Here is a 71,731-nt window from a genome sequence, read left to right as displayed (position 1 = left end):
GTTTATGGAAATATTTCGCCCTCCTTTTCATGTTTAACATATGGGAGCAAATTATGTGAGCACCAAGTAAAAATGTCTATCTTGCATGATTCCACAGCCAGAAATGCATCTGTTGATAAGAAAAAAAGTTGTCAGGTGTATGACTGGTACAGTGATAGAAAAAAAAGTGATTTTCTCAAGTTCTGCACTTCAAGCTCTCCTTCCTTATTTTTATTTTTTTTGTACCTGGCTGGTATTGGAGTATATGGAGCTCAAACTGAAATCTTACTGAAAAGCCACATCTTGGTGCATCTATGGTTTTCTAAACTGCCTGTTTTTTTTTTTTATGAGGCTGTGCAAGAGGATTCATTCAGTGTCGTCCACTATCACAAGTAAGACGTTTGCATTGTGTGGCGTTACAGCCTCAGCATGAAAAACTGGCAGAAGAAAACGTTTTGGAGGAGGAGAACAAAAAGAGGAAGAACAAAAAAGAAGAACAAGGAGCCCCTGAACAGGTTGGATAGGCAGCACGAAGGCCTGGTCTAAACAGAATTAGCCATTGGTCGTAAAAAGACGGAAAAAAGCTGTTAGAAAGTGTCTTACGTTTACAAGATGCTGTAATACCTACAAATCGTTGGACCTGAAAGGTTAGAGTGTAAAAAGCAAATATTGATTTGTTTTGGACTTTTTTGCCTGCTGCACTTGATTTGATCCATTAACATTTTTCATAGCTATTTTCTTTATTACTAAGAGCACAGTTTTGTACATCATGTTTACTTTTTTTTAAGCAACTCAAGTAGTGAACATGGAGGACAGTGAAAGTGTCAGAAGCAAAAACTTGTTATTATAGTTGGGTGTCATCAGGAAAAGGAAAATGTGGAAATATTTGCAAAAGATATCAGAGAGTATGATTTGTTTTGTAGTCATTTGTTGGGGGCAGCACCAGAACCATAGACTCAAGGAAATTGAGTAAAAATGATAAAAAAAAAGGCTGGCTCTGTGTTGGGGAAGGCTCTGGAGCTGATGGAGGAATACTGCACACCCTCTGTACAACATAGTGATGAAACAACAGAGTGTGTTCAGTCAGAGGCCTCCTCGGCTCTGTTGCAACAAAGAATATTGACAGGAAGTCATTCTTATGACCACTGCTTATGACAAATAAAGATGCGTTAATTGCATACGGCAACATTATAATTTCTCTTTGAGAATAATAAAATGTTTTTGAATTTGAATTTAATCACTTTCATGTCGTATTATGGTGTGAAAAGATTTTAGGTGACATTGGGACACATTTAAACTGTATTCTCCTTTTAATTTTGTATAAGTTGTAGATTCCTGAGGGTCTAAAGGTTGTTTTTGTTATATTGAGTGAAAATAAACTACAGTGTTGATTTATATATTCTATGGTGAAAAGTTTCTGATCAGAGGATTTACTAAAAACTTCAATCCAGTACTTTTAAATGTATTTACTTAGAGTACCATTCCATTAGGACATTTCTAGTTTTACTCATGCTTGAGGGGTTGAGTAGCTCTTCCACTGCTGGTGTGACATGTGACACGTCTGTATGCATTTACAATTTGATGGCCGCAGTAAAGCCATTTTGTTTTTCCACTGTGTGAGGCAATAAAATGTAATTACAACATGTTTTACCATTAACTTCAAGACAGAGTCACAACAGCCAGAGCAATTTCATGCTGCCTGTAAAAACAGAGCTCAACACAAAGGAGAGGCAGAGTCATGGTCGAGTGGCAGAGAGCGTGAGCAAGGCGCTGATAGCCCTCTATGGACTAACCATACACCAGACCACACACAAGCGCTGTATACCTAGACTTGACAAATCTATCCCAGACACATATTAGATAAATATTTATATGCAATAAACTGTATCAATAAATCCTCCTGGGAAGGGAAGCTATTCCACAGCATGTCAATAACTGATTTCACCAGCAGATAATCATTTTTCTCTCAATGCTGGAGCTTGATATGACGTCGATACAAGCTGACAGAGTTCATTCTTGTTGAGGCTGTTGGAAAGAGCATCACTGAGAGGATGTGGCAACCTTCTGTTCAGCTCCATTGATTGGGAGACTGTGTGTTAGTAGGGGGAGAGGAGCTGGTTGTCATGTCTTATGCCCCATGTTGTGAGCTGTATCAACCTGGAGGGAGACTGTGGGCTGTGTGGAAGGTCTGCAGGTCTATTTGACCGCATTGTCACAGAGGACACAAGGGAATCAGAGCTTTTAATTGTCTCACTGAGATGTGGCTGCATACAAATAGCCATGGTGTACAGGAGGGACGAGGGGGGGCGCAGAAAAGGAATCATGGGTCTGAAATGGCAACCGTACTCTGATACGATGAGCATATACAATCAGTCAGAATAAAGATCTCACCCCGTGGCGGCATGAAAGGGGGAAGTGAGCAGCGCTCAGGAAAAATCGATACAGAACTGCTCATTTTGGAGGGACATGTGTGTCACAGTCAATAGGAGTTAATAGGCTGGGTTGTTCAGTGAAGACAGGCGGCTTGGGAGAGCAGCCCACTCTGACAGCTTAATACATACTGAATGGCAAGCTGGCTGCATGTAAGAGTCACTATGGACATATCAAGTGTGGAAAGGAAGCTGATGGGCACAGGCAAAAGTTAATTATAGAATAGAGCTGAAGGTCTTACACACAGAACTACAGATTTACCCATCCAGTAATAAGAACAGACTGATGCAGCTGATCCTCAGTACAACCGAACACTTTCACTGTTTATTATTAACAGGGACTGTATTGTAGGCTACACCTTATGGGGAAGTTTGCTGTAAGCTGCTGCTTTGACAATTTTTTCTTATTAGCTATTTTTGTTTTCATTAGTTTAAACTTTTAAAAACAAATATCATCTATTAACTGAAGACACTGACCCATCAATTTAGAACATTTATAAATAATTAGGATATATAGAAAAGAAATGATAGAGAAAATGTTAAATTTAGAGTCTACTAAAGTGATCAAATTGATAAGAAATCTATTCTTTTCCATTTTCCATTTAGAGTCCCTCTTTCTAGAGGAGCAACAACGCAACGACAGCAACCTTCTCTGTCTTCAGGATAAATGGAGGAAATTCCCTCTCTTTCTAATATCTGAGCCACAGGAAATGCGTCGGATTGCAGTAAATAGAACAGCTTATTTTTGGGTCTTTTTCACTTCCAACTTCAGAACTTGGAAACTTTTCTTGCATGAGTGGAACCGCAGTGATGCAGCTGTATGATTATGTTAAAAATGACGTCACTGTACGGTGACTAGTTCATAAGATATAACTGTAAAGACACCATTGCAAAAATATCTTGTAAAACAGTTAAAAGTCGGTCTTGTAGACATCAGTTCTTTATGTCTAAGACAACACAAATGAATCCCAGGATTTACTGGGCAGATATGCAATGCAGGACTTGATTTTCACTGGATTGCCACTTGCTGCTGCAACACTTCAGTTTTCTTGTCAGTGCAAATGCAACCAGAGATGTTTGGTCCAAATGTGCCATTTGAAACATGCAGCCAATTACATAAATTTATAACACTGACATCTTTACTTTTGACCCCCACAATACCTTGTAAATGACAGAAATAACACAAATCAAAGACAAAGGCATCAGATAGGAGCTACAAACATATAGCAGTGCATCATATGCAGATGTCTTATATGTTCTAATTAATCAGTGATCACAAATATCATATCACAGGTTAATTGGAATGCATGATGGGTGAGGGACCTTGTGGTAAAACAAACCAATATACATTTTTCAATTTTTTACAATGGATTCGCCTTGACAGGAGCTGGGAAAATTGCTAATAATAACTTAATTAATTGGGGTCTTTGGGTCATATTGTTTTGATCCATAAAGAAGGATTCTCCTCTTAATTAGTACCCATTAAGACCTAATTTTAAGATCATAATCTCTTAATTTCATCCAGCTAATTAACAATTAATTACAATTTCAGTATACAGTAGAGTTCAAGTTATCTGTTACATTAACTTGACAACTGACAGAAAAGGCACAGTCATGGATTCATTCAAACAGCAACATTGATCTAAACTGTTCAAATAGTAAACAATCTCTGTTTGAGAAGAAGAAAAGGGAGGATTTTGCCAATAAATATGCTGAAAAATCAAACTCAGTTTTATTTTTCTGGAGTGGTTTGAAATTCAGGGAAGGAAAGGCGATGCAGTCATACTGTACCGAGAAAGAGTGAGAGGAGAAGTAAAAGGGTTTCGGCTCCAATTGACATTTCAATAAGTGGAACAGAGTGTTAGCAATCCATTCCCAACTTTTCTGAAACAATTATTGAGATGGTACCTCCAGGCGATGTGTGTTCCTGGTCCCCGGAGTGCTGCCGGCTGAAACAGTAATTGACTAAATTGTAGAACACATCGGGGCCATTTACAAATTTGCCAAAAATGAATCGTTTAAAATGAAATGAGGGTGACTCTCAAATTAGCAAGGAGTATGATTGAGATGTGGCTCTGGGAATTAAGGAACATGATTTAGAGCTCTGCAGAAAGGAGCATCTGTGAATAGTCCAGTGTTATTCACCATCCTGCTCTGACTCGTATTTAAATGTTAGTGTGGTTTCACAGACCCTCACTAACACATGAAGATAGATATGAAGATAGATATGAAGATAGATAGATAGATAGATAGATAGATAGATAGATAGATAGATAGATAGATAGATAGATAGATAGATAGATAGATAGATAGATAGATAGATAGATAGATAGATAGATAGATAGATAGATAGATAGATAGATAGATAGATAGATAGATAGATAGATAGATAGATAGATAGATAGATAGATAGATAGATAGATAGATAGATAGATAGATAGCTAGCCTTGTTTATCTTAAAATGCAATGTCTACATCAAATGTGTGATTGACTATACAATAAAAAAACAAAGCAAAACAAACAATAAAAGTTGCTGAGCTGTAACACTGAGTGAAACGGTGGGCAAAGGAATGTAACATTCAACAACGCAGTACACTGTAGGTGGAAGTGACTTCAGGCTTGATCCCATAAAACACTTTCTTAGCTCAAAATAATAATTTTTCCAAGAGCGGTGTGATAAATCAAACGACACATATCTCATTGGTTTAAACATATTGTGCTGCAAGGTGTTTGGGAAAGTGATCTTAGCTACATTTTACAAGGTGTAGTAATTTCTGGAAAACACCGGCAAATTACTCTGACTGTTAAGGGCCTGACAGTTGTGATTGATTGTTGCACAGACACTGTGTTGATTGTTGCCTGTTGTGCCGTTCCTGTGGCTCCCAGCAGCCACTGTTTTCATCTCACCCAGGCCAAACTCTCCCAACCAGTGATGAGTAATTACTAAGTTCATTAGCTACGCTAGTGGCCTACGGATTTATTAAAAGAAAATTTGTCACCAGCTCTCTCTACTGTGTCTACTGGAGCATCTTAAGCCACGACATTTGGCTTTTTAAAAGACCATCTACTCTGTAAATGATGTTACAGGTGAAACAACTACTTCAACAAATAGGATTATATCACAAAATGCTGTTATACAGAGGTCAGTCTCTGGGGGCCTAAATAACCCCCAATGTTGTTTTTATTACAGTAACAAATGAAATTATGGCATCACTTTAGTTTCTGACATACAAAGGGTAAAGAAAAAGAGGTTAAATGTGTTAGCATATTAATCCCTGTTGTATCATAGATAAATTGTATTGTAACTAACACATATTCTTAATTATTCATTAAGTTATTGTTATGGCACATCCCCCCAGCCTTGAGTTTTACATGAGCTTAAATGTCAAATTTATATGAACTGACTGCACCTGTGAAGGTGTGGATATTAGGCATGCCCCGAAAGGTTTGCAGGGGTTGTGTCCACTTTATGTTGCAGCCCAAAAGTCGGTTGTAGCATTTACAGAATAGAAAAAGGAATAGTAGGAAAGTACATTCTAGTAACCCAATGAAAGGCTTTCAAATATTTGTTTGTATATATGGTCAAATATATTCAATTGGATTTGGGAATTTGGACAAAAGTACAGATTAGCAGACTTTGTGACATTGAAATACTTGACGAAAAATGTAGGGAAAAGAAAACTAGAAAAAAAGCAGTTGAACACTAGAGAGAGAAACAAGCTAATGCAATCAAGGACTAAATTACATAAACCTTCGTTCAACAAGACTTTTCCTCTGTAAGTGGCGTGTCGTGAAAGAGCCAAAAGCTATCTTAGAACAGTTTCCAAGTAATTTTTCTTTAATAGGAAAATTGTTACTTATTGATCGGCACTTTGTAAAGCCTTCCAGCGTTGCTCTGATCACCACAGCTGTCAAAACCATAACATACACTCTGTTCCTATGCGATTTGATGGCACACTGATTCCCATTACTGGCACATTTCCAATGTTAATTACCTTCAACATCACATCATCTCCCTCCAAAGAGTCTTGCACAGGCCAGTAGTGTCCCACCAGAAGACAATGGGGGGTAAGAGCGATGGGTGAGTGCGGAGATATCGTGCTTTGCCTGTCTAGAGCTTGTGTTGAATTTGTGCATCACCGAGTCTGGCCATTAGGCAGCATGATGGGCTTTTCTTTTCCAGACCATTTCCCGTGGTCAAAAATAGCATAAACACACCATTTTTGTTCAATAGCAAAGACTTCAACTGAATAATCACAAGGGTGAAACTGTAACTATTACAGAGGCACCTCTGGGATAACCATATATAACTGGGGTGTCAAAAACAGTGTAGGGTTTCTGGAGGGCAAAGTGTTTAAAGTGTATGCTGTTGGCTTTTGCTCCAACATCTGCTTTTAATTACTCAATTAGCGCAATCATTTAGTCTCCTTGACATTCATCCAAATGGCAAATCATAGCCGGAAGTTGTTCTGTTGAAACAGAGCGTTAAGAGGAGTCATGAAAAATGCATACACAATAATGTATATGGATACTTAACTAATTGAACCAATTAAAGAAAGGGAACTGGTTTGAGTGAGAACAGCGCCAGCAGTGCCCTCCGGGAAGAGGCTTTGACATCTCTGATCTACAGCCTCTCCTCTCCCTATTCACAGGCCCGGGCCTGAGGTCATATTTCAGCAGACAAAAGGTTTGTGACTTCAGTCATACAGCAACAATGAACCAAAAAATTAAAAACCATGCAGATTGAATGCCGTGTAAAGCATCAGAGGAAAGAAATCCTGAATCCTAATTAAATTGATTTGGAAACCGGTCTGTTTATTAATGCATAACAGAAATAAAAATTCTGTGTGAATCTCAAAAGGATTTTAACACTATTGTGAGGTCCCTCTGACTATTTAAGTGTGACATGTCTGTTTGAGAAATCCAGTCTTTTGTCCTCCCACAACTTTGGTCTATGCTTGGATATCAAAGAGAGGCCTCTATGCAACATGAATGTATTTATATTTCGGCACAGACATACCAACGGATCCACCTCAGGTTTAAATGAATTTGGGCTCGATTTAAGATGAGTTAACTTACCTCCACCCAAAGTTAAACCGATGCAATACCCCCACCACAAAAAAAGAATGATTGTACCCCTGCGGTGGTGATTTCCTACATGCAATGGATGCATAAATAAACATAGGCATAAATACACAGAGGACACTGACTGGGACTAGCTGGCCAAGTGGGGCAGCTGTTATTAAAAGGGCTATTTATCACTGTCACCCCTCTCAGGTTCCATCCTTCTCTACCCTCCAGCGATGTCACTAGGCCGCGCAGGAACAATGTGGCTCATCCAACCAAACCTATCCCCCCATCATACACAAAAAAACACAGTAAATATGTGCAGCATTACCTGCTTCTACATGAACATTGCATGCATGCGCTAGATTTGCCATCACATTTGATGACTTAGCTGCAAAAGCCCCACAGTAACAAAAACCTCGCTTCTTTCGATTTCCAGCAGATATCTAAAACGCACACACACCGTTCATTTTCTGCTCTGTTACATTTATCGATCTTGGCCACAATTATCCACTTTTCTGAAGCACTGCATTAAGTGAATTCCCCCTTTGTTGGACAATAAGTACAGAGGGTTGCCTAAGTCATGCTATTCCTCAGCCTAAGGGGACATACAACTTCTACAGCAACCTAATCATCATTAGCAGGCCCAGATAAAAACACACCTCAATTAGTCCGCCTCGGCTGCATGAGGCCTGTCATGTGAGGATTCCTATAGAACCTCTCTTCATGTCTAAACTGAAGACCAAAGATCATAATCTGAAAATGTTAAAGATTGCAAAAAGGCTTCACTATTCACTGGGGAGCCTTAATTAAAGCAAAGCTTTACATTTACAGTTAAATAAAGGCTATATGGATAAGGAAGACCATCCAATACAGTCACAGCTTTGAAATGGTCACATATATGTATATATATATATATATTCATATTAAAAAGTAAAATAATCTGTGATAGACAGTTTGTTTCCTGTCTGTTAAAAAGGTCAAACTATTTCACCTCTACATCATATCGTTTATTTAGTCTTTTTCTTCATAGCAAGCATCAGCCAACTCTCTTAACACAGAATGCTTCATTCTACTCGCACTAGTGGTCTAACCTTCTATAAACCCCCTCACACGCAGCAATCCACTCACGATTAATGAAGTGCTTACTTAACCAATTTAAACCTTTAATTCCCATTAATTCAACATAATAGCCACCCTCTTCAAGAGATTTAGCAACACTCCAGCAGAAACCTTCAAATCTCTGCAGGCCAGAAAGCGTCAACCCAGCAAATTCCATATTCTTTGATAAATATGTAACAGTATGTATATCACTGTTAAAATGCATAACCCTCGTGTAAGACCCCTATCAAGTCTGCTTTACACCTGTATTACATTTCTCCCTCAATCAGCAGCTTTTCTGAGATGCCGGCCTCCCACGAGGAGCAGAAACCATTACAAGGCACCGCAGCTCATTTGCAGAAAGATTGGAGATCACGTTGCATCAAAAAGCATGCGAAACATTTCTGAGAGCAAAATTGATTTATTCCAATTCTATGTTTGTATGCAGCATCAGTATCGATGTATTTAATATAAATCCCAAATCTAGCATTGAGTTGCTGTGCAGGTATCTGCTTATTGTGCAAGTAAGAGGCAGGGGGATTGAATAACACAAAAAGAGGGCTGTAGGGTGCTAAATTAAAGTATATGCAGTTTTCCTTTATACATGATAGAGAGGCTAGTTTCCAAATAAGATGGATTGCTTTGCAAAATGTTTTACACCGTATAACTGGTTTAGAATAATAAAATAATGCATATTCAATATTAAAGACAACCCATCAAATGCTGAAAATAAAATGTCAAAGGGGGACAAAGAACTAGAATAGCTGCAAAAGACTTAAACCAGTTCACCAATTATGACCTGGAGCGATACAGGTGTTGGAGCGTCCAATCACATCAACATTTTCAAGACGCATTAATTCTTTTTTTTCTTTTTTTTTTTTACTAATATTGATAAACATGGAGTCAAAGTCAGTTATTGTCAGTAAAATCTGTTTATCGTTGAATCAGAGGCTGGGAGATAACATTTTTCCAGGAAAGCCTCAGGTCTTACAATACTTTTTCAAACAAAGCTTCAGGTCTGAATGGCTTGATTGGCAACAGGGCAGTAACATGATTGGGTAAACATAAAAGAGGCGCTCACAGGTCTGTGAAGGACTCTCTGCATGGGCTCTGCAGCACTCGCGAAAACCACTGTCAGTGAACACAGTGTTTTCTACCCTGACACTCATGAGGAGCAACATACACTGCTGTCCTGACTGCCTTCTAAGGGGTAGGACTTGCTTGTTTCAGACAGATAAAGTCACACAACATTACAACAGCTTCTTAGTAAAAGCCGGAGTGCTAAACTGGCTCTCCTGCGGTCCGGACTTGTCGTCAGTCTATTACATTTGGCATCTCATTAAATAAATAATACAACAAAGGAAGTACAAGAAGAATCAAACTTCAAAATGAGTACATCAGTTACGTGTCATCTTTGGACTATTTTCATTCAATTTGGGGTTTAAATAATAGATTCTCTGCATTGTTTTCATTTCAAATGTACACAACCTGTTTGTAAACAGGTCGTGTATGAAACTTTATCTGCAACTGAATGGTAGAAACAGAAAAGCAATATAGCAAGAAATTATATCAACCAAACAAAACCATCCATTGCTCCCTTTTTCTGATCCACTGATGCCGCTTGCTTAAGCCACAAAGATATTATGCCATTCTTCAGTGAGATGAAATGCATAAACAAATAAATAAATATTTCTGAATATTTCAATTTTGACTTCGGAAAAACAGATCAAGCAGAGCCCGTGGCTAGAGGAGCCTGACTGCATGCTGGTGGGGGGTAAAAGACAGCCTGGAGGGGTGTGGAGGGCGTCTGTTTTTTAATGAGCTGAAACTTTAAATACTGCATAATATATAATAAAAATGGATAGTTCATTTCATTCCACCACAAAAAAAAAAAACTATTAGAATCCATTTCTCCCTTAATGTCAACAGAGTAAGCATTAAGTATGAAGGGAATGTGGTATAACATCACCAAGAAGAAAGAAAAGCAAAATAATAATCAACTCAATCGAAGGAGAAAAAAAAGGTTTAAAGATAAGTGCACAAGCTTAAGGCCATTGACTTAACACAGTATATGCAAAGACAATGACATAATAAACTATAACCAGAACCTAAATAGTACAATCAATCCCAAAGAGATTGTCTTTCTTCCTTATTTGTTTATAAGTTGCAGCTTACTCTCAATGTCAGCTGGAGGTGTCTTTGAATAAGAAAAGCCAGAACTGACTGACAGACATTTCAGCCACCCACTGACAATACAATATCTTTGGCAACACTGGCACGGGGGGGGCATCATCTTTCAATAGACCCACCCCTCCCACCTCCCCCTTCACACATATAGGAAAGAGGACGTGGAGAAAAAAAAAAAAGAAAGAAAAATGGTGCCCCTTGTCACCCCTGGGGTGAAGAAACATAATATAATAGATTCTTAATGGTTATCCACTTGACACAAGAAAAAGAAAAGGCAGCGTTTCAAATGTTACTGACAAGCAGTCAGAAAATATCAGCTGCTATTTTTCTTTGAATCATTCTGAAACGCTTCTATTGCAACACCCTTTTAAAGCTGAGCAGAGTGTGCACGTGTCTACAAATGAAGACATCTCCCGATGATAAGTAATGAGTTTTGCATTTCAGTCGTCACATTATGATTCAAAAAGTGCCAATTCACAGCAAATATTGTGACAGTGTTGTCTGACGCGTCGGCATCAAGATCTAATTCCAGCATGATCCTTACAAAGTGATCTGAGTGATGGCTCAGGTACCCCCGCTGCTCGTGGTGCAAGTGTGGAGATGATGCTGGTGGCCAATCTGCAGGGTTTAGAATGATAACCTTACCAGCATTAGCTGCAGGGGTTGTTCCCACAATAATTGTTTCTGCCAAGCCATACATCTCTATGACAGAGAAAATGCTGGTGTGACTTTCCTGCTAAATAATTGATTCACAAAGCTATTTCAAGGAAATGAACATAGTTTGTTCGATTCCTTTCTTCTTTTTTTTTAACTGATAAAACTGAGAAATTATTAGCTAATTACAAGATAATTACAAGTCTATGTAAGTTGATTAGCAATTTCACTGTTGAACATTAACAATTTAGAGCAACAACACACTCAATTTCAGCACTTGTTTTGCTTTACTTACCTAAACTCTAAATAGTACAAGTATTTAAAGATTTCACCTTGACAAAACTTATTACCAGCTCCGGCATGCAATTAAACGTGCCAAACTGGCATTAATTGTTTGCTCATTACCACATTAGATGTGTGCTGGGTAATTTAGACACTTCAATACAGGACCAGGCTATTAAAAAGCATCAATCTAGCCGTAAATGCAGACACATTTTGTTAATTTACAGAATTCCATTTGCAGTCCGGATACCCTAGACCTGCAGAGGCAGTGACTAAAGTTCATTATGTAATGCTAAGCCTATGCCCGAGCTGAAGGGGTGCCCTCCCCTGCAGTTTAAAGTGACTCAGAGGTGAAGCCCTGAAAACAAATACAACGTACTCACATGCTCCACAGTTTGGATTTCACATCATCCTTTAATAGCCGCAGACAAAGCTACAGTCAGTTGCAACCCCATGCAATTGTGTCAGTCTGTAAGGTGCTATCAATGCAGCTCATGGGTCAAAGGGTCAATGAGTAATTAAGACATGGTTGCCTGAGCATTCCCCATGCACACTTTCAGCCCTGATGAAAGGATGGAAATGAAAGAAGGGGGATTTAAAGTGCAGTCTGATACCAAGGATCAGTTTTCTGCAAGTGTGTCTAAATGTTTCTTGTTCAAGGCAATTAGCATGATTAAAGAGATAGTCTGGTGTCATCACGCTGTTTAAGAGGATTTTGCACATGTATTTTGCATGAAGTTTAGACAATTTGGACTCAGCGAAGTTGCTTACATTAAAAACTCTCTTTTAAGTGCAGTTGAAGAGCTTTGCATGTTACCGTACATTCAGTAGCTTAGGTCCAGTAATTAAACAACCTGCTTCTTCAGAGAAAAACTATTTTCCCTTTAATATGAGCGGCTGATAGCGGTATGAGCGAGGTTAGGCCAGTAATGGTTTAGTTAAATACTCATGTATACGACAAGCAAGTTTCAGAAAACAGGACACTCGTGAGCAGCATGTCAGTGGATAATGTAGCTTTCATCTGCACAGAAGGTCAAAAGGTGCATTGATTTCCATGTACAACAAGAAATTATTCGTTCAGTTTCATTGTGCTAAAAAATGAAGAGGCCAAGGCCTGAAAATTGGGGTCGCTGATAAATGCTATTAGCAGGAGATGCTGAGGGGAGAAATCAATATGGCAGTTTGTCAACCTGCCTCTCAGAGGGAGCAGAACTCTGCAGCAGAGGGAAGCCTGCCCTGTCAGCAACGCACATTACCAGAAATCAAAGGCCAGGGAGGGCCTGAAGGAAGGGATGTACATGTCTCCCTACAAAGGCCACATTTTGGTAATTAAAAGCTATTTTATCAGACCTGTCCTGCCACTGTTTTTCTTTAACATTATTGATTATCTGTTCAATGGAGGGTGATCGCTAATTCAACTTTAAATAAATAAGCAGGGGTCATTTAGATTCCTGTATTTGTCACAAAAATGAAGCCAAAGACACGACAGTGCCCCATCAATCTTAACACAATTTGATCAAGACTCCCAACATTAACGTGAATGTTTTCCGTGAATTTTTTAAGATTTTCATAATCTTCTTCTATGAAGCGATCGTGAGAAGCTGACTGATTACTGTGCACGGTACATTGTTACTTTGCACAGCTCAATGCTGACTGCATAACCTATACTTACACAACAACTCGGCATCATTTAAGGTTGCCATGTCAGTAAGTCTCTTTTCATGGAAAATCCTAAACATGACATCAATTTTTTAGGGGAAAGTTAGTCGTCCATAAACAGTTACAGCTGCGTGTGTTAAAGTAATGACACGCACACCAAACTCCTTTAGTTCAACTTTAAATATTTAATAATTTAACACACATTAACTATGCAGTCAGATAGGGGTGGCACACTTCTCAATGTGCTCCGGTTGAACAACACAAAGAGTAATGTTGCAAATACAGCAGCTTGGCAGACAATGGTCTCTTTAAAACCCACTGGCAGCAGTCCCTTTTCTTTCTTTAGTACTGTGCTCCTTCTTCTTCTTTGTAGGCAAAATAGACCGTGACAGGTCCAACACTCGTCTGTACAGTTTCTGCAGCTCCCACCACCATCCAGCACCCAAAGCCGTAGGCCAAACAAGGGATACCTGCAACACACTGATCATGAGCTATCCGTGATGTTTAAATCATTAAAAACCTTAAACAATCAACTGCCTCTTACAGATGTGTTTTAAATCGAAAATACTGACCCAGATTAATACATTTCAACACGGTGAAAAATTTGTCTTCAAAGTCCAGGTTTTGTGGAGGTGCTTTGGTGCAGTGGTATTTCACAAACGGGAAGCAGCCTGTTCTCAGTATTTGGTAGTTGGATCCCTGAACTCCCCAGTTGAAGTTGGACAGTCCGAACTGGTCATTGTGGACGGAGCTGTAGCGGACACAGAAGGAAGTCCACGGTGGGAGTTTTCGCTGCAACAAGTGGCAGGTTAACACCTCTGAGGCCGCCGGACGCGGACAAGTCCTGCCAAACGTGCTCGGAAACAGAGCAATCTTTAAAAAGATGCTATGCATCCTCCTCAAAAGCTCCTTCATGACTTCTGCGACAAGCAGAAGGAATCAAACTCGTCACCCGTACGTTTCACAGCCTCTGGTCCGCATACAGATCACTGGACCAGGGCTGAAACTAGCGTTATCCCATCAGCTCATGCCACAAATCAAAGGACACTTTACCCAAGGAGCTGACAGGGGGCTATTGTAGCTCGGCTAAGGTTAGCAAACTAGCTCAAGAAGAACTATTCCGCTAGATTTTCTGAAGATATCCCGCGGCATAAAATGACTTGTCTGGATAAACACGTCGCCCTTAAAAACAATTTATTTTCCCCGACTGAGACCCATGAAAACAGCACATTTGGTTCACTTGTGTAATCTGAGGTGTTTGTTGATCGAACCTGGTACTTCGTCTGAAGTCATCCGGTTAGAAACACAGCGCGGACAGTAGTTCCTCTCCAACAATAAGTTATACCACGTGGACTATATTTATGCAGCTTCTCACCTTTTCACTGAAGATGAGTCCTGAGTTCTGCGGAAGCCTTTCAATCTGCACACCTTCTATTGAACAAAAATTATTTGACTTATTCACGTCTTTCAATCTAACATACATTGCATACAAACACAATCTTGTCAGGTTTTGGAGCAAAGAGTTTGTCTCCTTTTTTTCAAAATCATCCGATACTACAACAATAAAGCCTTTTAAACATTTAATCTACAGAGACCCAATGGTTTTAGTTCGTTAGTTCCTTGACCAAGACAAATGCTCCTTCAAATAAAAGGAGGTTCAATGTTCTGCTGTAGATCTATTCCAAAAACAGATGTCTTAAAGTCACCCAAGCCTGTTGATTAAACCAGAAGTTGTTCAGCCTGATTCTATTCTTTGTTTGAGCCATTACACATCTGTAATTTTCAAGGTGATTGGTGTAGCTGCAACAACTCTTTATACAAACTGATATCCCGCCTACAGGATCTATAGGTGACGTTATCACACTGTTTGGTCTAATCATGTATGAATGCACAAATGTAAATGATTAAATGATCTGAAAATCAATTCAATGCGATAAGCCACTTTCTCTGGATGTTGAGGGGTGTAAGAGAAGCTGTGAAACCCAGTCAAAGGCTCTGCTTTTAACCTTCAACACCATCTGAACCAATTCCAAATCTTAAGGCCCTGGTCTGAAATAAGAAAAAAAAACATAAATACACATATGTCCTTGTTGCTCTCATCTCAGCTCTCTGTAAAAAAAGAAATATTAAAAAAAGACCATTCAAAATGTAAATTACAATAAGCCCAGTATTAATGCAGCAAGTCAGAAGTTAGGCAGATACATTTCAGCTATAAAACACAGTATTTCAACTTACTTTTAATTGTGTATTTACAGAAGTCCTTTGAGAATAAAGCAACAGTCAGTCCTAATAACTTATTTTACAGAGCAACCAAAGTAATGTGTACCCTCTTATTCAATTACCTGGGATCTTCATATTGAATTGAGCTGAACTGAATGAAACTCTATTAATCCCCAAAAGGAAAATGCACTGCTGCAATAGAAATTACTGAAGAAAAATGAGTAAATAACTAACTAAAGAACAAAACAAAATCTAAATAAAAATTAAAGTGGTGTTTAGCACTACTGACTTACAGCAGCACGGTCTGGTTTAAATCTTGACTGGGGCCTTTCTGTGTGGAGTTTGCATGTTCTCAATGTGTGTGCATGCAAGCAAGAATTCTCTCTGGGTACTCTGGCCTCCTCCCACCATCCAAAAACATGCACATTTGATTAAATAAAAACTAGTAGTGACTATGAGCGTGGCTGGCGGTTTGTCTCTGTGTGGCTCTGTGATGAACTGGTGACCTGTCCAGGGTGTACACTGCCTCTCATCCAATGCAGGGATAGGCTCCAGCCCCCCTGCGATCCTGAACTGGATTAGGCCGGTATAGAAAACAGATGGAGGGAAATGAATCATAGAGGGAGGTGTGGTTGAAATCTGCAGAGATCACCATGAGTGCTTTGGGATTCTGTGTTTGTAGCTTGGCTACAACAAAGCTGATGATCTCACATTCAGCATCTGTAGGCAACACAGGTGAATCGTATGGGTAGACAACATGGATGGAAAGTCACAACCAAAACCATAATGTCCAGAGATGCTCCTTCTCAGTAACATGTCCAAGATTACACAATCTGTTCTCAACAAGCATTGCGATGTTGCCCTCTTTCTTTACTGTTATAGATAGCTCTGTCTGCCTTCTCTATCTGCCCATATAGTCTGTGAGCCGTGTAAAAAGACATTAGGGTCAAGAATATGTTCCTGAACTCATGGCTCAGTAAAACACAAAGTACTGCATTACTGATATTCCCACTAAACACCCCTCCATAGTTGTCATCCATTATATTTCACCAGTGATCTTACTTTTCCCATAATGATCGAGGGAAGACATGGTTTAAACTTCCTTCTCCCTTTGCTCTGTTTTGCTCCTGCTTGACATTCTAGATGTCTCCTCTTCAGCTTCTCAACTTCAACTTCACATCTCATTCCAGATATTAGTTGGACTCTGAAAAGCTCAATCAGGTGTTCCCACAACTTTCCTGTTGGCATGGTAACCCATCACAGAAATCACAAATCAGTTATCCAGTGCATCTAAACACTATTACAACTTTATTTATTTTCATTTAAAGTTTTCTTCACAAACTGAAATTGATTGTATGAAAATTGATTGACTTCTTTGTGCTAATATTTCTCCAGTAGCAAAGTATATTCAGAGTATTGAAACTAAACTTAATTTCATTATACAGATTCATGTCAGTACATTTGGGAATTTATTGAGGACACTATTCTATCAACCTGTATGCATCTCCAAGGTTCACATATTCATAGTGTTATATGAAGTGAACACTTCTTATATCAACTATTTAAGCAGCAGGTTTCTCCTTCAGTAGCTTCTTGTTCTGACCAGTCATCTTCAGCACATCTTTGATGTTCTTTATCAGCTCCTCCAAAAAAAACAACAAAAAAAATAAAAAATCAAGATAAAATTAAGGTAGGCTAGTACACACTATTAATCCCTATCAAAATTATATCTAATTAGAAAATTCCCCTGTACCATTGCTGATGACAATTGAATTAATGTATATTAACTGATTGCTCTTTCTTCAACATGCACCTTCCAGCAACTTCCCTTAATCTGCAAATTTCATGATACAGATCAGGAGAAATCGTTAAGTCGTTAACATGGTACCTTGAAATTGGTTTCTCCTTGTGTTTTAGGGGATGATATTTCCTGATGAATGACTGACAGATTCTGAGCAAAGGTCACCAGAGCTCCCGGGAGATCCTCTGAGACTGTTCTATTAACGACATCCCAAACAAACGAGTTTACTAATGATCCCCATGTTGCCAGCTAACAAACAATCAACTTGTTCATCTGATGCTGGTGGGTAAATGAAACTTTCAGCAGATAACATCTTCAGTCTACAGGGAGATGAGCACAGCTTGATTTAACTATTACAGCACTGTGTAAGCTAAAGGATTTCTGTGATAAATACGTTAAATAACCCTCTGCTTAACAACTTGTAGAGTTTCTAACATTTACAAACCAGAGGTGGCAGCTTAATTCTGAAAATAACCGTTTTTACTTCCAGTCTTGTGAAGTCTTCTAACCACCTAACGGTCTGCTGTTTTTTCACACACAAAGGTGAAATTAAATGATACATTCTCAAACTTTTTCTACCAGAGAGGAGCCCTAAATTTAATCACAGCAAAACAGCAAGCAAAATATAGAATTAACTGTACTGATCCATCTTTGTCACTAATCTGAACAAAGGGAAATATGTATACCAATAAATGAAACACAACTTGAGTGTGAAACATTTTGAATTTGCTCTTCACAAAAGGAAAAAGACTCTAGTTCTCTAGTTCTCTAGTTCTGAAGCGCAGCTGAGTCAAGGCCCCGCAACACGTCTATAACCCTGAACACCAAAGTAACAGCCATACAAAATAACCGAACAACAGAGCATACGTACCCTGGTGTGGTACAGTGCAGTTCATGTCTGAGATTAAGGGGTACTATCAGGAAGAATGGTTCAAAAAGTGACAGATGAGCACATCTGACCTGCAGCTACTGAAATGGCTTGGTGAGGTTATCGCAGCCAAAAGAATTTGGACCTGTTATCTATTCTTAAGGTTCACTTTCATTACCGATAAGCACTGTGAATTGTCAATATGGCTTTTCAGTATGGAAACTAAAGTTTAGAATCGTTTATTAGATGACGAACACTGTTTTTGTCTATACTTGTGACTTACATGTTTTTTTGGGTTGCTCTAAGCAGAAACCATAACTTCTAGAGGGACCACACATTTTTTTATGCTAAAATGAAAAAGAAACTGATGCCACAAGAAATACTCACATCATTCCAATTGTACATCGCTCACTGCTGTCATAGAGAGCAAAAACAGTGCCCTGCTTCCGCTGAAAGGAAACAATACAGAGTGATAAAAAGGGGAGCTGTGCACACACGTCTTGACTTGGGATAAGCCAGCCTTCATCATTCTTTTTTCTAATCTTAAAGTCACATTAACCTCAGCTAACAATAAACATCAGCTAATTTCAGTAAAACCTGGCCTTTGATTTAAACTCGCTAATCTATGCATAGTGTGAGTCATTTACACATAGACCTACTCTAACAGTTCAGTGTGTTACGTTAGTAGCAATTAATGCAGCCACTTGGAAAGTTGTGATATACCAGAAGTGACAATAATCTTGATGAAATATCGATACGATGTTGATAATACACACATGATAATATTCATTACTATATAAATCAAACTGAACTGAATTCAGTTGAAAACATTATTGGTTAAAGATAGCTTTTTGTCATTTTTAAAGTTAATTCTGTGTTAGTCTGATCTTAATTAAAAAAAAACTGACTTAAATGCATAAAATCTTGTCTTTTTTTAAAAGAATAGCTGGCAGAATGCTGACAGAGCAGGCATGAAACTCTTGAATCTTTACCTTCTTGTTAAATCCAATCCCATTCATGTTGCACATCTTAAAGAACACATTGTGGTATAGCATTGAAAGGTTGGAGTGATATAAGTGTGTCCCAATGACTGCGTAACAATTAACCACAGGAGGCTGTAAAGGAAAAAAGGAGAGAAAAGAAATAAGAGACTCTGAAAGGGATTATTGCAGACATTCGTCTTTCAGTTGATCAAAACCAGGAAAATGGATCTTACACACTATTGTATTTGGAGGCTCAGTCTAAATGGTGGTGGCCTGTCTAGAGCGGATAGAGTAAAGATGGCTTAACCCCACACATATCCTTTGGGTCACTGTTGAGTGTGTGTGGGTGATTAGTAAACATGATGAGCACAGGGCACATGAGGTAAACTGCTGGGCCTTTCTTAATTAACTGCGGGGTTGGACAATTAACGCTGAGGGGACATGCCAAACACAAGATGAGTCTAATTGTATGACACCAGGCAAAGATATTAACCAAAAAAAAAACAACCAAACAAAAAGAAAAGTACAGTCTGGGAATGTTTGCATTCAATTCGACAATGCATAAAAAGACTACTCAACACACAGTACATATTACAATAATAAAGAGATTCTGATAGTATCTCAGTAACGCTAGAGAGGTTGATTACTTAAAAGTGTCAGGGCTTAAGAGGATAAAAATGTTGCTGGTTTGTCAGCCACCGTTGGGAGATAGAAAGAGCACAGCTAAGCCACAGCAAGCTCAGGAGATAGCCCATAACTCGCTGTGAAGGCTGTGTGTTTGCACTTGTCAAATACAGGGCCCTTCCACAACAATAAAAGTGTCCAGCAGGGATTTAATTGTGTTTGTAATATGCAGGTCCCTAATGATGGCCACTGCTGAAGCCATTAACAACTGCAGTGGCTCAACTGCCGCAGTGAAGCACCAGGACACCAGCTAAATGAATTTTTGATAAAATAATACAAGTCGCAGATTAACAAGCGTAAACTCAGACATACTGCTAATAAAAAAACTCTTTTGTTTAAGGCCTGGCACCAGGTTGATGAGGTGTTCAAGCATGCATACACATGCATAATGAAAATGGTATGAATTATTAATGTGTTGATTATTTAGGCCCATCTATCAAAATGATAATGAATTCAGCACCTAAACACCAATTGAGTTCAGTGCGTAATTACAGTATTTAGTTGTATTTACTAATAATGAAGAGCAAAAAACGTTGAAGCATCTTTGTGATTACTGTAGTGGTGCTACTGTCCTTTTGAGTCTCGGACCAGTGCAGAACAGGGTTGTTTCTTTCTTGTCGCCGGCAAAACCTAAGAACAGAACTTCAGCAGAAAAACTGTAAAGATACACGATTTATAAAGCATCATCCAGATGATCTCACTTTGGATGTAATCTGGTGTTCGCAGCCTTTCTCCCTGATTGGCATTTCTAAACAGCCTGTGCGCCAGTTCAGCGTTCCTCCAGTCACCATCAGAAGCATCTGGGTCATGGCCAGCTGGTCACTGTACGCGATGTTCAGATCAACAGCCCACACCTGCCAACAAGATATTATGAACTTTGTGTCAAGTAAAGAACTCAAGAAAAAAAAAGGAACATCAAACATTTCACGCGATAAACCTTGTTAAAAAAGGGGTCAGTACCTTTGGATCTTTGCCACGATATCCGTGTTGAGAGGGAGGCAAAATTAATAGTCAATGTGTGTATGTGGGACAGATTTAGGTAATTCAGGTGTGTGGTGACACATGCACAAAGCAGATCCTTCCCCATGCTTTGGATTCAGTCTGCCTTTGGCTAGTTTGCTGGGCTCAGGTCCGATGAGAAGTAAAGTTCACATGCGTATGGTAAATGGCATCATTATAAGTATATTAAGGGGTCACGTATGGACGTAGCCTTCTGCTTAAACAGGGCTAATTTTGCTGATAATAACCTAATAGCTATGCCCTTTCTTCAAAAGTGGCAAATAAATCACCTGTGAAGGAGTTGTTAATAACTAAGTGGCAGTCGGCTGCCTCCTTTAGCTGTTCCTATTTGTCAAAGTAAACGCTCCTGCCACTGAATGCAAATTGCCGCCTGTCTGAGTCTACAGTCTTTGTAACCTAAGCACTTTATCTCCACCAGAATGTGGACATCTAAACATACGCATCTAAAAGGCTTTAATTTGCCTCATGTCAGATTTAAATATATCGGGAAACTTAAGAGTGCAGTCTTAGCTATCAGTTTGGGATTTTCATAACCGACTAAACTGATGTTGTGATTCTTGATGTTTTTATTTTTCAACGAAATGTCAGAAAAATCGCAAAAAAAAAAAGTCTTATTTAGTGACACCAACATTTCAGTACCTAAAGAAAAACTGCTGACTATCATAAAAGGAAAAAATAGATATCCTCATTGTTGTCCATTATATTTTGTCAGTTAATGGATTGATTCGTATTTACATGAACTTCACAACCTTTGTGAAAATAAAATATCCAAAATAAAAGCATTAAAGTATCATAGAGATGAAGTCAGAATGATTTTAGGTAATCTTCTAAAGAGGACTCAAGCTATGCACTAAACTAAAGCTTTGCAGTCAGCTTTCTGGAACAAAGTTATTTGTAAATTGCAGAGATCAATATTGAAATTTCATGACAGAATGGAAAACATACTGTGTATCTGTCAGTGGAAAGTAGACTTAACTGCAACCCATATATTACTTAAATGTTGAGCAACTGCTCAGCAGAATGAACTGCTCTCAGTCAGCTTTACTGCAGGAGATACAGAAGCCACCGCTGGGTAGATGCAAGTCTGTATGTATCAGGTTGATACCTGGGCATGAGTGATGGACACACTCCACCGAGCCATTCACTCAAATCCCTAAAACTCATACTCCCATGTCCCATTGTCGCTCTTAACAAAGCCGTGGGAAATGTAAGCCTGGATTGTACCTGTTTTCTATTGCCTTGCATTTTCATTAAAAACCCTGATGCTGCAGCTGGGGCCCCAACGTTCCACAATGTGAGGAGAGACTGGAAGGGCAAACATATGTGACCCACTTCTTCCCATCAAATAAAGTAGGCAGCTTTTAGCAACAGGTTTGAATCTAAATTGATGTTTAAATCCAGACAGGTTTGCCCGTGTGGGTCTCCCCAGTCCAAGCTTTATGTGTATGGGGGAGACGGTTGAGAATCTGTCATTAACGCTCCTGCCTCCATTGAAACGTGCTGTTATATAGTCTATTCTTATTTAAGCTGTCAGCCAATCCCTTTCAATTCTGGATCAACATTGGAGATGAAAATTAATTTCAAGGCTGTCATTATTTCACTCTAAACATTTAAAGAAAGGGGCAGCTTCTGTCCGGTACATCTTCAAGATGTAATACACGGTCTGCTCTGAAAGTTAAGCAGCTAAAAAGATAACTGAGCTTGATTTGATATTAAAAAATAAATAAATTGTGCTAACATATTTCTACTATAAAATCAATACAATGTGGTTCAATTTAGAGTTTATGTCAAAAGAGCTGACAGAAATATTACAGCCCAGATTTTGAGTCTCAGAGGAAATAAGAAATATAACAAAATTCAAAGCAACATTTCAAACGGAAACAAAACATTTTGAATTTTAAAATACAAACTGCAACACTGCTTTACTCAAACTGTGTGTTATCATCTTATACAGAAGATACTACCCTCTAGTGGCAACTATGCCCTTAGGTAATATCTAATCCAAATCCTTTTTTAATGGCGGCGGTGCATTATGAATTCAACCACAATGAAGTTCCAACAGTAAGAGGAGGGAAAGAAAACTAGGAGGCATGTTTGCATTCATCAGAGTAAAATCTATCTAAAGTAGGCAGATAACAGTTGGCATAAAACTGTCAGATGGAATTTTATTAAAAGAAAAAATGTCCGTGGCCTTGCTTTTTTTATGCTTTTGTAAATCTGTGTAGTAGCTGCAGTGCATTCCCCACCATTCTTGAATGGTAGTGTGGCACAGACCACATTATAAACAAAGCATTTTATTTTACAGCTCTGGATCAATAGGCAGTCAATGTAGCCACATGTTGGGAGCAGAGGTTAAACCATCATAAACCAGTCCATTTCAAATATCATAAATCAAGAGGCTTTTGGCAAAACTCAATCCTGACAAATGAAATAAGGCTTCCGTGGTGTCCTGCTATAACAATGTGACACATTAGAGCAAACCACTGCAGGTAACAAGCTAGGGGTTAACCACTGACAGGGTATCCCCGAGAAGCTGTCAGATCACTTTAGAATGACCCATTGCCTGAAAGATGGGTGCTTCTGAATTTTTCTGTATTGTAAGGTTAAAGGGCAAGCTTTAAAAGGTGGAATCAGTGTATCGACACAATAAGACCTGACAGTTTATTAGATGGCCTTGTGACACATTTGGTCCCTGTGCCCACAGTTTACCTTGTCTTGTTTTCTAGATCCCAAGGGAGTAGTATATATAGGAGGCACCTATCTGCTCATATGGATCTCTTTTCCAGCCTAAAATTGATCTTTTCTACCAATATGGTGAAAAAGAAAGCACATGTTGCAACAGTCCTAATCATATTCATCACAGCAGCCTAAACGTAGGCCTTTTCTTTCCCTGAGTGTGTCTCACCTTCTGCTCCATGGAGCTGGGGTCCACAAAGGTTGCAAAGCCCACAGAGACGTAGCCAATGATAAAGCGCTGCAGACAAGCCTGACCCACACGCATGCAGATAGAGTGCAAGGTCTCTGGGTGTATAGAGGTCTGAGGAACAGTGGAGCCTATAACTTCCAGATGACAGGAGCCATGGAGCTGGTCTCCACAGGACAGCATGGTCACCTCACCCCCTGGCTCCAGCAGCATATCGACTGTCAGATAGGTGACACTCTCTGAAGGGGGGGTTGCCTCTACTACACCACCTACACACAGAGTGGGAGCAGAAAAATGGCCACGATACACTTAACAAAACACCGTTCACAGTACAGCACCTTAACTCTACTAACAGCCGGTTAGCAACCACTTAAAGTGACATGAAAATTATTTAATATGTCGGCTCTCAAAGGCAACATCTGGGATATAGAAAGGACACAGGAAATACATATTCCATAAGGCTGTAGTTGCCAGTGAATAGCATTCAGTGCTTTACAATAGATGTCTGACCTTGCCTGAGGAAGGTCTTCAGGAAGCAGGCCCAACTGGGATAGCAGGAGGTTTTAGCGGGTTGGGCATAATGGGCCAACCATTCTGGGATTTCATCTAAATATCTGAGCAGAACGGGTTCCTAGAGAAAAAAAGTTGGAATGCACACATTCGATGTCAACGGAAATTAAATTGGACATAGATCTATCGTCATATATGTGTTTTTGAATTAATAGGAGTCAAAATAACAAGTGTAAGTTACTTTATCTCACTTCTTCTTCAAGTTTTATAGGTGTCCGCTACATTAGTTGAGCACCCTGTGTTATCCGGATGACTCCGGTGACTGCTTGTTATCCTTGAGACCTTGGTGGCTGCTTCAATTTCGGTGTGAGTGTCTGATTGATACAACGGCAGGGTCTATCTGTGAGTGACAGCCTATTATCAGAAGGCCTCAGGAGTCTAATAGCTTTAACTCACAGCCTCGAAGCAGCTGCCCTCAATAACAACTCTATCCACTGGGCAGCTGATGAATACCTAAGCCAGCCCCATCTATCTGGGGATCAATCAGGGTTTGACTGGGATCAATATCACTCTTGTTTCTGTAACTACGAAATGCCATAATGGTTTCACCACTTAATTATGTTGTTAATTTCTAGTTTTGTTTCAGGTGTCGCAAAAATTAAACCGTTTAGAAACTCAAGTACAATCTTCTCTCTTACAAAGGCAGTGCAGTTCAACTAATTGCAAAGCCTCTACTAAACCCTTTTCTGTCATCTTTTAACATGTGCTAAACATAAATATACAACTGATAACAAGAGTCAGATAAATGGACTGTACAAAGACTGCCTGGTTTAAATAAAGAGTCCTGTACATGATAATGTAAGTGTACCACCATTACACTGAAATGCATTTTGCCCATACAAAAAGAAATATGTGAAATCAGTGAGAAAGATGACTGAATTCTGAATGGAGATAGTATTTTTGCTCTTTCCTCGTACTATCTAGAGCGTTACTTTGTTCTGAGTGTATGCTGTCTGGCTCCACTGGAGACGGGAACCAGAGATTATGCTGTTGATATTCCAGTCATGTAACAGCCATCATCATATTCACGTACTGTAAGAGGAGAGGTCAAATGCTGCACAGTGATTCCCTCTATACAAACCATAAAGCACACAATGGTGCGGCAAAAAGTGTAAGGCAACGGTTGTCATTCTCAACGGAAGAGCAAGCTCACCCCGGGACTTTGCCTATGCAGTTCACAGAGACAGCAGGACACGAGGAAGAGAAAGAGAGGTATTTCGCAATAAATTATTTGGACTTAAACTGCGAACACTACCCTGTGATAGGATTCAGCCTTTGCTTGGTGCCCACATAAAGCTGAGCAATCTGGTCATAAATAAAATAGATGTTCCCCTGCCTCTTTGATTGCCATTTCATCTCTCCATTGTATGGGAAACCATTGAGAAACAAACCTTAGGTCTAAGCAAATAATGGCATAAAACCTAACTACTTGGGCACAAAAATCAAAGCTTTAATATCAGTCCACTACACCTCACAATAAATTAAGCAAGTTAAACATGTTTTGTTCTCACGTGAATTATTTTTTGCAGAAAGGATTCAACATTTTTCTGTATAAATGTTGAAAGAGGCATCTGTGACTTTCAGTTGAAATGAGAGAAAATAGTCAAGTTAAATCTGTTAAAGCAAAACTCCTCCATGCAAGCACAGACTGCACAATATTTAGACGGAAAACATCTGTACGAAATGTCCTTCTATCTCTTCAGTGGTAGTGATTATTAAATGACCCATTTCGTTGACAAACCTAACCTAAATAAGGTGTTGCTCAAGATCTGTTTGTACACAGCATGACAAAAAGAAATACTCCATCTGTTGAAGCTATTAGGTGTAATTTTTACCCTCTTGTGCCTAATGATCCATATGCAAGCTGTGTGAGCGCTTAAGTGTGTGTATGGCCCCCTTCAGGCATTGCATGGTTGCAGATCTACATGTCTTTAACCTCTCTCTGTGTAAATGCTAAAAGAGGCCTGGGGGCTTTCTTCAGGCTGAAACATTGTGCTTGAAGCTCTGGGCCTCACAATGCTTAGCGGAACACATGTATTCCTAGACCTCGGTGGAAGCTCCCATTAATGTGGATGCAATGCCACCGCCCCCTCCTCTCCCTCCTTGTTATATCCTTTTAGGCTTTCTTTTGCATAGCCAGGAGGGATTTAATTGTTAGTGTTCTTCTGAAAGGCCACATGGTATTTTATGAACCAGGCTTTTTCATACTGAGCCCTTCAGAACAAGCAATAATCAAAAAATACACACACACACACACAGATTGTAAATAATTATATTCTCTAATCCCCTTTTCAACTTTTATAATTATTATTAAAGCATTGAGCATTCCACTTTTATACATGTTCAATAATATTCGCTTTAATCAACCTGCTTCCTGTTATTTATTGTGAAACAATTATCGTGGTAAAGAATTGGTAAATCATGGGCCGATATTAAAATATGTCACATGATGATTTGTGTTTGATTAATAATTAATCGAATTAAAACTATTTTTTGCTGTCACAGCCTAAAGTCTATTAACCAAAGGCTTTAAATGCTTGCAAATGCTGAGCACTGTAAGTAGCTATCTATCATATTCAGTCGTTTTGTTGCCGTTGCAATTAGGCCTGCTCTGTTTCAGAGAAATGCAACATTAATGAGTTTTGCATCTCAAAATATACTAACAAGTTTAAACATCCATCTCCAGTTCTGCTGAGGAAAAGATAACGAGAAGCTACATTAACATGAAATATTCATGTTTGAATTTGTTCAACAACAATGTTCTGTAATCTTTCAGCACAACGCTGTCTTCAGCATGAACAAGGACAAGAGCACGGTAATGTAATACATCCAATACATTTCAGGAGAAAATAAAGTTGTGACTGAAAAAAAAACAAAAAAAACACTATGAGGGGCACAGGATGTGGGCTTTGCTTTGATTAAAAGAGCAAGGTGTAGAATAAAGGCCAGTTAAAGTGTTGTGTCCATATGGCCCAGAAGCCCCGAGGCTGTCGGCCTACACTGGGGGCCTCGGCACTCTTCCCTCTCCATGGGACCCCAGCTGGTGAAAGAAACCCCATTTACTTTCCTCTGCAGCCTCAGCCACCATTATGGACCTTGGCTGTGGCTCAGCCACTCTCTGCCATAATTAACAATACCGAAGCCGCAACAATTACAGCCCTACACCACGCGTACACCATGAATCAAAGAACAAGCTAATAGGGACGAAACAGAGGGAGCCATAAGAAGCTCGAGATGACTGCTGTTCTTTCAAATGGAATAAAAAGTAAAATCGTTGTGCTCCAAGCCCACAATCATTAGCCTGTAATTAGTTTACACAAAGCTCCCAGTTAAATGGCAAAATGCGGTAATTAACACATGACAGAAAATCAAAGGCTACTTTGTAGGTATATGAGAAATAAGAGCCAGGGGCTCAGAAGCTGTGTACAGATTGCATCTGAAGTAAATTAATGGCTCACCACTGATTAAGTACATTTAAATTTGTTCTGATAAGACTTGTGATAAAATTTGAATGTAGAATTCGAGGAGAAAGAAAACGTTGATGCTATCTAAAAGGCTCGAACCCCATCTAATGAGTGTAATATACAAACAAATCGTGTTAAGTGCTGTAATGCTGGAACAACAGATAAAAACTACTACATCTACTTCTAATAAAGACTGAAATGTTTAGTGTCGTGTATTTATTATACTCTCAAGACTAATGAAACCAGTGTAATATCTTGAGACATTAACATTAGAATTAAATTGTTTGCATAAGATATTCCACGTTGATTGTACGTACTGTGATTGAATTGTCACTGGCAGGTTAGTATCACTTGACATTTTTTTGTTGCCTCCAATACACCTCCTTTGTGTGTATCTCAGAAATGGATAATGGCTGTTTGTGAAAAGAAAGATTCAATGCTCTGAGGCTCTCGTGACAAAGTTTACAGTGACTGATACACGTAGGCAGCCTCCTCATGGCTAAACAACAGCCTCTCAAGTGACCAACACTTTTCTTCTTTTATGGACAAAAGTGAATCTGAACCTTTTTTGAGCTGTTTCATTGAAAGAAGAAGCACAATATGAATTTTAAAAATGTAGCTGTTACTGTAATGTTACCTGTTAAGCATGCAGCTGCTACCATGGTAACAATAAATGGACGATATCACATTGTTATGAGCATGAGAATTATATCAATAAAGACAACAGACAAAATCTGTGATTCACTTTTTCAGGACCAATGCTTTGGAGAGCGTCATAAAGGAAGACATAACAGCAGGGGGAAAAAAACATCAATTTAAGGAGAATGGGAATTTTTTTTTTAAAAAGATAAACAAACCAAGAATTCAAGCAAATTAAATAAAGCGTAGCATAAACAAAAGTGTACAAAGCTTTAAAGAGGGACAGATGTAAGCCTTGAGGTCACATTTTTACCTGAATCCATTTGGAGTTCCATAGATCAGGACCATAACGATGATACTGCTGCAGGGCCCAGTTATAGCTGCTTAGATGGCAAACATCACAATATGCTGTACCACGGCCACCATGCTCTGAGTCTGTCTTTAAGAACCAGCGTTGCACTGTGATGTTCTGAGTCATGAGCTCTGCCAGTGTTTCATACAGCTAAAAGAAGTGGAAATTGTGAATTACAGATAAAATAATAATGATAATAAAGAATTTTTAAAAAGTTGGCCTGAAAAATACAAATGATGTCTGACCTGGTATAGTGAGTAAACGTCTCCTTGACCAAGTGGCACATCAGTCTCTGCCTGAGCAAATATCTTCCTCCCTTCAGATTTGGTGTTGTAGATTTGAAAAACAGCTGGCTCTGGACCTAAGATTGGCACATCCAACTCATCAGCGACTGCCAGGTCATCCATGTGGGCCACTCCACCCACTATGTAGGCCCACTTCCCCTGGATCAGGTTTCTGATACGCTTCAGAGTGCGTGGACTGTACTTCAGCAGAGTAGACAGACACATGTTATGAGCCTGAAAGAAAAGAAGGGAAATAAGATTACTGCTGTAGCTAAGCGTTCTCTGCGTGTCTTCCAAGGGTTGTTTCTTCACCTGATTTATCACTATGTACACACAACAGATCTATTATTGAACTAGCCAGCAGTGTTTTGACCTCTCCTGTATTCAAGCAGGGAATTGATAAAAGCTGCCAGTGGGAAGTCGCCCCTATCCTTCACATCTTTAATGTGTGCTACCAACGAGCTCCTTGGGAATACAACTAATTACTTCACATCTGTATTTATTTGATCCACATGGAATTATCCCTTCTGTCACTGGCAGAATGCGCTGCCAGCCACGGGTAGCAGTGATTCATCTCAGCAACACGTCTGGCACAGTTTAACAACAAAACAGCAGGAAAATCAAGAAGACCACGTCGTGTTGCACATTCAATCCAACTCACACGGATCTAACAGATGGATGAAATAGCAGGAAAAAGACAGTATGCCCCGTTATTTTATCGTGTTGAGGTAAACAAAACAATCAGAGAAAGGCAACACTTAGACGTAGTAAATACTTAAATAGGGCAGCTTGAGTTCAATTATCTTCTGAACTCCATTCTCTAGTAATTGCGGATATTTTTTGATTAAATGGACTCAATATACCTTTACTGTCTTTACTTCACAGAAGTTCTGTTTCAAGGGTAGTAAAAAGCTCTGGAAATGCTTTTTACTTGCACCCTGAAGACCGCTGAATTTTAGCAAACCCCCTCTAGTACCCTCTAGAGGAGATTTCACAAACTACAAACGCTCACGGCATCTCGACAATACAGAGGGCTGCTCCACAAAGTTTAACTCGAAGAACCCTCTGAGAACCCACACTGTCATGTTAATACTTAAAACTTAACCTATGCAAATAATTGAGTGGATATCGTCCACCTTACAGGGAAATAATCCACAGCCTCAGGTGTGAGGATGATAAAGCGTCTCCTGCAGGATAAGGCCTGACTGGTCCTGGTGTCAGCTCCATCTGTGGCTCCATCACACTTCAGAAGGCTGGTGTAATAGAGCAAGATGTCATCCCCCAGATGCTGGGAGCATATGTAGATCACCTCTACATTTTCATCTGCAATTAAACAAAGAGACCTTTACAAATTATGTATTTACTCTAAGGCAGGCAGAGAGGCCTTGAAATAGAAGCTCCTACCTCTGATATCACACAGTCTGCTCATTTGGATGTTCTGGAGGATGCTGAGTCTCCTCAGGTTCAGCCTCTGGGTCTGAGAGTACCCTGTCAGAATGAGGCCACATACTTCAAATTTCCTCTAACAGGACACAAATCTGCAGCTCTGTACAGATACCTTCAAATGTGTATGTCACTAAGTTCAGCCTAATCACACTGTATAGCTATCCAATGATGAATTCAGTTTAATAACTAGCAGGTGCAGAGAGCCTTGTGTGTTGGGAGTCCTGTTACCCCATGTCCAGCCACCACTGAACTACACCAGGATTGTAGCCGATGTATCTCTGGATTTCTGCCTGAGTGAGAATCCTCAACTGAATCAAGGTAATTAAATGATTGGATTCATGCTAATTAACAACAATGGGGTTCAACTTTCTAATTATCCTTGCTCACACAGCACTCTCTGTAGCCACCCCAAGTGCAAATAAAGCATTCCATCTGCCAGTAATTAGGCTTAATAATTTTAGACAATCGCTCAATGATTTACAATGCACATGCCTGATTACAGTGTAAATGTTAGTGCGGTGGAGAAATTAGAACAAGAACTGATCATAGTTTGCAGTCTATGTGTTTAGCACAGAAACACAGCAGTCATTTCCTCTTGAGTATGTGTGTGTGGGTTTTTTGCACAGCAATAAAATAAGGCCTTTGTGTCGCTTGTAAATATTCAACATAATGGTTTTTCATTTGCTTAATCTGCAAATTAAATGGCGATTGAGACTAAATTGTTCAGTTCCCTGGCACGGGGACTGTTATCATCCTGTGAGTGCTTTCCTGCAGAGAGTCATTTGAACGAGACAGAGTGTCTGCACCAGGGCCACAGACTGGGGCAGCAGAGTGGTGAGACCGGGGATGACTGCCTCTAGATCAAATGGGTGTGTGTGTGCAGCAGGCAACGTAAGCTACCTAATGAAGGGATGTGGATAATGGTCCTCTTGGACGACTGGATGTGTTTCCAGTTGGCTGCCATATGCTGGGGACGGAGAAAAGGAGCAATCAGAGAGGGGACTGGCTGAGCATAGACACACACACAAAAAGACATGCACAAATCATCACATCACTGCATAGATAAAAACACACCAAGCCAATCTCTCTGTAGGCTCAGAGAAGCAAACCAAGCATAAAATACCACCATAATTAAATTAAGCGTTTACCTTAGAAACATCTTCTCACAATTAATTCAATCAGCAAGGTACATGATGCTACTGCCAGGGGAAGATTAGCAGGCTTAATTAACAGGGTATGAATGTTTAAAGAGTGAGAACATACATTTGGTGCATGTATACACACACAACTATGTTCGAACTAAATGAACTTGTAGGCACTAATTAATATTATGTCAGTGCTCTAAAAGATGTTCAGGCCAGACGACAGCACAGACATGACAGGTACACTGAGCGGGAATTAGAATTACAGAACATCACACATTCGGGACAATCATGCTGTCATGAAGAGCAAATTACAAACAGTTTTATTTCCTGTGTTATTTCTATTATAAATATATACACAAAAAACAAACCAAACAATTTAAAAAGAAAGTTTTTTTTTAATAGCAGATTTAAAGTAAGACTTTAAATGAGTTCTGGTGGAGAATATATATTATAAATAGTCCAACCAATACTTCCACACCTCTCACTGTGTTAGTAATCTTACAGGATGCAGCTGTTTCTTCAGCAGCAAAAACAAGAATTGTGACTCTACAATCCATTTTCTTTTTAAGGTCTAATAACAGAACAAATTTTAAAATGTGAATATTTACATTGTACATAAAAAAAAATGTTTATAGAAATTATTTGTTTCTTTTGTTCCCTTCTTACCCATCTTCCTAAAACACATTAAAAGTGTTTTAGATGTCTTTCAGTTCACCTCAGCTGCCTCTACAAATGTAAATATATTTTTTTATTTTCAAATGACAGAAGTACAAATAAAAACGTAGAGAATATTCACTTTGTTTATTTTCAAAGAAACGGGACCCATATGTATCCTAAGAAAGTACCTAAAGGAGAGACTGTGTGGGGAAAATAAAGGTAATATTAAGAGAGAAAGAGGAACAGAGAGCAGCATTTGGGTATAATGTATAACATCACCTGTGCTCTGCTGCGACTATTCTCCAGCTGCCTAAACCGCCGCGCCTGTAGGTTCTTCCTGACACGACACATCTGAGCGTGCATCAGCCATGAAATGGCGATAATGCCAGCCGCCCACTTGCGCCGGTAGTGGCAGAGGTAGGCTGCCCTGGCTACGTAGCGCCTCCAGCAGGCCTGGATGCGGATGGCAGCAGCATCAATACCTCCCTCTCCCTTGTAGCGCTGACCTGGGCATGAGATCAGGTTCGCCAATGGGTCGATCTCACCCTGTATGATTGTAACGGGGTATTTGGTGAAGTTTTATTTTCTTTATCACCTTATCTTAATTACTTTGATTTAAAATGTATTTAAACCTCCTATGGTGTTCATACCTGGGGGCTCTTATGGATAAGACTGCTGCTGCCTTGCATCATGTCACTTTGATCCATGCTCTTGGAGGTGGTGGATGGAGGTGGTGTCTTGGTGGTCCAGGGTGGTGTGCATTCATCATCTTTCCTCACACAGACCGATTCTGAATCGGTTTGCCATTTTGGTTGCTTCAGGCACCTGGAATTTGATCCTGTCAGGCCAACGTTGACAAACAGACTGACTTAACTGTATGTGACTGAGGGAGAGCATGCAGGTGATACTCTCGAATCAACAGAAGCAGTTTTTCATCTTCAGCAAAGTCAGTAAAGTTTTTAAAAAACACTGGAAGAGAAATCCACAAAAGGGAGAAAAGATAGTGGATTGATACAGCTGCAGTTATTCTGTCAGCAGACTTCATTGCACCGTAAAAGTAAGACGTTTTCTTCCTTTCTACCAAAGCATTTAATAACCTAAAATAAACCTAGGATTTTTTCCTAAATAAATCAATATAACAAGGTTGCAAGATAGGGTCGTGCCCTTTATGATGTATTGAACCCTGCACTGCACGGTCAGACCACTGACCTTTCTTAAAAGTGTGCAAATCCTCTCTGGGATGAAGAGCAGCAGCCTTGTGCTGGACCGACAGACAAAGCATGCCTGGTTGTGCTACTGAGGACAGTACAAAGGAGATTAAAAAGACATAGAAATGTGTTTTCTAGTATATTGAAAAAAAGAATTTACTATGACAGTGAAATTGTAGTATCCCACTCTTTATAAGGTAAAATGCCATTTGGAGGAAGCCGTTGAAACACAGCACCATAAACATCAAGTGATGGCCAACTGTCAGTGAGCCTTTGTCTGGAGTAAAACAGAGTTGAGGAGGTGGTGAAATGTTGGTTAACCTGTCCCCACGTCGCCCTCAGTCATAGATGGGAAGTGAAGTCCCTTTGGTTCGCTGACCTGAAGACCCTCTACAAAGCCAGCGACTTCTCTGCGATGATGTGCCTAAACAGAATATTAGTAACATTAGATGCCATCCATGATAAGTGACATTTCCTGTTATTGTCCACAGTAAGAGTCCAAGTTAGCGCTTCATAAAATTAAATGCAGTGAATAGTAGAGAGCTAGGGCCGTCATGATTCTGAAATTAAAGGACAGGCCGATGGGATAAGCCTAAAAGAACTTTACAGTCCCACTCAGGCAGTTATAAATCCTCTTAAAACTCATCTGTACACCTAATTTTGTTTTTGCCAGGATATGACTCTACCCCTTTCAATGCTTTTTTGCAAGAGACTCATTTCATCTGTTCTTCACAGCGCATGGAAATTAGCCACATAGTTCCACCCTGCAAGTAGTCATGATTGACTGGCACTGGTTCCTCTGAACAGTCTGTGTCTACAGGCTGTGTCACCTCGTCTTTTTCAGACTTTCAGTGGTGCTCTGTGGATTCAAAGAGGAGATCATCAGCCATAGCGATGATGGCTGATTTAACTCATTGTAACACATTGAAAACATCTTATGGACGTGTTAAAAAGGTTAAACTTGATTTTCAGCAGGAGGGGACTTTAACAATGCAGGTGATCTTTAGAAAGAATGATAATAAAATCCATCATTTAATATTCATTTCTACGTTAATCTCTAAATGTATTATTATTTGTATCATTTCAGTATTTAAAAAAGTCTAAAATTTTTGCCTTTGAGGCTTTCTAGACTAAAACTATACCTGGCAGAAATGCAATATCTACAGCAGAAGACAAGGGCACAGCAAGTTTAAAAGCATGTCAACTCTCAAAAGATCAGAAAGATAACTCTTGTAAAAGGTGGGAAACCATGTGGAATATGAGTTTAGTTTAGTCCAGCTATTTTTATACACGTAAACAACATCAATTAAGCAGATACGATGGCGATCATATCAGAAAATTACATTTATTTGATCAAGTGTAAATTATGACAGGCGTATTGAGAGCTTGAGGATTTAAGTAAATGTTTTTCCTATTCAACAACACAGTTTTCTTTCGTTTGTTGGGATATTTTCTATGTATAGAAGGTAAGCAACTATCAGTCAGAGTAACAACAGCTACAGGATCTAAGTAAATTACTTTCAAGTACAATGAAGGCTAAGATTGGAGAGATTTTCTGCATTCAGAAAGCCCTGAATCTGTCAGAGCTGTAAACTGTCATGTAATCCTCTCTCTGTAAGCAGTTAACCACAAAAACCCAAACTAAATGATTCATTTTAAAACACCAGCATACCCACAAATCACACAAAGCAGATCTAACATCCTGATTTAAGATAAAAATATATATATACTTTTGTTGTAGTCTAATTTTTTTTAGCCACGACTACACACAAATAATTTACTACTCATAAAACTCAAAGTTTGTACTCCTCCAGACTAATTTCCTAATGTCCTCATGTCCTCTCCTTCGTTCTCCTCAGACCACTGAGCTCTCTGACAGACCACGGGTAGTAGCCAGGTGCCGGGAGATTCTCCCCTCAAAGGCACACATCTGTTTCAGATGGGGTTGGGAAAAGGTGCCACCCTTTGTAAAATTGCTAAAATGCAAAAGCTCATTCCCTGGCACGGCGACAGAGTAGAAAAGAGCTGGACTGAGTTGCAGGAGGCGGCAGCAGGCAGAGAGCCAGTGGTTAGCAGTTGGGGAAGCTACGGCTGTCTTATTGGCATGCTGGACCAGGTAGCCGATCCTGTCTTGAGACAGCTGTAAACCAGTAGCCCATGGCACAGCAATCAGGCGCCTGTTTCTTTGGAGGAATGCTGATGTGCTGCAATCTGCTGCTTTCCTCTCTGCAGCCAGCACTCCCATCTCTCATGTATCGGAGTGACAGTCTTGGCCTCTATTTCTCATACCAGGCTCAGATTACCGAAAACATATTGAAAAAGACAGTAAACTGAAAATACATCTAAAACTAATGCCGACCTTTGCAAAGATTCATTTGTTTACTGTGACAAGTGCTGGATGTCATTACTAAGCCATGTGACCTTTATGTCTGCCTGACCATGAGACCTGAAGTGTCTCTTAATGTAGACTTTTATCATCATTCTTCACTCAAATGTGTTCTGTGGCATGTGCAGAATGTTTTTTTTTAATACATTGGATTAATATCAACAGAGACTCAAAACACAGTGATCAATGGGTCACAGAACAAAGGAAATAACTGGAGGGCCTGATGTCACTCCGATTATAGTTCAGTACTTAATATTGTGATTGGTGTAAAGCAGTAAGATTAAAGTGAAAAGACTAAATGGACCTGAAAACTAATAAAGACATACTTAAAAAACGTCACCTTGTTTTTTTCAACATGTGAAGCATTGTTACTCTCTTGGATGTTAAGTTTTACGAAGCCTATCGTGCTTACTCCATAAAGAGGGTGGCACGTTCCAGGGCAATCATGCTCATAGTTTTAAGTTTCTAATGTGACAAATCTATATCGCAATATGGATATTTATGAAAATCACAGGCTGAGACTGGCATAACGTTCCATTTGCTTTAACATAAATTCCGTCATCATTAAAATTGGCATTATTAACAAGCTGTATTTGAGGGGTTCTCTGTAAACTATAGTTTTGATGGAAAACAAGTACGAAAATCATCTATGGAAGATCACTTACTGCATTAGTGTTTGTCCTGGTGACATCAGGGAGCGATGGTCCGCATTTGTACACATGTACACTGGCTCTGTTGTTCTGGTGAGCTGGATTACAGGTAACGTGCGTGCTTATCGGGTGCTGAAGAAGAGATGTCAAGGAAAATATTCAAAACTTCAATTGTACGAAGCCGTGCCATAACAACAGTGGAACCTGCAGCGAAATGTACATAAATGGAAATAAAAATGCAAAAAGAATGATTTGCAAATCATTCAAAAACAGCAAAACACCTATTCATTTCTATCAAAACATGAAATAACATCATTTTATGTAACAAATAGCTGCTCATTTGGAATTCGATGGCAGCAACACATATCAGAAGGGCAACGCAAAACTGGAACTTGGTGAACTGTGTTTAGGTTAACTGGCAACAAATTTAGGAACATAATCAAATTTAAACAGACCATGCCCGGACCAGTATGCAATCATCATTGCATGTAAGTGAATACATATACATGTATATATATCTTTGTTTTTTTTTCTGTTTTACACAACATTCCAAATTCTGTGGAAAATTGACTTGAAATTAACCAACAATGTTACTTGTAACTTGACCAAAATATTAAATGTATGGAATAAGTAGGTTTTTTTTTCAGCATTTCCTCTTTTGTTCACCGATCTGAATGTGTGACACACTGGAACTGTGTACCCATCTACCTTGTATGTAAGCGTGAAATAAACATCACTACATAAAAAAATATAGTGATTATCTACCTTTTCCCCATGTGAGGCCCCTGGAAGCTCCTCCCATTGTGCTTGCACATCTGGAACACTCTCTAGGGAAGGTTTCCTGAGAGAAGTTTTAAGTTAAAGGTCCTTATAATCCTCATGACCACATCTTCTAATAACTCTGAACACTTTGACTGAACGTTAAAGCAATGTTAAAGAAAGTATCTCCACTGTCACAGTTCAGCTTCTTCTCTCTTACCATTTGGGAATCCTGATTGACTGTTTTGGAAAGTCTTCAATGCTCGGAGGAACCAGCTGCTGCTTATTAATCGTTTTCACATAATCCTCTGCATGTTTCTGTGAGCAAGTAAAGGATCAATTGACTGTCAGCTTGTAACTCTTTCGTCTAATAGTGATCAAATATAGATGCTATCACTGTTTTTTCATCTCACCCTGATGTCATTCTCTATCCTAATGGCATTGTCCAGGGCTTGAATATCAAGAGCTGTGCCACTCTCACTGACAGTGATTTTCTCAAGACTACACTTGAGTTGTCTTCGATCATCTTGAACCTGCAATAGAAAGTACTTCAGAAATCTGACCCAAAAAAAAACATTCCATAGGGTACTTAACTATTTTTAGTTAATGGTCTTCTTAAACGTTTAAGTAACGTAAAGCTGCTGTAATTGACTAGACAATCACTGGATCATAATTTCTTACGTTGATGGAAAATGCTCATTACCACATGGAGTAAGAAGAGCTCGTACAAAAAAAAAAAAAAAAAAAAAAAGAAATCTGAGTTAGCTAAAGCCAAATCGGAAAATTAAGAGATTACCTGGACCAAAACTGCTCCCAAATTGTCTTTCTTTCTAAGTCTCTCAGACATTTTTTTACGGGCTGTCTGACAATTCAAACATGCGCAACAACCTCATAATGACAACAAGCTCACTACCATTACCGAACCCGTAAGCGAGTGAGCAACGAAAACTTGAAAGTTCTTGTAACCATGGCAATGAGACGGTGTTGGGCTTACTATTACCCGTACTAGGACTCTCAGGCAGCCACTCCTCCTCACACCCTTACACAACGGACAACTTTTATTTTTTTTACTGGTGACAAATTCTTTAACTCATCCCTGTATTTATGGTATTTCAAAACCCTTGCAATCATTCCAATTAAATTGTTCTACCCATATGGTCTACCATATACACTATGGCCCACAAGATCAAATTAAGGGCCGAATTTCCCCAAGCTCCATTCGTGGAACGTTCAATATATTCTATATATATATTTTTTACATATTCTATAATATTTTGAACAAACAATTCAATAAGAACGCAAAAATATGTATTGAAAGGCGTTATTAATCCAGTCTGAGCCCGTTGTCTCAGTTTAAAGCTACAGCGGAAGAGACCGTTCAGCGGAAGTTCTGTCAGAGTTGAAAGGTAATCAAAGTTGGTTGGTGGCAGGCTAAGCTAGCAGCTGGAAAAAGCTTTCCCTAGATAAAAAAACAAACAAACAAAAAAAAAAACAATGTCAGCGACAGAGGAAAACACAGAGACGATTCTTCCCTGTGTGCTTGTCACGAGCTGTGACAACGAGTTTAAAGAAGAAGAGCTGATAAAGCGTAAGTTACCGAAGGTATAATGTGTATGATTATCAGGGAAGCTAACGTCAAACAAAGCTAACTTACTCTTAGCACAGCGGACGACAGTTGAAAGTTTCTGCGTGTTTATCATACATACTAAAAGCTCATTTCCCTAGTTTGTCAGATAAATTAAGTGCTCTACTTTCTTTAATCAGCGCTGTCATCGTGAAAATAAATGGATTGAGTTAGCTTTATGCCTTTGCTTTTGCTATAATGCATATGATTTTGCCACAGAAATCCTGAATCCCGAGATTTTGCCCCCACCGACCAAGCGGGAGGAAACGGTAGTCTGGTATCCTTGGACCATAAACAACAAATATTATACAGCAGACGTCAGTCTGTGTGCTGTACCAAGCACTTTTCAAATGTCATCAGAGATTGCCCAGTCCATGCAGGCTTTCATCGCATACTTTGACAGTAAAGTGGTAGGTAAATTAAGAATCATGAATAATTTAGGAAATCTCAGCAGCGATCCTGTGATGCACTTACGTCTTCCATGATGTGTGCTTGGCGTTTGCAGAAAGATGGGCTGGAAAAGCTACATCCCTGGATTTCAGTGGTGGAGGATCTTGCACCAGAGGTGCTCATTCTAGTGTGTGATAGAGTCTGTGAAACCGGTTAGTTCCAGCTGTTTACTCGTGTTTTCTGGCATTGTGCGATACTCTTTGCATTGTTTTATTGAGCATGTGACATTTGCTTTATTTTGTAGGTGTCACTAGACATGAAGCACAACAGTGGTGTTTGGCTCATGCATTTGAGCTTGTGGAGCTCAATCCACAGGAGCTGCCAGATGAGGATGGTGAGATTGCAGAAATCCCAATGATATCATTCAGTTACATTTGAATTCCTCACGATTTTTTTATTTTATTTGAACTCACTATTGTTTATTGTCTTCTCTAGATGATTTCCCAGAATCCACAGGGGTAAAAAGAATTGTTCAGGCTCTGAATGCTAACGTGTGGTCCAGTGTTGAGATGAAGGATGGTGAGTTGACACAACCAGTTACATAATCCCTGCATATGGAGGATATGTGGCAATTTATATCTCCATCTAACAGGTCACAATCAAGGTTTTGGTCTAATGAGCAGTTTGGTGGCCTCCAGACATAACAACCCACGCAGCTGCCAGGATTCACCGGTGAGTGGATTAATTTTTTTATTTTTTTTGCAACCCATTTATTCTTAATTCAAATCTCTTACGTATATTTGAGATTATCTTTAAACTGCAGCTTCATTCCGTAATAACACGAAGACGGAGAAGTTTTACACCAGAACTCTGCCGACAACAGGATGGATTTTATAATTTAATAATTTGATAGTTGATAATTTCCTCATAATTTTCACTAAAATACATTTTAATTAGGATAGTTTTTTCTTGTTGATGACATGCTAAACCTGGCTCATTTTCTGCGTCAGTCCCCCAACTTGCCAGCAGAGGGCACCACTGAAGAGGCCAGTGAGACAGAAAATAATACAAGTGCAGACACACAAGCGGACTCGGTAGTGGGTAAGTCACCTATCTTGTTGGCCTCTTTTTGTGAAGAAATGCTTTTCTAGGAAGTTTTCATCAAACTCAGAGGTATATCCTACCTCTGGCACATCTTGTCATGTGCGTACACATATGCTGGATATTGTTTTGATCTCTGCAGACGCTATGACTGATTTAGATATTCAGGAGCTCGCCAATCTCACGGCAGGAGATGCAGATGTGGATAATTTTGAGCGCCTCTTCAACAAATTAAAGGAGATGAAAGGTAATTGGGAGCTGAAAAGGAATTGCTTAACTTTGTGAGGTTTAAAATTAATTTCTGTTTCCTATTGGTGAGGAAGTCAAATATTTGTGGATTTGGTCGTCTTTAATTTACTTTTTTTTTCCCCTATCCTGAAGATAAAGCTTCTTCATTGCCACATGAGCAGAGGAAAGTTCATGCAGAAAAGGTAAGCAGCTATATTCCCCCCCCCCCCCCCCATTAAACTATTTAAAGCTCTTGTATCTTTCAACAGGAAAAAAATAATAATAATAAATCGACTCTAAATCTACTCTTCAGGTGGCAAAAGCATTTTGGATGGCCATTGGTGGCGATGACGATGAGATAGATGGGTTATCGTCGGGTGAGGAAAGCTAAAAGCAGCTGCCCGTGGCTTGGTCTCCTTCCTCCTGATCCTCCTGCCTTTCCCGGGGCTCGCACAAGACACGGCGCCCCCATTGACGTCCCGCTTGGGCTTGGAAAGTGGAGATGCTTACAGATGGTACTGTAGGCATAGAGATATTTAGAAACTTTTGATTGTTACAATTAAATGATCAGTGTATTTTTAAAAAATAATAAATAAAATGGATATCCTGTTTAGAGGAGAAGCCAGTAAGTGGCCATGATTCCCTGTCATCTCCCCTGCAGATACACCCCCCTCCTCTCACTATACTTGAGCCCCCAGCGAACCTCAGTACATGATGGTGAAATGCAGGTGGAAAATAAATTCATGTGATCTTACTGATATTTATGTCTTTAGATAGAGTGGGCATGTGTATTTTTGTTACATATGTGCCTTATCCTTTGACGAGTTGTAAGAGATTTAATGCACTTTCAGTTAAATCAACATAGAACAATGTAATTTGATCTGTTTTTTGGCTTTTTAGTGAGTTCAGTGTATTTATTGTGAACACTGTCCCATTACATGGATGCATACTGCTCAACTTATTCCAATCAAATAAGAGGTGTACTGCTGCTGAATCAGAATGCCTCTGCAATAATTAAAATGACTAGTTAAGACATTTTGCTGTATTGAGTATATCTGTCATATTTTATCAGTGAAGGAGCTGAAAAATACTTTCTAATTCATTCTAATTGACACGACCACAAACTTCAGTCTAAGAAGGGGGGGGGTTGGGTTATCAGCTGTGGTGGTTAGTAATGTGATGATGGTATCAGTTTGTGTTTCTGTGCAGTGGTTTAATACTGGTCACTTAATAACAGTGTTTTTTTTTTGTTTTGTTTCCGTTTCAATTTATTAAAATTTCACATTTAGAACGATGGTCATTTGGGAACAAATATCAGACTACATGAAAAAAAAACAAAAAAAAAAAACATGTAAGACTGCACAGGAAAACAACGAATATCAAGGAACACAAGAACTCGTACAGATCTGCCAACAAACGCGCCGTGTAACTGTTAAAGATGACACGGTGCCTCAGTCGGGTGTACTGCAAGTGCAGGATTAACGATGTTGCATCAGAGACAGTGACCAAGGACAGCAAGCATATTACATATGCCTTCTACTGAACAATGTGCATGTATTAAACGGTGTTTATTGGACAGGCTAATTACTACTACATCTAAAGCTTTACATTGGTTCACACAGTAAAATGGAAGTGCCCACACAGAGCACGGTGCACCACAGGTTAACTGTTCGTAATAAGAAAGAAAAGCTGCATTTTTTTTTTTTGTTTGTTTTTTTTGCTTTCACACCACATCCCACTAATGGATGAACCACAGCCTTGGTCAATATACCCTTTGTGAAATTGATAGCAATCATTGTACCATTCTAAATATAAATGAAGTTATAGCTGATCGAGTGTTCTCGTGTTTCACACTGTAGAACCAACAGCCGACCCGGTTTGGAAACATTCGTGCTCAAGCAGGCCAGGCTTTAGGTGACTAAAGCTAAATGTTATTGCGACTCCGCACCATGCCAGTCGTCACGCAATTTCAAGCAATACGTCGAGGTGAAATTACAAGCTATAAATATTTATGTACAATCTTCTTGAGACAATAATAAAAAATATATTCCCATGCTGGACAATATGCAAAAATAACTTATAAAATGTCTCTTTCACTGAAGAAAATAGTTCTCATAAAAGGGTTCTTTTACAGAAACAATGATGCTTTCGTATTTTTTTTCTTTTTTTCTCATGACATAGATAGAATACCAGTCCCTTGATCGATTACATCATTGATGCTTTTCCTGATGCAAATAATTCAATATGGGAAACGTACTCTTTACTTGAAATATTAAATATATTCTATTAAATAATTTCCTGCTTTTTCAAGGTTCAATTGTTAAATAAGCCTCACGACTCGGTGAGCACAGAGTGATACTTGGACACTGAAACTCCAATTATGGATGCATATTCGTAATCTTTGTTAATTCATAGAATCAAAAAATGTCAAGAAACTTGCAGAAGATAGTAGAGCTGAAGCTAGAACTTCAACTTCGCAAACAAAACTTTCTCATGTCTTCTGAGAGAAAATAGCCACATTATAAAGGTGGATATAATGTTTGAATGAGTCATAAATAAGATTTATTTTATCAGAATCCTTTAAAAAAAAACAAAAAAACATGTGGCTGTTTTGCATCTTAAAACTAAATGGGAAAATCCTAATCAAACTATCAGATGGAGACACTAAATGATACGAACAAAAGTTTTATACATGTGATGAAACAGCACAGGAGGAGGTTGTTTTAATCATGTGTTGAATGGTGTCTCTTTCCTTATCACAGGGAAATATTTTCCTATGTGGTTTGCTGTCAGTTGTTTGGGTTAAAACGGCTTCTTTCAAGACACACTTGAACAGTGGATGCTGGGAGAGCCCATCTGTGTGAGGACCTTGTCGAGCCACTGCAAAGGACCGTTAAGATGTAGCTCTATCCAGCAGGGGGTGCTGGTCACCGTCTGCCGTCTGTATGATACAGAAAAGGACAGAAGGTACATAGTCTGACATTGCTGATTGCTTTGTTTATACCACGTCATGGCGTTAAACACATGAAGTCACTGTGAGACACGTGTTAATGTGATTGTAGTCGACATAAAGATACAGTCCTCCGAGTAACTTCAATGACATTAGCACCAACAGTAAGGCCAACTCTGCAGGCTATTTCTGAAGTCATTCAAGTCTTTACTAGAGATGTTTTCCTCCAAGGTGTTTGGTGCCAGAAATACAACACGCACTCAAAGTCCACTGGGAATCCCCTTTGCAAAGGGAGTCTGAAATATGTTCACCCTCCCGCTCCTTGTCCCCTGCACCACTGCATGCCAGCTGCATTCTTCCTCCTCTGTTGCCAACTCACAGATGCACCCTCCCCCATCACCCTCTTGTGTCTTAACAAGGCTCTTCAGCACAACAACCAGATTGCGTTTAAACATCCCCTCCAGGTATGACCGAGGATATGAGAAACACTGTTTAAATTACTTGTGTCTGGTATCATTTCTGTTCAAAAATTAATTTACACGGTAAGAAATCCTTGAAATTACATCTATGTCTCCCTCATTGAAAAAATTAAGACTCGGTGAATAGGCACATGTTTTTCTCATTTCCAGAGTTTACTGGATGCAAGACGTCAAGCATCCACAAAAAAATGTGTTCTGGAAACTTGGACAAAAAAAAAACAAAAAAACAAGGTGACAAAAGGAGAATGCTGCCGGGTAGTTCAATGTTACTTTGAACATCGTCCGGCATCTGATAAGTGTCTACCAAAAAAATTCAGTACTTTCACACTTAAGTCAATGGAATGGGTTTTAACTACTCTACCATCTCTATCATTACCAAACACCTTACTGCAAATGTATTGCAGCAACAAATCTTTATATTTAAGCCTTAAACAGTCAATGATACGTAAATGTCAAACAGAGTTCCTTAAGCTGAAGTTTTCATCAAATATTTACCTGTACTCTGCTCCCCAACCCTTCACAAAACTCATGCGAATGGTACACATCCTGGTGAGCTGGTAGACGGCCTCAAAACCCTGGTTGACAGACTGGGCGAGGAGGGCGGCAAACTCCTGGTTGTTGAAAATCTTAAGGTTGCAACCTAAAAAGAAACTCATTATTAAACTCACTCGAGTCTGTGGTGAATTAGAACTCAGTTATTCTATGGCCGTGCTACCTCTGATTAGTTGGGGTGTTTGTGTGCATCAATCTCACACTGACCTGGAGGGATTTTGCACACAGTGGCAGGATGCCAACCGTAGCGCTGGTTGCAGTTTGGACTTTGTACAAAGATGGCACTGTCACTAAGACACTCTGCAAACACCTCCCCCCCAATGTAGTACAACCTCACACCCCGTCCTGCAAAGAGAACAGAAATGGTTGTACCTCAACACAAGACCAGCTAATTAAGTCAAGCCCGAACATAAGAGGCTAATTCAATTAGGGGTTATGTCATCCTTTTGAAACAATGAGTACCTATGTGTCTGCGAGTGAGTTCCACAGCTGAGTTGCGGTTGACGTTGGACAGCAAGCCGAGGCAGAACCGTTCAGAGTTGGAGGGGTCTGTGAATCCATCTACTGTAAGGGAAGGCTGAGATGCATGGAAGGTCTCGCCGACACGCTGGTTGAGCTCATAGTAGGAGATGGAGCACCAGAAGGCTGATTCACAGTACGTCACAGATTGAAAGCCTGGATTGGTGCAGACATTAAGTTCAAACTGGTTAAACTGTTTTATTGAGAAGATCCAAAATGCTGACGTTCCGTTTTATTTCTATTTAAATATCTTCTCCTCAACCTTGTGGTTACAGCCAGTAACTGAAAAGGCAAGACGTGCTAATTTACTTATCTTTAAATAATACATCCTGGTGGTTTTCCACATAGATCAAATAACCTGGCAGCTAGATATTTGCATTCTGTTGACTTATCTGTAGTTGTCCTTCACACAGACATGGACAAAGGCTCCACTCACACCATTCTTACTCTCTTACAGCCCTGAAGCTGAGCCTATCAGACGATGTTCACTCACTTGTGTCATGCTCATCCGTGCCACACACCCATCTCTACATATTTTAATCTTATACTCTGGACTTGCATAACAACACATTCAATTAAAATGTTCTGCTAATCTGCTGGTGAGTTGCAATGTCTACAACCAAAGAATAAAAGAAGAAGGGAGAGTTACGCAAAGCAACTGAGAAACTTTCTAATTCTACCAGGAAAAGTGATTGTTTCATACGAAACATTTCTTTTAGATAACGGTTACGACAGGAATAGATGTACTTCCTGTAGGATAAACAGATCCGGCTGTACGGTAACCATGGTTATCAGGTCAAGCGAGGTCAGCTGCTGTAGGATGATGCTGAAGAGACTCCAGAACTTGTCCTGAATGTATGATTCAACTTTCACAGCTACAGTATACATGGTACACTCTGTGCTTCAGAAGCTCAAGCATGTCCCTATCCCAATATATCTTGGAGTTGCACTGGATCGTACGTTGACATACCGAGCTCACATTACAAAGACGGTCAATAAATTCAAAAGACGCAACAATCCACTGATGAATTTAGTAGGCACCAGCTGGGGCGCAAGCGCCAATCTGGAGTGGCCCAGTCCCGTCTGATATCCACACATGGTGGAAACAATTGTGACAGGCGGCCTCGGTGGTCAACTCATCCTTGGTGACTGAACCCACTATCTGCCACCCTGGATTCAATCTACCACGACAACAGTGGTCACTAATAAACCGCTTCCATACTGCTCAAGGCCTCTGCGACGCTACTCGTAAGAAGTGGAATCATACGGACAGCGATCTGTGTAAACATGGGGACATCCAAACTATGTCTCACATCGTTGATTCGTGTCCCCAGCCAGCTGAGTCAATAATATACTCCCTAAATAAAATCTAATTCAAGGCGGCTCACTCTCCCAGTTCATACTGAAGGTATGAATCTTACACATACAGGGAGACGTGAATAAACTATGCAAAAGTTGCACACAGCGAGTATAGTTTCTTTCACTAGATTTAGCTACATTTCCAACATTTTTAGTAACTTTTTCTTCAAAGATACCCAACAGACATCTAGGAACCTTTTAAACAAAACCTTCTGTGAAAGATATCGTCTCTCCCTTCTGCAGTCGCATAGAAGGAAGACCTTGCGCCGATGCTTTACCATCAACATCATAATACCGATGCGCTCCAAATTTAACGGCAGCCAATGCAAGCTACGGACTTGCCCACAGTCCTCAGTGACTGGAAAAGACAGGAAGCAGCACGGGGGCTGGCATGGACGCGAATATGAGTGAGAAAAGAAAAGTGAAGAAATTCTGTCGCTTCTCTTGAAATCCTGTGTAATATAAATATAAGGAGTAACTATAATTAGAAGAAATATTCATTAGCTCTGAAAACCGGGAGGGTCGATCCATTTTTCCAGAGAAGAAAAGATAGAAAAACTAGGAAAAAAAAATTTGTAATTTCATCCAAATAAATAAATAAATAGTTGAAAACAATCATCAACAGTTTGTTGCATCGTGGGATGAACTATTTTCTTTCCTTGTTCTCGATCGTTTCCTAAATTTTAGAACAAATCCTAATGTTACTCAGTTTATCTTTTACATTATTTCAGAAAAACTCATGGATATTAGTAAATTGATCACACGTGCCTTGTCTTGTGTTATTTTTACCAACTGGACGAGTGCGCATAATGAAAGAAATGCTCGGTGAGAAAAGCTGACTGTTTTGATTTCGCTTACCAAGATTATTGTCTGTGGGCGACACAGGATTGGGCGACAGGCTGGGTGAACCTGAAAAAGAGTGGCATTAGAGGACAGGTTCGTGAGTGCAGTCAGATGTTATTAGAAAAGTATGAGCTTTGGTGGCCTGTAGAGTTATGTGACTCACTTGTGTCCATGTTGTGGCTAAGCTGGGGATCATTTGTCTCACCATCCTCACTCAGATACCCTGGTGGGGGAGTTTCTGTAGTATAAAAATACAAAGAATATGCTCACACTTCAAAATATCAGTACAACGTCTACACCCCACCAACTGACACATTCTCAACAAATTTTTATGGCTATGGCAACAACAAAAGCAGCTTATCAGACATCATTAAACATGCTATGATATATAACATTTGAAGGGGATAAATAAACAGTAGCAGGATTTACCAAGAGAGACATTTCTGCTTACATTCAGAGATTATCAGATGCTTCCAACATTACTGCATTCAAACCCCCCAACTATAGCATCCACAAAGGCACAGTTTCTCTCACCAGGAATATAGTTACTCTGAGGCTCAATGCCAGCAGGGAAATTGGTGTTTTCAGGGATGGATGGGCTATAGTCATCCAGTGGTGGGAACTCAGCAGGAATATCTGTGTGACGTGGCACTAAGACAGGAGGCAAAACTAGAGACACACAACACCCCTTCAATTCAATACGCGGCTTGTTGAAAGTTTTCAATAATTTGTGCTGTGTAGCAATCAACTACTTACTTGGTGTCTCCACCCTCTGGTAGTGATAGGGATTGACACAGACTTCATCCTTCTTGGTGTGAAAGGCAAATTCACAATGATCAACAGCCCTCAGCTCATGATGAGACTGCAGGTCTGGCCAGCGCCACAGACGGCAGTAGATCACATGAGGAAGACCTTTTCTATGGGAAACCTGCAGACGTCCATCCAATGACCTGAAAGACACCACAAGAGAAGAAAAAAAAACAAAAGCAAATCAACATTTTCTCAAATTCCCCAGAGTGTTTTCAACAAGCATGTTTCAAACAGTAGATAATCTGCCCTAGTCCCTCTGTAGATTTTCTCTTTATGTCATTTCAGACTGATATCATGGTTCTGCACTGCTAATACTTTCTGATACACAGTTCCTTGATCCTCTTGTCAAGGAACACAGTTTCTATGGTTTTGGTTGCTAATGAATGAATGAGGTGTCCAATCAGACATCCTCCAATGGTATCAAGTGTAAGAATACAAACAGTGAGAAAGGACTTGGGTTTAAGACTTTTTGAGAGAGAAAAAAAAAAGACTTGGTGACTAAGAAAATATGCTAACAAGGACGAAAGCTAACAAATTACTAAATTACTGCAGGAAACACAAAGGTAAGAATTCATGATTACAGTTCTGAGGGTTTGAAAAAAAAAACACCTAAAGAGGTTGTAAACACTGGTAACCACTGGAAACCCTCATTTCAGGTGGTATTTATTTTCTGTAGGATCATGTCTTTATTCATATAAAGTGGGAATTTAAAAAATAAAAAGAATATTCTTCGTGCCATTGTTGATTTATTTTTTTAAAACATTGCTCTTATCTGTTTTAAAGATATGTTTCCTTCTATAAAAATGTTAAAGTTATTGGACTTCATTTTATTTTTACTTAAGTGTAGACTAACGGGCCAAATATCCAATTAGACAAGAATTCAGTTTCTTTTAAAAGCTGCAAACACACACCCCAGAACGTCCAGCCCCACCTTATATTCGAGCAATTCTAAGCTTTCAGATGACAGTACATTTGTGACCACAGCAAAAGAAGTGGGTTAAGGCTCATCTTCTTGAACCCAGATGGTTTACAGGGTAAGCTAAGGTCAGCACTCCCATGCCTCTTCGTAGTCTTCCCTGGGCTATGTCCTGTCACTGGTTTGTCAATCTCACACACGACCGGACTAAGGCAACCTTTCTATTCAGCAGAAGAGAAAACAATTGCCAACCAGGCAAACTAACACACATGCATCTCCTTTTGTCACAGAACAAAAATTCCAAAGGCCATTTTCTCTGATACTTACATCAACACAGTTTAATATAAACAAGCACCTGTGCACATATAGGATTTCAGGGTCAAGCTTTTGTTTGTACAGTAAGGGATAAAATTATTTCCAATAAAAAAAAGCAATGATTGCACTGGTTCTATGTGGCCTCATCTATCAACTACATAGTCTCCATTATATGGCATAATTAACAGTTGATATTTCAGCATTGGAACAATAGCACCAGTTCTACCTTATACATCAGCCACATATATAGTGTACATCACAAATTTAACAACTAGTCTGAGATTACTCTTTCAAAAAATAAATAAATAAATAAACGCTTATAAAACAGAAAGTAACAGTCTTATGATTAATGGTCAACGTGCAGAACTATCTTAGCTGCAAAAAGGGTGATGAAAGTACAGCAAAATGTAGGTTCACTGATGTGCAAAATGGAAAATGGACCCCAGTTACAGATAATAAGACCACAGTTACTCTCCAAACCCACAGAGACTGAACAACAACGGTGGCCCACACCCCCCTAATGCCTGGGGCACATTCCTAAGACCTGAGAATAAGTTTTTAATGTAGGCCAGTACCCATGTTCTGACCTCTACACATACCACGAAGGGGGACTCCCAGTTTTGCTAGCAATCTGGCCAACAAATTCACTGTTTGAATATTCTTTGAGAAAAAATGTGTGTGTGGGGGGGTAATCTACTGATACCTACTACTACTTTTATCAGCAGGACAAAGATGTGGATCTGTCTTAAAAGGACATAAGTCTGCATTAAAAAATGAAAAACAAGATGAATAATTATTTAACAATTGCAATTATCCACAATTCAGACAGTATGGGAAGCACTGGCAGTCAAAGTCCAAGCTTATATTCTCCCTTGTTACATTTTCATTGTTAACATGGGCTGAAGATTGTCAATTAGTCCATTAAGACCTGATGCAACATAAGGGTACATCAGTTCCCATGTTTAGAGGATGTCGCAGGTCTGAATGAGTTTAGAAACCTCAACCAACTGCATACACACTTCAGTTCATTGTTCAAACTAGTAGGAATACAACTTGCTGCATCACACTGGGTGAATCCACCTCTTATGTCTGAAAACTATTGTCTTAGACATATCAGTTTCCCATATGGGGATTCCCAAACTGAACCCTTAATACAACTTTCCCAGAGTGCACACACACCAGTCTAAACATCCTCAGTGAGTCAGGGTTCAGCTTTGCCAAATCACTCCTCCTGTTTATCATACGTGTTGAACTGTGGACATGTTTATGCAGCAACTGATGGACTGCAGCAACCCTCTCAGCAGTGAAACTTGCTTAGACATCCTGACCAATTGCTTAGACGTTGGAGAAACATTAACTAGTGCCGCTCATCTCATTCCCACATAAATGCACAATTCGCACTTTCAGGTTATCGTTGGTCCACAGGTCATACAGTCACTGTGCAGAGTCGAATTTTAACAAAATTATACAGACTTTAATTACGGGTTGAGACGCATTGCACCTTATAACTACAACGCAGCTGATAATTATATGTATCTCAAGCCAACACATATCATTAAATGACTGTTACACGTTCACACAATTACATGATTTTAATCTGAAAGTGTGTTAACTTTAGCTAAGGTTCGCTGATTTAGTGTGCTAGCAAAGGCTAATAACCCTCAGTTCAGTCAAAACCTATTGCACAACACAGCATTTTCCTCTCTTCAGTTAATACAGCAACTCTTAAGTAAGCTCTATCAAGTTCTGCAAAAAAAAATGCTTTAAAAACAAAACACTTAACTGCTAATATTAGCAGCTAGCTAGCGAGCTATCGGGCTAACGTTAACTGTCATGAGCACTAGCTTGCTTGTTTAGCTTACTTGTACTAGAGAGTCAATTAAAGCTCCCTTTCTTTACCTGGGTATAGTCAAGCATTTTGTGTTGACATTCTGTGTAGTGATGGCTTTTTCCAACTCGTCTAACTGTCCCGTCCTCTTCAACTTCTTCACAAGACTTTTGACAGCCTTTTCGCACCATTTCTCCTCCTGCCCGTTCTGCTCTCCTTTCTTCCAGCCTAGTAGCCTCTTAACAATTGGAGGAGTGAACGGTAATATGGACATTTTAAAATGCACCTAAATCAAATAGTTACAGTACTGTGATTTAATTCGGCCGTCCAGGGTTGCACCAAAGTATAGTTTGTAGCTCCTGTAATAAAGATTAAGTCAGCTAGTTAGCTTGCTTGGGCTGAACTCCCAGGCAGACAAATGGCTGGAAGCTGCCCGGGGCTCAGCTGTAGCGGCTCGCGTCGCAGGTTCACTCCGTTCAGGTTGGCTGTCTGTCGGAGCAGCAGCTCAGAAAGTAGCAGCACTCCCGTAAGCAAACGAGCCAGGCTGTCTGTCTGCCTGGCTGCCCCTCCTCCTGCCCCTGAGTCAGCTGGTCTGCCCTCCACCTGTATCAGGCAAGTGTCCAAGGCACAACTTCGCTACTTACTGCATTACCACCGCAAAATGAAAGATTGTTTTAAAAGGACAACAAATGCAAGAGTAAAATGACATATTCCTGAGTGAAACAGGTACAAAAAAAAACAAAAAAAGGTTGCTCTCTAACGAATACATGTTGGTTATTGTGTTTATTAATCATTTCTGTGTAATATAAATGGGATGCATCTCTAAATACATCCTATTCATATTTGTCTTAATTTGTCTTCTAAGCTTAGCTATCTCTTTTTGCTGGGTAATCTGTGCGTTTGGAATATTTTACCCTCTGAAACCCCTCATCCATGTATCTAATCAACATCAAACTTAAGGAAATGGAAAAGAAACTGTAATCAGAGATATGTCAACACTGAAACGTGATCCAACTCTTGCATTTACTGTGTCCATGAATAGCAGGCCTTCAGGAGTAATCCCTTTGATCCCCCCATAAAAGTGATTTAATTTCACTTTGGATGCATCTTTCCAAAATTGGATGAGGGAGGTGACAGTGCATTCAGTGGTATTTGAGATTTTATGGTATTATTGATAAGTGCCCCCATGGCTGCCACCAGTAAATAGGAGTGTGCCGGTGCCATAAATACTCCCCTAAAGGACCATCCCTTCTTCCTTCTCTCTATTTATAACCTCCATCAATGACTGCCGTCTATTTTAAGCTCCTACTTGGCACAGCTTCTTACTTCCTTCTTAAATAAATATTACAGCTATCCTGGCAGTGTCACCAAAAAAGCAATAAAAGGACACTGTGTCCGTGTTGAAGTCAGCAAGTAACTATGTGAATCAGAAAGTATTTCCTGTTAAAAACACCTATCAACACCAAGAGTCTTACAGAACAACTTCTGGTTATTTTGATAATGTATTGGTGCAGATGAGTAAATTACATTCAAACAATTTGCTTTTAAGTGTCAGAAAGAACATTTATCACATTTTTCCACTGCCCAAGGTGATTACACACTGCACAGCGTTGCACAGCAATGTATTGATGTTTTGCATATGTAAATGACTTTGTGATATCAAAGACTTTACTGCGCGTTTCAAATTTCGCTGCCTTTGATAAATGAAACCCGCTGGACAGCAGGGAGCACTTTTGTTTTTTCTTAAAAATGGTTTTCTCTGTGGCCCACACCTTTTCCTGCCATGGGATAAGAGCCGGACAGCTGGTCGCTTTTATGCGTGTGTGTTTGTGTGAGAAAAAAAACTGAGGGCTCGTGCAGTTTGTGTCAGACAGGGGGGCAGATGGGCCACAGCGGGCAGGAGAAGGTCTTGGGGACAGAATGTAGAATGGTTTTGGACAAAAGGCAGGACGGCTGGCTGAATAAGTAATGACTGCAGATAATCTGAAGGTTAACAATGGCATTGTAAAGGACCACTCATGGACGAGTGTGGGAAACAAGCACGGTGACTTGGAGGGGCCCAATCAGCTGGGCTGCTGTCACATCAATATCAAGACAAATACTGGATATCATTTGGTGTAAATAGCCTTTTGTGTGGCCATATGGACAAACTGTAGCTAAATTTAAAGTATTGTGAGACCCTTTGCATAAAAAAATGAATGTGGGCTTTCATAGCATGCATTCATGTGGTTAGAATGACAGTTCTGCTACAAACGCAGATTGTGTGGGATAAATGATAGCTTCCTGCATGTTATGTGATTAAAATAAAATATCAGTGGGTTACATTTACCCTCCACAAACCTGTAATTGCCTGAGCAGCTAATTGCAGTGTGTTTGAATTGCACGTGGCTGCTCAGCACAGCTCCATGTGGGTGGAGTCCCGTTCCCCCTACAATTTCTGCCTCCTTTTTAAATCTCTCCTCACACTGCAAGCTGTTATCTGTTGCTTGCAGCCATCAATCTCTCCCCAGACAGCGGCATCTCCAAATCTGGGGCAGTGGTGGCCTCCTTCCATCCTCCCTTCCTATAGCCACAGATCTAAGGAAGAGATGCTGTCAGATCCTCCTCTCGGCCAGCTTTCACACTGTTTCTCATTGTTTTGTAGATTCATTTTATAAGCATATTTTAACGTGTGTAGTCCCACGATATGATAAGGAAACCTTTGTACAAGATTATTGAGTAATTGATGACTTTATCACTGGCCAATAAATAATTAACTTGTGCCTTATAAAGCAGCACATAATCCATTTAAATGTGAATATACAATGTTGCCAACAAAACAGCAGTCTTTACAAGAAGGAAATGAAAGAAAACTATCTGCATTTATTGATGAGAATGTGTCGCTGTCTATTACTGTCAGCATGTAGCACGATGGTTATCAATACCCAGTGTTTTATTTTATTTTTTTTTACAATTTGGCAACTCAAAACGAGAGTAAAATCATTATTTCTTGTTCAGCATTGTACGTTTTGAGCTATAAATACAAAGAATGCTGCCTTGTAAAAAAAAAGTTTGCCTTCGACTTGCCTTTGCAGATCCTAAGCAGTATCAGCTTTAATCGTGGATCAGGCTTTCATCTTTACACCGTTCGTTCATCATCTTGACATACTGTCTTAAGTTGTACGTCAAGAGTACCCAAGGCTAAAAGGTTCAATTTATCATATTAACTTCAAAGTTGTTGATTTAGATCAAACTTAGGGTGGACTTTAAAGAAAATATATAACATACCCCCACCTAGTGGTCTAATTGTATCACTACAACTGTTAGTGCCAAACACTCATTCTCTTTTGCCACAGAGCACAGCTGAGGTACAGTATATACAGCTTGCTCTTTGGGCCTATAAGTATTGTGAATTTTGGTAATGATAAACGAGGAACTGTTCTCTTTTCTAACGGGGCTGTTTCACATCTGCATCTTAAAATAAAGAGATGAATCCAATGAACGCTGGCTGAATTCCATTTTGTTTATTTGTAGTTCTCTGGTATTGTGGTTTACTGTCATTCTGCCACAGTTTCTTGGGTTATTTGAATAGATTAGAGCCATCATTAATGCCATTTGTAACACTTGTGCTCTTTTTGCTATGACAAAGCGTCTGTTCGGAATGAGCTTCACAAAGCTTTTATAACAAAAATATGTTCATTTGGATTTACTCCCTTTATTCCTTTGTGACTGTTTTCCTTGTTTTTTTTATTCTTCGTATATCCAAGCATATACCCAACATACATCACACTGTGATTATAATTTATTTGTGAATCAGTGTCATTAACCCACTGACTTATATGCTATTCCCTAAACACAATTTACATGTTTATTGTGAACAATGGCCCATAACAGCATTAAGTTGATTCAGGGGCTTTGCAAAATTTCTCCTCATCTTACATATGGAAAGAATGCAGCACTTGGCTATGAATCATTAACTTCACCTCCAGGCGTAATGGCTTTCTGTTTGGCCTGCACCTTGGGCTCTTAACCCTGTATTTACAGAATAAAGCTCTCTCTGGTTTCATGGGTGGACCTTTTGAGTGACAGAAACAAGACAAGTGATATTATCTTTCCTTTTGTTTGTCCATTTTTTTTTTTATATTCAGAAATGAAAAGTTTTAATATAGCATTAGGCTTCCTCGAACTGCCTCTGCTGTAAAGTCTCTCTCGACAACACAGAGCTTGACATAGATTGGGCTTTCCTCTATACAATAGTCATTTTTTTCCAAAATCTGGTAAATACACTGTGTCACTCACGGCACCACCAAAACTAATGATTGTGAAATTAGTTTCAAAGCAATCAGGAGCTCCCCTGCTAAGACCCACTGTATCCATATGCATGAAATTGCTTGTGTTAATACATGCTATGAATCGTGGGTAATGCAGTGAATAATTCTGACTGCATGCAATAATGCTGCCTTCTATTAGACTGCGGAGTGTTGTGAAGCTGGAGCCCTGTGGCAATACACTTGTAAATGGCCATGTATGGATAATTAAGCATTACTCCTGAACATTAAAACTTGCTTATTTCAGAAAGCTGCAGGCAGAAAAGAGCTCTTATTGGACTCATCACTATTTTTGGTGTTTCCCTTTAAAGTGCTCTCATTAGTATTATTGTGCAAGCAGTTATGAACTTTGAGGTCTTTCTTACTGTATGATGAAAACGTGTTTCCATTAGTAGTATATTTACCTTAATAAAAGCATTTTAAATTTATATTCTGCTTGGAGCACATTAAGGCGTTCATTTTGTTTGAAATCTTGTTATTGATTCAGTGATACTAAATATGTTCAATTTACTTTCTTTTTTTCAGCATAAATGAATGTGTGAATATCATTTTGGTCACTTTTTAACACATCATCACAAGACGATTACTATTACACCTCAACATAATGTCGTATTAATAGCAATATTGCATTGTAGCAATTACGTTCCATTTATATTTAATTGTCGGGTGATGATAAATTAGTGAAGCTTCAGAATAAAAGCAGGTCACATTTCAGTAAAGTAGATAAGCACATTTCTCAGGGCTGAATGATGACATGAGATCCCACTCTTGGCATTCAGCTGTTATGTTCCAGTTGTTTGCAGCCGTAATCATAATGTTCTTGCTGCACCTCTTGTCACCTCGGGCTAAAATGGTGAGGCATGAGGCCTTGTCCACAAGTATTTGTAAAAACATGCTTTTAAATGTGTGTCTTGGCCTTACAACACATGCAAATTCTTTTTTAGGTCCCTGCAAATAAATCTTTTGGAAAACTCTTTACAAGCTGAAGATATTTTGAGGCTGAGGTGGCAGTAGGTTGACAGGGAAAACAGAGATTATGGCCAACGACGTTAGATTGGGTGTTTGTTTACAAGACAGAGGCAGATATGGACAAGATACTGCTGGTGCCAGACTTTCCACGTGTTTACACATAAATGTACACTTCCCCTTCCACTTCTCCCTCACCTGTCACTTTGTTGCCTTTGGTTTGTCAAGACAAGATGTTCGGAAAATAGAGAAGCAAGTATGTGAAGCCACTACAATCCATGAAGGTCATGTGTACAATCTCACCCTGAGAAAAACTGAGGAGTTGAACGGTTAAAAATCAATTAATTTATCACTGTAAATCATTATATCGCTGTAAAATTCTGGGAAAAATATGATTTACTTAGATCTGAGAATTGTATTACATGGTAATATACTTACTTTACAAGGTATATAAAAGGCCTTCACATGGACTTGCTAAACATCCTTTAGATTAATTCATGAAACAGAGTACTGACTACTGAACTGGTGCTTAAGCCACCACTAGAGGGGACTGTGTGGTGTCGTATAGATGCATCACTTTTAGACAGGCTCTGTTGTCATTTAAAGGAGATAAATGCTGGAACAGTTAACCCCTGTTAATCAAATCTTCTGTGCACTTCAGCTTTTAGGGTCATATCAAACAATGGCTGAAGGACCATCAACCTTGTGATAACTTTCAGTCCTTTAAATTCTTGTGCATTTGTAAAGTCTAGATTGTTGAGTATATGTATTTCATTTCTATCAATGTTCTATCCAATGATTTAGCAATCTTGCTATAATCTGAATTGTTTACATCATGTCTTTTGTACTGATGTTCATTAATTTGCTTTGTCCCAATTAAATAAACAATTGAATACATAGAAATAGATAGATGTAAGTAGCCTATATTTCTTTTTCAGTCTAGAATTAACATAACAATATTGTAAAGTCGTATGTATGTGACACAACATTGTGTAAAGTAAGGTAACATGTTTGCGCAGGTTATATTTGAATACATATAGTTTTTCCAGGAAATACCCTGTGGAACTTTTAAAAAGTCAAGAACCCCACAAGTGGCAGTAAGTTTGTGTTTGTGCTGTCACGTGAAAGTCTTCATATTTCTATGAACAAAACTATGACAAAGTTCATCTCAGCTTCTTCATCAATATGATTTTTTAAAATATCTCTGGATCTGAAGCATATTCTGCAACAGATGATTGGATCTTAGCCAAGATTAAATTGAATGACAGAAAACAAATCAAGTTACTCTGTTTCCGTCACAGTCAAGCTCTATTTTGTCCTTGAGAGAGACCCCAAAGTAGACTTCTGATACACAAAATGTGTACTATTTTTTCGTGCCAGTGTCTTATCTAAACCCATAAGATATATTTCAGTCAGCTGAAAATCCTTCTTCTTGGTATCACCTATCATTTGTTGAAACTACAATCTTATTATCTTTGCAATGGGAGTGGAGTTTAATGCGGCTTAGCAGGTGATTTAAAGTGGCTCAAGGAATAGAAACCAATCAGGCTTCGTGTAATCTTCAGCAGTACTCTGCTTTTATCATTATGCACAGCCTCTGGTCAAGCCCTAAGTTCACAGAACTTTAGCAGTTCAACACAAAGAGACATATACACACAAAAATGTCAAATGACTGGTTTTAGTACCCATAGCCACATAAGTGATAAGTGATAGAGTGGTAAAGGGACACAACGGTGAAACCCAAAAAGAGAAGAACTGAAGAGCCGTAAAGACAGCACAGTAAGAAAATTCTGATCCATATGAATCTCTTCAAAGTTTATCAGCATTCTACAGTACTTGCACCATAAACGAATGGTAACGTTTTTCTGTCTGAATAACATGACGTGTAGATAAAACTGAAGTGAGTGTGAAAAGAAGAGGAGTGGTGCAGCAGCAGCCGGGTAGAAAAATGGAAACCAGAATTACTTTGCTTCATTAGATACACAACGTAGCTGTGATGCCTGTGCTCTTTCAAATCCATATGTAAACCATTTCCTTCCTCCCCCGCTCCCTCTCTTAAAACCTCCGGCTCATTAGTGTTGCCTTTATGACATGGCTTTAACCAAATGCCGTGGATTTTTCCATTCTCTTTCTGGCCCATTCTCATTCTTGCACTGAGCTCGGTAGCAAAAGTGAGACGAGGACACGCTTTTCCTTGTTTCAACAGCTTTTCTAAGCAGATGTTGATAAGCAGAAGGAACATATTTTTCATAACTCACATACAGTAAGCAGTGAATTAACACCAAACCCAAAGAAAGAGAGAGTCTACTGGTAAAAGGAGGATGCCACAGACTTTTGACGTTTGCTGCATATGATCCCCACAGTTTACACACCGTCAGTTATAGCAGAAATTAAACTAAAAATTCTGTTTTTTAGATGTTCAAAACCCTGACAAAATATTATGAAAGCAATTAAGCACCCAACACCTTCTAGTCTACTTCTAGCATCTTCCTTTTCAGAAGTGGAATTTACTCAGGGGGCCTTCTTAAGTATAACTTCAAGTAATTCCCTTTTCTGATGAACTTCTCTGCTCCTATTCTCTCCACAGTGCAAGTAAAAGTTGTTTTTTTTTTTAAATCTTTTTGACAGCAACTGTAAAGTAAAGCATTTTTTTGTGTAGGTAGATAATTTTGTCCTAGAAATAAAATCCTGAAATCATTGTCACTGTCATGCAAAAAAGAAGCCATATGTGAACACAATCAAGAAACGCCACTGTCTTCTCTGGACCAAAGGTCGATTAAAATGTACTGACAAAACTTTGTTGTCAGGATTAGTGTTTAACTTGAGGTTAGGACCCAAAATGCAGGACTAGTGGAGGAAGGAGGTAAAGACTGGTGGTGATGGTGAGTGGTTGCTTTTTTAAGATAAAAGAAGCCAAAAGAGCTGCCAAGGCAGGAATAAACTACAAGCAAAACTTAAACAGAACAAAGGAAGAACTAACTGAGTAACCAAAAAGAAAATCACAAGAAGGATCCCACAGCCGTCACTGACCACAACAGCAACATCAATGATCTAGCAGCTGACTGAGGTGACTGGAGAGCTATGAGTAAGGGGGCGGGGATTGATAAGTTGAGTGACCACAGGTGTGTGATTACCAGAAAAAAGATGTGACTGAGACAAGGGGAAACAAAGACAACTGAGGACATCTAGGCATGATGACAAGGAACAAGTATACAACAGAATCTAACACTGAGGTCTGAAAACTAACAGACTACAAGGAATGCAGCTCAAACAAAACACCAAACAATAAAACAGAACAAAGACTAAACCAAGACACTAAGAAATAATTAAATCAGACCAAAGACTAAGAAACCAAAGGACTGAAAACCAATACACAAAATCCATGACAGGAGTAGAAGAGTCCGGGTGCTGAACTGTTCTGCCTGCAGCTAAATCTCTCACCAAATGTTTTCATTTGAGGCATCATGAAACACAAATTATGGCAAATATTTTCAGAGGGCGACACGTCCTGACTGCAGACAGAGTTCGGCATTCAGATTATTTTAGAGCAGAGCCGTGTTGTTGTGATAAACTCCAAATGTGATTTGGCTTTGTCTTGCTGAATTAAGCAAAGGCTGGAGAGCATCTGGAGTGGGCTCCAAATCCAGCATGTGTTTTTTAAAAGTAATAACGGTGCCTTCACAGTACTGTGACTTACTTATGTGATGTGCTTTAATGCACTTCTATACCATCACAGATGCTGGTTTTTGAACTGTGTGCTCATAACAACACAGATCCTCTCTCGTATGGAAGATGGGGAATGCATGAATTACAAAAGTGAGAAATATTGAATCTCGACTACATGAAAGATTTCAATTCCCCATAAGCCATCTTGACTGAGCTTGGGCCCCTAAGAATCAATGTTTTTTGTGTGGGTTTCAACTTGTATTTGTGAATGCAGCACTAAACTGTGCTCACTGACTTTGGTTATACTTGAGCTCATGCAGTGATTTCCACATCAGACTGTTTTTAACGCTTCGGTGAATGAGAGCCAGAAGATGACAACCATCCACTGTTGGTTTTCAGTCTCATTCTCTGTATAAAGAAATTTCTCAGAATTCTCAAATTCTTTGCAATGTCACATTGAAAATATTATCCCTAAAATGTCTTTCACATAGGGGTGAGCCCCTCCCCATCTTTACTTCTTGAAAGACTCACTGGGATACTCATTTTATTCCCAGTCAGGTCACTGACCTGCTGCCAATTAATTCATGTTTCAAATGGAATTATTGTGTTTCTTCATGCAGAGTGCCCTGGGATGGCTTTTTCCTGTGATTTGGTGCTGTATAAATAAAATTGAATTTAACTGAAAAATAAATCTAATTAGTTGTGAGATTTTCCAGCAGTCGTGGATATGCCTGTGTGTGTTTGTCTGAGCATTCCACAACTCTCCCAGTGTCTTTTTTCCCTGTTCTAACTTTTTTTAAACACGCGGATGTCAAAAATAAAAATGTCATACATTCGTAGATAAATACATTTAAAAAATACATAATTGCAGATTGTTGTATTACGTTGTTTCACACTTTTCAGCGTCACAACTCTTGCAAGAGATAAGGAATCTGAGCATTCCTTCCACTGTGCGTTTTTCCACACATATACAGAGGACCCTCAAAGATCCACCATGCTAACACCCATAAAACTGTGTGTTTGTTCATCTCATTAACATGTTTTGAAAGTACACATAAAATCTTAATGCAAGTTTACGCAGAGTGGGTTAGTACACTTACCATCCACAGGGTGGCAATGTAACATTTGTTTGAGTCCTTGTTAAAACAGGGAAATAAAAGTGAAATTTTATTCAGCGGGTGCCTTTGCACACACACGCACACACACACACACCCACCATACTTACTAACACACAAATATATGGTGAGACCTGTTCAATCAGCAGACCACAGAAGATATATTGGTTATACCACTTTTCTTAAAAATTATTACTCCTGCGTTTGAGACGACCATCCACGATCATATTTGATCATCTAAAATCTCATCATGTCATGTCTTTGATTGTATAATTTGCAACCAAACTCAAACAGCATTAATCATAGGTCCAGCAGCAGCGACTGAGTTCTGTGCTGACTCTGAAAGGGGGTTGAGCAATCCAGTTTTCCAACTGGCTTCTGTATTTTATGGAGAACCGCTTTAAGGGTGAGAAGTTTTCCTGTTTATCCATTCAGTGGAAAATAATATCCTGTAAGAAGCCAATAAGTTTCTGTCTTTGAACTAGAGTTTTTCTCCCCCACTGGCTCGGGCTCTTTGGGAGAAACAAGGGAGAGCAGCTTGATGAAGGACTTCCCAACAGCCGCCTCCAAACCTCCACACATGGTTCTGATAGACCTCCACAAGCCCCAGTAATCCAAGGGCAGCTCATTCAGAGATAAAAACAGGGGTGGGTGAGAAGGAAGAGTAGATACAAGAGGGAGAGATGGACTGAAAGAGTGGGAGCAGGCCAAAGGCAAGGGAGGATGAAAGGGAACATTTGAGTATGTTGGTAATTTGATTTCTCCAGAGGCAGTACTGTAGGTTTCCAAACTCAAAATGATTGGGTTGTTTGTTCCTCTGGGCCAAATAATCTTTGTCAAGTTTTTTTATATATATTTTCTCAGCCCTTTCAGCCTTGACACTCATCAGATATGGAGGTATGGGATTGACAAAAAAAGAAAGTCGGCCAAATCCAGACCTTTTTTTGCTCCATCTCTTCTCGAAATAAAATGAAACATACTCTTGTGTCTTGTAAAGCATGACTTCTGATCATTCAGTCATGCTAGGAAACGTGGACTTTTCTAACATTTTGCAAGGATCTTTTATTTAACAGAATATGTTGTGTGATTGTTAAAACTGAGAGGATTCACATTTTCTAACAAGTATTCTTTTTGGAAAAACGCCACACACACTCTGCAGGCCTTACTGGTGTTTTCATTTCTTCTCTTCTCACATAAATCAACTCACAGAGAGACAATCAAGGGTAAACACCTGTTGTGGTGCATGTTACCATTTTTAACATGAGGTGAGTGGGGATCTTTGTGTCATATAAACTTGGTAATGGAGCAGGGAAGAAGTGGGGGTCCGTTCTGAGATGCTTGCTGAGAGAGAGGAGCAGGGATGGACTGTGAAATCAAAAACAGCAGGCTCCAAAGAAGCCCCAGCTGGAACAACTCACTCACAAAATGTTACTCTACTGAGTGCAGGCAGATTGGCACATCCCTGAACATGGGAGATTGGAGCCATCCACCAGGCCCCCTCTCCCTTCCATTCATCCTTTCACACATTGGACTGCAATAAGACACAGTCGCAACAAACTTGACATGACATGACAAAAAACACATGCCATGCAGCAAAGCATGTTCAAATTCAGCTGAGATCCAAATTCAGACAGAAACCAATGCATGGGTCAGAATTTGTAATGCCTCTATAAAAAACAAAGAGTCTCGCGTTCAGATTTGATGTAATTACTGTACCGCGTGAAAAAGGAGATGAAACAAACTAATAAAAAAAATATAGAGAGTATACTGTAATAAAATGTGGGGATTTAACAAGCTTAAAGTTCAAACAGAAACACAGGGGGAAACTGGATGTCAGGGTTAAGAGATAAAAAAGTTGGATGACACATCAGAGCTATCTCCTGTATTGAGCAGGCCTGAACGGTGCTACCTCTTGGCAATATTTGATGTTTTTATCATATTTTATTTAGCATCAACATTATGAAGGTATTTCATGTCTCTGACTTCGGGTCATCTGCTGTCTTTATCCAACAGTTTCTTTACTGATTGCCAGAAAATGGACCGTTTCGTGATATACAGCTCAGTCGCTCAGTTTACTCCTGTAAATCTAATGCGGTCTAGTAACCAGTCCTGCAATAAATCAAACCCGGGTTCAGGCTCATTCATTCATCAGTTTTTGAGTTTTTATTGGAACTGTTTTCAAGATATGATTATTGGCCTAAATTGGAGAGTAATTTAACGTGACAACAGCAATTTATATGTGGACCAAAGCTAAAGAAAAAGAAAGAAAGGTTTTTACATAACGTGTTTGTTTTATCTTAGGGTGATATCAGTGGCCACGGGGGAAAAAATCAGCCTGAATAAGGTTTTAGGACCAGAATATGGAAACAACATCAACATTTATGTAGAAGTAGTAACTTTACAAGAAAATAACTGCTATTTCTGATTTCAAATAGTATAACATAAGAGCTGACCCAATAAACCTAATGCTTTATTGAATGAGCAGAATTGTGTTAGTTAACAAGATCTCATATTTAACAAACTGACCAAAATGTTTTGCATGAAAACTGCAGCTACCTAATAAAGTTTTCAACAGTTGTCCGCGGTTGGCTGATGGGACTCAGCAACAATATAATATGCTTGGACATGGATTATTGGTTACTGTTGCTTGCGTTGGCACTTGCTGGTGATGCATAGTTAACAAAGTACTTGTAATGATCTACAGCAATGCTCTTAGTAAAGCGTCATGCCATGCAAAGTAAGGTCCAGCGGTGGCCTCTCCTCTGAGTTCAAGAGGAAGAGTGAGGTCATTGACTGCAGGACAGAGTGACACTGCAAACACAGACATAGTCAACACAAACAAGAGACTGACACTGTTGCCTAAGGTAGGGGGAAAAAAGTAGGTTCAACTGAGTGTGTTCAGATGTGCTTTTGTGTATGAGGATGGAGGAGTGTGAGTGCACATGGCTCTGTTTAGGGCCTAGAGGCTTGTTTAGCTGACCTCAGTGAAAGCAAACCTCATGACAGAAGGTCTGGTATTGTCTGTGTGCCCGGGCTGCACTGGAGCCAGACGGTCTGCCGGCCGCCAGCTTTGCTTGCTTATAACGGCTGAGAACATCCGATCCCCTTGGGGAGGACAGGAGGGGAGGAGGGATCTGCTGCACCACTCGCCACTTTCCTCTCTGTCTTTATCTCTACTCTTTAGGCAAGGAACAAGCATTAGCCAGGTCATTAACTAATATGTTTATTATGTATGTGCACAAGTGTATCCATGTATGTGTGTGTGCGAAAGAGGGAGAAGAAAACAAGGGGGTAGAGTGGAAGAAGGAAAAGTTTGGATACAAGGGCACGAGATGCAAATGGAAAAATGCTATCCAAGAGAACACAGAACACACAGAGAGAGAAAGAAAACATTTTCATAAATTTGATTTGGCCAATCGTAGAAATACTTTCCAGCACAGACTCAGCACAGAGTCTCCATGTCAAAGTATCTCATTGAGTGTGTCCCTTTTTATCCTATCCAGTTTACTCCCATTAATTCATCTATCACACGAAGAAGCCTGAAGCTTTGTGCTCTGACAGAAACAAATGGTCTCTAATCATCTCCAGACGCCCATGTTCAACCATGACAGAACACTTCCACTCCTCCTCCTGTGTATCCGCAGTGCCCGTCCAGCAAACCTTCCATAGACTTCCCACGTGGCCAATCTTGAAAACCCCATGAAAGAGATGTGGAACATTTTTAAGTTTTTTTCTATTGCATAACTCCTGGGTGGAGAATTTTCCCCCCTCAAGTGCTCCAAAATAGTATGATTTCATTCTCAGTGTGTAGCGTAAGGTGGAAAGCAAACAGGTCAGTGGGAAGGTAGACAAACTTCACTTCTGCTACTTCAACTCTCTGTTCACAAGTCAGTGTGGGAACAGGCAGCCATCTCCACGACTGTATGGAAAAAGGAAAAAACGAGGCAAGAAGAGGACAAACTTGCCCAGAGCACATGAGCACAGATTCATGGTGGAAGCTGGAAAGGGGAAACTGGAAATACAGAAGGAGGAGACAGATTTAACAGGAAGGCTTTGGCTCAGAATAACAGTGACAATATAACAATTACGCACCCAAAATCAGGTTTGATGCACAGGAGATTAAATGGAAGAAAAAGAAATGACACGAATAGAAATTGATTTATTTTATATTAAGACAGAAACAAACAAACAAAAAAACTTAAGATGAGTTCTTTAATTGATCACATTGAGTATTTTCTGGAAACAATTTTCTGGAAAGATATATCAAGTGTATTCAAGCTGTATAATATAAAGTCACTTGAAGAAACAACAAAAGTCCTCTGAAATAAGAATAAAGTCTAGTGGGCGGTTAATGTGACATCAAGCAACATCAACTGCAAACTCCAGCCCCCAGAATGCCCCCATCTCACACTGCCCCCATACTGGTGTAGGCCAAACTATGGTGGCCACAAAGGAGGTTAAGTGAAAATGATATAACCAGTGTTTGTTTTTTTTTTCCTTTTGGATTACCGTAGTAACTTGTAACCTGTTGGAGAGAAGACCTGCTGCATTTTTTAAATATGAACTGCTGAGATTTAAACACTAAAGCTGACTCATTAGTGTGTCAATCAATGCCAAAGCGGGTTGTAATGGTGGTAGAAACAGCCAGCAGGTTTGCATATCTAGATAAGTTGTTGATAAGCCTGTTACATTGCAAGTTACACTGCTTGGTGACAGCAAATATGAAAGCAAATATCGAAAAGTAATGTGATAATGGAAGTCACCAGATGAATTCTTTTTCAGTTCTTCAATGTGTCTTCCTGTCATGAAGCAAGGGTTTCTTTTTCTTAATGTTTTCATGTTCTGAGTGCTTGATAGTCCAACAGTGAGTAGTCATCTGCTGTCCAGATCCCACAGTGTGTGTCCAGTAGCCTGTTCCTTACTATACACTTACAACCCAGAACAAGGACCAAACAACGGTGCACATCTGGGGCCTGAGCTGGCCCCCAGCCACAGCTCTGCTTGTGTACATTACAGCTCCCTGTAAAACGTACATTTTCATACCAGCAGTCTGAACCTCACAACTCATGTAGACATTCTTCGTCAAGTAAGGTCAAACTAAGTTTACATGTTGCATGTTTATAACATCTTGCTTCAGTATAAATGTGGGCTTGTTTGAAGGTGTGTTTTAAGTAAAAACAACACTCGTATCTGGCACATTTCGATGATCACTTTATTACCAACATGAACATATTTTTCACAAATATTTGACTCGTTCTGCTGTGGCGGCATGGCAGTAGTAATAGTTGTCCGTTTATTCATCACGCAAGAGTAACTTTTAAAAATGAGCAAATGCAATGAGGATTGTTAGACCTCCAGATCAAATGATCATCCTCTCAGCTGTGACTTCAGCTTGGCCTTTATAGCTGTGGGAAAAAAACTTCCTATCGGGTCTAAAATCAGCATGACGATCCTTGTCAAGCGGCACGTCAAAGCCGTGATCGTAAACAGAAGAATGAAAGTGCTGTGGTATGTCACAAGAGCTGAGGGCATTTCTCTTTTTTTTTCCTTCTTTTTTTTCCCAAGTGTAAGAACACATTCTTTGGACTATATTTTCAAGTCAGTTCCTATAATTTACTATATAAGGGCTTCCTTTACGACCCTTAACATTACAAGTTAAACAACATTAGGCAGATTTCCTCACATAATCTGCTGGTTTCTCTGAATAATCATTATCTTATTACATGGCTAAATCAACATAAATATACTCTGAACATTTGCTGACAAAATGTACAGAAATGTGAATACACCTATCATGCGGAGTTGTTTCTCTGTAGAAAATCTGAATTGAACTAAGTGGGTATAGAAAATGGATGGATGGATAAAGTATCCCACATTAATACTCAGTTTATTCTGATGTGGAGGTGCTGCGTGCAGCTGCTAAATGGCTTATCACTCCTCCTCCACAGGGAGATGACGCAGATATTCTGGTGTTGTGTCACTCTTTCATTTTTATATATTGACGCCTTACATGTCAGCGTCTTACATGTCAGCATCTTACTGAGCTTTTTTCTTTTCCTTTTTTTTTTTAAAACGTTTTAAAAACCAGGCTAAAATCGAGTTAAATTTAGTCAGAAAGGTAAAAGCTGAGTCAACATTTTCATTCACCAGGATTGGCAATATAAATGTGAACTGTAAAAGCAGGATTGATACAGAGATTATTGCAGTCCATTGAGCTACAACAGCTACATCTCAGTACAGAACTATTCGACATAATTCATGGACTAGACAATACAATGTATCGAATACATATACCATGTATGTATTCGATACATCCATGTATTCAACTGCCCCACTGATGATACATGGAGGCATCTTGTTGTTAGCAATCAGCCTGCATAAATTCATATTTTCAGTATTTCATGTGACACATTAAATGCACTAATATCATGTCTTCTTGTTGACCAGCCAGTAAAATATGATTTTGTAAAGATCTTCATATTAACCAAATTTGTCTCTTTCAACTCACAACCGAACAGAGCAGTTGTGTGTGTTTGACACACACACATTCAGACTCAAAATCAAACTACTTTCAACCAAAAGTCAGTGCTGCAGTACAGGTTGGGGCTCCCTGTGATTTTAACATGATTTACAAACTTCACTTCTACATCTTTCATATTTATAGTTGTCTGTGTGATATGTAAATCAAATATTCATGAGGACATTCAGAACTAAAGAGCCTCCACTAGACACAACACTGAAGACCAAAACTAGCTGATGACATCCACGCCACTTTCAGGAAGTGTTTGGTGATTTGGGTGTTTTGCACCCAAAAGAAACCAGCACAGCACAGGGAGTCAAAAAGTAAATCCCTGTGTGATGATATATTTTTTAGTAAATACAGATTCAATCATACACGTTATCATATGTGTATACATGTTGCTTTTGCCAGTTTACAACCAACATTGTGGTAATAAGATCAGGATTTTATTAGAGCAGAGTGACAACTTGAAAAAAATGTATACATTTTTAAAACTATTGACATGTTGTCTTAATATACTTTTACAGACATTAAGGTTCTTGTTTATCAGTTTTTTGCTTTAAAGAGAGATCTTAAAGTGTCCACAGTTTTTGACTGAGTTTTGGCTGGTCGTCATAAGGCTAAAGCTAATGGTAATCTTACCCACATTAGCCATGTTTTTTTTTTTAAAGTTACATTTTGAGTATTCAGTTTCACAGATGCTGGGAGTTCAATCTAGATATTTTCAATACTTTCCTTTTTGACAGCAAGCAGATGACTGTTGTTTTGCTCTACATGCAACTATCAGGCTCAACACCAAACATGGCAGGTTCTGATCTTCTGCTGCCTTGACTGACCCCCGTTAACTGTTTGTGTTAGTGTGCGACTTAGATATTTTAAGCAATGTATCTACAAAAAAAGTAATGCACCAGAGTCACTCAATAGCATAAACTAACAGACTGAGGAATTTGTAAACTACAGGCTCCGGTATCTGCCAAGGTATTGCTGTTTTGTCAGCAAAAAAACACCTTCCCAACCACGTTGGTTGTCTGTTGGCAAGTAATACATTAAAACAGTGTGCACTTGAACTAATATTTTTTTAGGCAGGGCATTTTTGAGAAGACTAAAATATGTATTCCTGCAGTCCCTTTCCACTGCAGTAGATTGTCTTAGCTAGGTTCACGCTACAGGACTTTTAGTCTCATTGTATTGTTGGATTATTCTGTCCAGCAATGTGTTCCTCTCATGATTGAAAGTTTTGAAGTCAGAGTGGGTTCATACTACATGACTAACTGATGGCAAGGGGTTTCACTCTACAAAATATTTCATTAGACCTGACTCAAGCAGTTCCAGCTGTCAAGCAGTTACAAGTCTCTCTCTTGTCATTAACCTTACACCATGATACAAGTAACTCCCAGTGATTCAATATGTTTTGCTCACTTGGTTTTTAGAAGAACTGGCAGTTTCTCCCGGTGCCTTCTCTCTCTGAAGTCGAAACATCAAAGAGGCATAGGTGTTCTTGCCAAAATTCAGCCACATTCTGCGTAGTTTCCTGAATCCAAACTGAGTTAAAACCTTGCAGTGTGAATATAGCACTGGCCTCTGTTCTGTTCTTCTATCTGCTTCTCTAAACTGGAGGGTGCAGACTGCAGTCAACCAGCAGCAACCTAGAAAACATTGCAACATAGAATAGCCTTGAGCATCCAAACAACAGAACTCGTGGTTTGTAGAGTTGGCAGATGAAGCATGAATTGCAAGGTGGCTCATTGTGAGAGAACATAATTATGTGCAAAGACATAATTTTATGAATTCTTATCTTGGAGACTCTTGGTTTTCTAGCTGTTATGGAGCTATTGAATAAAATTTGTACTTGTCTGCAAAACTATAGGGAAATTTAGTTAAAAGATGGCTACAGGAATGTCAGCGGCAGGACACTTCAAGTCCTAGAGTTGAAGCAAACTCAAAAAATGTGAGGATGAGAGTTCTTTCAAATAGAAATAATTAATTCTTTGTTAAATTAATGGAATATATATTTAATTCAAAATGTTGTACATATTGAAGTTAGTTTAAAGTAAAGAAGATAAGGGAAGTACCTTAAAAGGTTGGCACTACATGTTCAAGTTACTTCCCAGCAAAGCTTGAAAAACAGTCCATCTACGGACAAGGCATAGCGTAAATAGCAGGCAAACTGTAAGCATATTATATTTTCCTTGGATGTGGTTTTGTTTCTGTTTCCTGGCAAAGAAACATCAGTCTTCCCCTTCTCCCAAGACACAGAAGACACTGTGTCCCTATTATATATAATGATATTAAATATATGGGGAATCTGAAAAATGAATAGTGTGTTCATATCTACAGTATGTCTGCCCTTTAATAAGCTGCAATTAAGTTATTCAGTTTCATACCCACTGCCAGACACCTAAATAATCTCTTTTGTGCGCAGAAGAAGAGCCAATTCTGTCCCAACCCTTTTCCCCTCTCTTCATCTTCCTTTCGAACTGAACAAGGGTTGACAAGTTCTTGTCGTTCCTGGCCGGTTGGAGGGAGCCCCAACAAAAGAGCCCTTGTTTGAGGCTTACCCCTGTCAGACTGCGCACTTTGATATTAAAAACTCTGGTGGAGGGAGGGGGCAAGGGGAGAGTTAGAATTGGGAGGGTGGGTGGGAGCAACGAGGGAAAGATGAAAAGGATGAAAACAAACTCCTACTGTCTCCTAAGCCCATGTCTGTAGGTGTAACCTCATAATAGACTCACAAATATTTGTCCAGTCAAAACAAAATAGAATAGCTCTTTGACTCCTCATGTTGTACAGTAAGTCTGATCGGCCTCCACCAGCATGTCTCTGACTTGTCCCACTATAACAACCACCTGCCTCGTCCCTTGTATTCTCACACAGTGATCACAGAGGGAGCCTCTCTTTAGATGTGAACAGGGCTCTTAGGCTGGAATGGAGCCATCGCCAGAGGGAAGAAATCCCCTGATACTGTACCTCACTGACTGAGGCCTTGCCAGTGAAATACAAGCAGATTCCTGGTTGTGCCCAAAAACGTGCGCGTGCCAGCAAAAATAAACCAACGCTGAGGACCAAATTTACCTTGCCCTCAGTTTAAACCTACACCCGTGAGTGAAACCTTGGCACGTGAGCTCAGGGTTGTAGCTTGGTTTCCTGGAGCACTCAATGTTCACACCAGGGCATGATGGGACAAAAAAATATATCATAGACAAAAATCTGAATTTCATGACATGCAGACAGATTCAGGCCTCCTCCTCTGATTTGAAGCCCACTCAGGAATGAAAGGCTGCAGCACAGATGAGTGTGTATACTTTGCGAGCAGAAGTGACAAGCTGCAGCATGTTGGCCATTCATGAAGAATGCAGAAGCAAGTGTAATGAGGATTTTCTTTTTTCCTCGGCTTGCATGGCGCCTGCTATTATCACAATTTTGTGTAGCCCCGAGGGCAGTTATTACAGCATTTATATTAATTCCCCTGGATTGCTTTATTTTGTTCATACAGGCAAAAGGGAAAAATAGAAAATAAATAGAAGGATGCCTGTAGAGAGGAGATGGTGCAGAGATTGCACTGACTGCTGCTTTATGATAAGCATCCTCCTAAAGACAATCCCCGGTTGCTGGTTGCACACTGGACTGAAGATGATCTGGCTCCTGTGGCTGGGAGCTCCTTCCTATTAGCAGTGCCTTGCCATGTTAATTGCTGTAAGAACATCATCGAGCCTGTAAGCTCTGACAGGCTGCTGCCATTCGTACCTGCAGCCACAGGCGAGAGGATGGGCGTTCACATATATCTTAGTTGGAATCTGTGAGAAACACGCCATAAAGCACACCAACG

General features: G+C 39.5%; 4 protein-coding genes across 5 annotated transcripts; 1 reads left to right on the top strand and 3 right to left on the bottom strand.

The window, feature by feature from the left end:
• Positions 1–13,523: 13,523 nt before the first annotated feature.
• On the bottom strand, positions 13,524–14,657 carry cunh15orf61 (chromosome unknown C15orf61 homolog). Its single transcript, XM_072385223.1, has 2 exons — positions 13,931–14,657; positions 13,524–13,828 (listed from the first exon to the last, which is right to left on the bottom strand). Exons 1-2 carry the CDS (start codon positions 14,271–14,273, stop codon positions 13,701–13,703), a joined length of 471 nt encoding a protein of 156 aa, XP_072241324.1. The 5' UTR covers positions 14,274–14,657; the 3' UTR covers positions 13,524–13,700.
• A 2,283-nt stretch (positions 14,658–16,940) lies between these two features.
• iqch (IQ motif containing H) lies at positions 16,941–38,316 on the bottom strand. The gene is made up of 21 exons (XM_072385134.1): positions 38,214–38,316; positions 37,831–37,950; positions 37,638–37,735; positions 37,424–37,499; positions 36,674–36,790; positions 33,944–34,046; positions 33,624–33,710; positions 33,065–33,252; positions 32,694–32,960; positions 31,513–31,579; positions 30,571–30,654; positions 30,308–30,489; positions 29,128–29,400; positions 28,844–29,032; positions 24,368–24,488; positions 23,840–24,126; positions 20,616–20,768; positions 19,240–19,362; positions 18,635–18,696; positions 17,467–17,575; positions 16,941–17,221 (listed from the first exon to the last, which is right to left on the bottom strand). Exons 1-21 carry the CDS (start codon positions 38,262–38,264, stop codon positions 17,141–17,143), a joined length of 2,838 nt encoding a protein of 945 aa, XP_072241235.1. The 5' UTR covers positions 38,265–38,316; the 3' UTR covers positions 16,941–17,140.
• A 499-nt stretch (positions 38,317–38,815) lies between these two features.
• aagab (alpha and gamma adaptin binding protein) lies at positions 38,816–41,795 on the top strand. 2 transcript variants are annotated; one of them, XM_072385930.1, is made up of 10 exons: positions 38,816–39,005; positions 39,261–39,451; positions 39,547–39,643; positions 39,736–39,825; positions 39,927–40,010; positions 40,084–40,163; positions 40,442–40,532; positions 40,693–40,779; positions 40,914–40,963; positions 41,074–41,795. In XM_072385930.1, the coding sequence occupies exons 1-10, from the start codon at positions 38,912–38,914 to the stop codon at positions 41,149–41,151; spliced, it is 942 nt and encodes a 313-aa protein (XP_072242031.1). In that variant the 5' UTR covers positions 38,816–38,911; the 3' UTR covers positions 41,152–41,795. The 2 variants fall into 2 exon arrangements, with proteins under 2 accessions (XP_072242031.1, XP_072242030.1); XM_072385929.1 differs by having other exon boundaries at positions 40,675–40,779.
• A 1,557-nt stretch (positions 41,796–43,352) lies between these two features.
• Positions 43,353–51,939, bottom strand: smad3b (SMAD family member 3b). The gene is made up of 9 exons (XM_072385928.1): positions 51,403–51,939; positions 48,219–48,412; positions 47,997–48,131; positions 47,626–47,700; positions 47,478–47,528; positions 45,204–45,416; positions 44,949–45,086; positions 44,685–44,829; positions 43,353–43,701 (listed from the first exon to the last, which is right to left on the bottom strand). The coding sequence occupies exons 1-9, from the start codon at positions 51,603–51,605 to the stop codon at positions 43,578–43,580; spliced, it is 1,278 nt and encodes a 425-aa protein (XP_072242029.1). The 5' UTR covers positions 51,606–51,939; the 3' UTR covers positions 43,353–43,577.
• Positions 51,940–71,731: the final 19,792 nt, after the last annotated feature.

Source organism: Leuresthes tenuis, unplaced genomic scaffold (genome assembly GCF_036924035.1).
Source record: "Leuresthes tenuis unplaced genomic scaffold, fLeuTen1.0.hap1 SCAF_5, whole genome shotgun sequence".
NCBI lineage: Eukaryota > Metazoa > Chordata > Actinopteri > Atheriniformes > Atherinopsidae > Leuresthes > Leuresthes tenuis.
The sequence above is the reverse complement of the archived record's forward strand: the minus strand, read 5'-3'. Positions and strand labels throughout refer to the sequence as shown.

Excerpts from the sequence above, each read along its gene's own strand:
- cunh15orf61 (XM_072385223.1), bottom strand. The coding sequence starts at position 14,273 with ATGAAGGAGCTTTTGAGGAGGATGCATAGCATCTTTTTAAAGATTGCT. Across the intron at positions 13,829-13,930 it reads GTTGAAATGTATTAATCTGG|GTATCCCTTGTTTGGCCTAC; the intron begins GTCAGTATTTTC and ends AGTGTGTTGCAG.
- iqch (XM_072385134.1), bottom strand. The coding sequence starts at position 38,264 with ATGTCTGAGAGACTTAGAAAGAAAGACAATTTGGGAGCAGTTTTGGTC. Across the intron at positions 32,961-33,064 it reads TTATCCATAAGAGCCCCCAG|GGTGAGATCGACCCATTGGC; the intron begins GTATGAACACCA and ends ACAATCATACAG. Across the intron at positions 29,033-29,127 it reads ACGTTTACTCACTATACCAG|CTGTATGAAACACTGGCAGA; the intron begins GTCAGACATCAT and ends CACTTCTTTTAG.
- aagab (XM_072385929.1), top strand. The coding sequence starts at position 38,912 with ATGTCAGCGACAGAGGAAAACACAGAGACGATTCTTCCCTGTGTGCTT. Across the intron at positions 39,006-39,260 it reads AGAAGAAGAGCTGATAAAGC|AAATCCTGAATCCCGAGATT; the intron begins GTAAGTTACCGA and ends ATTTTGCCACAG. Across the intron at positions 39,826-39,926 it reads GGAGCTGCCAGATGAGGATG|ATGATTTCCCAGAATCCACA; the intron begins GTGAGATTGCAG and ends TGTCTTCTCTAG.
- smad3b (XM_072385928.1), bottom strand. The coding sequence starts at position 51,605 with ATGTCCATATTACCGTTCACTCCTCCAATTGTTAAGAGGCTACTAGGC. Across the intron at positions 47,701-47,996 it reads TCAGAGTAACTATATTCCTG|AAACTCCCCCACCAGGGTAT; the intron begins GTGAGAGAAACT and ends TTTATACTACAG. Across the intron at positions 43,702-44,684 it reads GGTTGGGGAGCAGAGTACAG|ACGGCAGACGGTGACCAGCA; the intron begins GTAAATATTTGA and ends TGTATCATACAG.